This window comes from Solanum dulcamara, chromosome 7 (genome assembly GCF_947179165.1).
Source record: "Solanum dulcamara chromosome 7, daSolDulc1.2, whole genome shotgun sequence".
Taxonomy (NCBI): domain Eukaryota; kingdom Viridiplantae; phylum Streptophyta; class Magnoliopsida; order Solanales; family Solanaceae; genus Solanum; species Solanum dulcamara.
Window position 1 is genome coordinate 19,669,824 of NC_077243.1, and position 72,089 is coordinate 19,741,912.

Consider the following 72,089-nt stretch of genomic DNA (forward strand, 5'->3'; position numbering starts at 1 on the left):
TACGGTATCGATCGAACACTCAGGTGGATAAAAGAAAAATCGTTGACTAATTATCCCACCTCTAAATGAAGATTCAAGTCGCCTTCCTGGCTTTGAAAGACTTATTACAATATGGAATTAGTGGGATTAATTAATGAATATATTAATTAGTTTGGTTAGTCTAAGTACAAAACAAGTGCATAAACTTTAATTTTTCATTGAACGTAACATATGGTATCGAAGCGTGAGTGAACGACTTTGACTTATAATAAGAAAATGCTAATTTATTAGTACGGACATCTTGCGTTGATGGAATAGTTAAACAAAAATCAACAAGGTGTATGTGGTGGAGTCTTAAGTTATATCCCTTTCATTCTTAAAGAAAAACTCACAAGTTTGAGTTCGAGTTTTGTTGGATACGAAGTTGCTTTTATTATAAAGCGTTTTATTTCAATCTAAATTTTTTAGTGCGAATCAAGATTTAATCGAAACGGATACCAAATACTGATAAATAAGACAAACTAAATTAAATAATAAATCCTCCAATTTGATCACATGCATGCTAGTCTAGCTAGTCAGATAAGTAAAGAAAGGTGTACCTTAATTTCCACCCCCTCTATCGTGCGTATTCTCCAAATTTATGTAGTTATTAGTCCACTTCTAATAGTAGTATATTCTTTTCAAAAGCAATAGTTTCCTCAAATGCTTAATTAGATATATTCATTTGTTTGTGATCTCAAAGCAAAAGCTAAATTGCACGTTAGTTCACCTCGCATTTAATCTTAACTTTTAATAGTATGTTTGTTCATGTGCATAGTCATATTCATAGCTGTGTGCTAGTGCCACTTGTTAATTTTTTTCTTTTGATGAGTGCAAATTATTAAATGTTTGAATTAATGAGATTGAACTAATCCTAAAAAAGAGAAAGGATTATCATGTACTAAGTTTTTGCTAACTAAATTTGCATCACCGATATGGTATAATACTATCTGCTTTAGCAATATTTATATCCTTTTTTTTGTTGTTGTGTAGGCTCCAAGCTCTGTGGACATAGCTTTTGCCTCTTGGCTTCCACATTATAAAATCTCAATCACTGTCAAGGAATCAAACAAAATTAAAACAGATTGCTAGAGAACGGAGAAACCTATTGGGGGAGGCTTTAATTGATGATGATGACTACTATTATTGTTTTATAGCTGCATCTATTTTGAGAACTAGCTCCATTGCAATTTACAGCCAGCCCAAAATGTCCCTCCTATTCTTCTATATGTATTAATTAAGTTTTTATTCTAAGTAATGAAGTTCTAATTAATTCAAAGTTGTACTAAGAATTAGCTAATTTGTTGAAAGAGTAATTCATAGTTGTAATAGGAAATCTAATTATTTGTTTAGGATTTTTGATATTTGTTTTAGTTTATCTTATTCATGTTTATATAGGATTTAGGGATAATGCATAAGTACCCTTGAATTATGATCGAAATTCCAGTGACATATCTTAACTTAACTAGGATTATGTTACCTCCGCCCCTCAAACTCATTTTTTTTTTGCATTTTCGTGCATCTTTTATACTGACGTGAAACCTTCAACCAAGTAAGTTGATTGTATTTGTACACACTCGCCGCCACGTCAATAAATCTTTTTTCAATTTTTTTTTTAAAAAATAAAAAAATCTATTTTTTTTAAAGTTTTTAAATCTTTATTTCTTTATCTCGTATCTAAATTAAGTTAATCCACATAATTTTTATTTTAAAAAAATATTGTATTTAAATTTTTTATAATATTTTTTTTACCTTCATTCATTGTCTTTTCTATTTTATTTTTCTATTAATTTTATTTATTCTTTTATTTTCTTTGTCTTTCCTTTTTGATCTGATTATTTTAAATTTAATTTCAAATGCCTTGTACTTAAAATTAGTTAATTTCGAATAGATATCAAAATAACTGAAAAACTCAAATAAAACATAAAAACTTAAAGGACACTTTTTAATTATTATTTTTAAAGAATCCACATAATTTTTTTAAAATAATAAAAAGTGAAAAGATAAGAAATTAATGAAAGAGAAAAAAATAAAAAGTTTAAAGTGAGGAAGAAATTAAATAAATATTTTACATAGAAATAAATAATAATAATTAAATATATATATGTAAGTTTTAATATCAACAATTATAAGTACTAACTAATTATAAAGTTACCAATTAAAAAAGGAGATGTGTCTAATTTTTTACCCATCTCTCGCCTTCAAGAGAGTGTGTACACTCTTTATACCACGTCAGCTTTTAGGGTATATTTATTTCATTTTAAAATAATTCAGGGGGTAATAGGACCCTAATAAAGTTAATGAGTGTCACTGAAATTTTCGTCATAGTTGAGGATGGTTCTTATGACTAGCAGTGGAACTGGGACTTATCGGAACCGGATTGAGTCCGGTTGCTGTAAGTTCCGGTAGGGGTAGGGGTAGGGGGTCCGGTAGGGGGAACGGGATGGGTGGGGGTGGGGGGTTTACCGGTCTGTCTCGATTCGATTTGTGCCAGTATCGGTCCGAATTTTTTCTCTTGCAAAATTAAAAAAAAAAATTGCCCGTTATTTAGTCGTTGGGAGAGCCCACCCGGTTACATCAACACACCAACCCTCTAAACACCCCCTATCCCCCAATTTTTTATAATACCCTAAAATTTATAAAAAATACAATTAAGTCCTATTTTTTAACTATAAAAACCCCTCACTCCTTTACAATTTTTCACATTACTTTCTACTCTCTCAACTCTTTCAAATTTCATTACTTCTAAAATACTTTATTAAGTGTTCTTAAATTATATTAGTTGAAAAATTTTGGTGGATTATTTTGGAGTATCTTCAAGCTTCAAGTTCATCAATTTTCGTCTTTTACGTTTTTTTTCGCAGACGTTCGGTACATTCGTTCCAACTTATAATTTTCATCTATTTAGTCTTTATTAGTTTACTTATTAATTATTTCTGTTTAATTTACGTAATATATTTAGTTTGCATATTTGTAAAATTTTAATAGTTCACTTATTTAGTCTTCACTAGTTTACTTATTTATTTGTTTGTGTTTAATTTTTGTATTATATTTAATTTGCATATTTGTAAAATTTTAATATGGATTTCGGAGACAAAAATATTTCTAGAAAAGGTAAAAAATCAATTTACAGTAGTGCTGCTAATGTTTTAACTAGAAAAACTAAATTTGGTGGTTGTTCTTCTATATCTAAAACTAGACAACCACCATTACGTATTAATACAGATTATTATACGCATGTAAATGATATTTGTTTTGATATTGATAGTAATACTCAATTAGATCATGAATATTTAGATAGAAGATATGGTAATTTTGATGAATCAGTAGATGATGATGATGATAATGTAGATAATGATGATATTGATACTTTTGATGATGATGAAACTGAGCCACCTACGGTTACTAGTCTTTTTCGTGCTCCCGCTCCCTCTCCCACTATATATCCTAGTAGAGTTAAGCCTAAGCCTGAACGTAAAAAAATAATCTGTTGTTTGGCAATTTATGACTCAAAGTAAAGATAAAACTAAAGCAATTTGTAATAAATGTAACATGTCATGAACCATAAAATTGCAGGAAAGGCTAGTGGTAGAGGGCATTTACGAAATCATTTGATGGGTTGTTGTAAAAGAAATTTTTTGGAAGCTAACGCGATAGCAGATGCAAGAAAAAATGGTACACCCCTTCCTGATGCATCTGTGGGAGTAGGGGGCTTTAACATGGTACAATCGACATTAAACCCTTCTAATGTTTCTGGCCCTAGTACAGATATATCATATAGTAGAGAAAGAGATCTAAAATAATTGGCTAAAATGATTGTTGTTACTGGATTGTCTTTTAGTTTTGGTAAAAATCTCGATTTTATAGATTATATTAGATTTGTGTATAATCCATCGTTTAATGGTTTTTCAAGAAACATTATTAAAAAGACCATTTTGATTATCAAGGCCAACATTTTTATTATCTTCGTTGTTTATTTAATTATAATACTTGTAGAATAACTATAACTTCTGATATAGGTCGTAGTGTAAATGGTAATGATTATTTTACAATTACCGGTCATTGGATTGATGAAAATTTAAATTTACAAAAACTTATTTTGGGTTATAAAAGTTGTGACGTTTTAAAAACTAGTGCTTATGTTGCTCAAACTATTTTAGGAGTTATAGAACTTTTTTGGAATAACTAATAAAATAATGAGTGTCACTTTAGACAATGCTTCTAGAGTTTTAGTAATACATTTGCTAGCTATATTTTAAAAGGTGTACTTAGCCTTATTTATGATGATGGTTTTCATATTAGATGTGCTGCATATATATATAATTTAATTGTTAGAGATGGTTTAGCAATGTATAATAATAATTTCATTAAATATGAAGTTGCATGTCATTTTATTTTTAAATGTCAAGTAAAACCTAGACGTAAAGAATTTGAAAATAGGTGTCATGAATTTAATCTCCCTTATAAAATGCTTAAGGTAGGTAGCTTCGGAGGGAGATGTTAGCGCAACTAGGTGAAATTCTTTATATGAAATGCTTAAGGTAGCTTATGAATATAAAAAACCTTTGCAAATGATTTGGAAAGCTCATAACGCAAGTATGAATTATAGACTTCCAGAAACAGACTGGATGACGTAAAATAAATTTATGGACTTTATTATCCTACTATTTGTTCGTTTTACCAAATATTTGAGAAATTTTGACTAAATTTTATGATTATCGAAATAAATAAAAATTTAAAGATTCTATTGCTAAGATGATTGAAAAATTTTATAAATATTTTTTTTCCTATTCCTCAAATTTATTTAACTGCTTGTTTATTAAATACAACATACAAAGAAGTTGGTGCATCAGTAATGATTGAAAAAATATATTTAAATTTAGATATTATAAATGATGAAGAACCTAGTTTATCCACAATTAAATATAGTATTAAAAATGAAGCTAGAAAATTATATGACTTGTACAATCCTACTATTTTAAATAAAATAGTACGTCAAAAAGAACCCAAACCTCTAAGTGTAAATATTCTGAAGATAATATTGATGCTATGTTAGAAAGTTATCTAGGACTTATTTCTAACGAAAAAAATAATTTTGATGAATTTGTTAATCAGGGAACGGAAAGCATTAAGGATGCTAAAGGCAAATTCGATCTTTTAAATTGGTGGAGGATCCGCAACAAAGCATTTTCAAAACTTCAACGGGTTGTTCGAGATTTGTTTGCTATTCAGGCATCTTCAGTAGCTTCGGAGGGAGATGTTAGCGCAACTAGATTTAAAATAGGAGAGCATAGGCATTCGTTAGTATCTGACAACTTAGAATATCAGTATTATTTAAGGATTGAATTAATGCGCGTAAGAATTTTGGGCGTCCGTCACTACCTGCCCAATTTAAATATGATGTTGACAATATTTTGGTAGATTCAAGTAAAAATTGAATGGATGCATTCGAGGAACAAACTATACAACCATTTCCAGAACAAGTAACTAGAGAAGTGTTAGAAGAATTAAGATGAGATTATTTTGGAGAGTACAAATAATAGATAATTCAAGGCCTAATTAAAACAGAACCCTTCCTAAAAGGTGGCTGCATCGATTAGGTACTCTTCTAATGTTTCTAAATTGTAATATAAATTGTACTAATTACTTTTTTATAAATAAAATGATAGACTATTCGCATTAATTTATTTTTAATTAATGTCTTCAATTGAATTCAAGTATTTTTCATTATTTTAATTTTCAAAACTTTAAAACTTTAAAAATTTAAAAGTTTAAACTTCTATTTTCAAATTTGAAATTTAAATTTTAAAAATTCAAACTTTAAAAGTCCGAAATTTGAATTTTAAACTTTAAAAATGTATTTTGGAAGAAATCTTAAATTAATAATGTATTTTAAATTTTTTTTTATTCATTAATTAAGTTAATTTAACTAATTAAAAAAAATCGGAATACCGGTCTGATCCATCCCGGTATGAACCGGACCGGAACGACAATTAGAGGAATTATCGATCCATACCGGTCCGGTCTGATTTCGGACGGAACCACCATTTTCATGGCCGATTTCGATAGATACCGGTCCAGTTGTCCCAATTTCGATACCGCTGCCACGCTTAGTGGTATTTATGCATTATCCCTTGGGATTTATTTAGGAATAAGTTTTTCACTTTCTATCTAGTTTCTTGTAGTGAGAAATTATTGAAATTATTCAGAAATTCATGATATTTAAATAAATTATATTTTTCTTCAAGCTCTTATTCGTAACTCAAAACAATAAACTATAGAGTTAAGTGTCAAACACACATTTAAACTATTCTTTTTTTTGAGTTTTATACCTAAACTATTAAAAATATGAATTTCATACTTAAACTATCACTTGTTAGTTTGAGAAACACAAATTAGTGGTGTGTGTAATACATTTTCTCTACTATGTCTATTTTTTCAAAAAATCTTGTCACATGGCATTCCAGATGGAAAAAAAATATTCTACCTTGACAAAAATTAAATAAACCATTAATATTAGTTAAAAGTTAAAGACTAGAATTTTTCTGTCCCAAAAATAAAAAAAAACTTTTTTTAAAAAAATAAAATTTAAAATATTTTGCTCACGCACTCCACCACCTCTCCCCCCTCCTCTACCACAATCTCCACCCTTTTTTTAATTTTTAAATTTCTTTTATATAATATTTTTAAAAAATTCATACTTCAACCCCTCTCCCTCCTAAAAAATGTTATTATTATTTATTTTTTTTACAAAAACAAATTATATCCACCACATCTAACCCTCCGCTTTTAATAAATATTTTATCAAATATTTTTATCATTTTGTGTAAGATATCTACATATCTATTTAGGAAAATATTTTTCCTACTTGTGTACCGAATATAACAGAAATAAAATTTTAATTTTAAGAAAAGTGTTGCTACAAGTGAAAAATATTTTCATAAAATCGTATGTATATATTTAACACAAAATGAAAAAAAAATTAAAAGTAGAGGATTAAGTGGGACGGGATAGAATTTGTTTTGTAAAAAAAATAAAAATATATATCTAAATTATTATTTGAAAGGGAAGAAAGGGGGAGGGGGAGTAAAGTAAGAATTTTTTTTAAAACTTTTTTAAAAGAAATTTAATAAATACAAACAAAACTAAAAAATTGGGGTGGGGTAGGGGTGGGGGGTGTCACGACCCCGATCAGCCGTGACTGACACCTACACTAACCCTCCAATGAGAGAACCATTTCAATAGCATAACATTTAGCAAATGTAGTAAACAAACAAGATAAGAATGCAGAAACAATCTTAATTAAAGATACAAGCCTAAGTCTCCATAAACTCAGGAAGGTCTAGGCAACAACTTAAAATACGCGGAAAACATCGTAGGAACTGAAAGTCATTCATACCAAAACTCTAAAGAACTAAAAAGTCTAGAAATGGAGTACAATTCCCATAAGAAAGTCATTAAAGAATTAGCCAATGTCTGAATATCTAGGTTCTCAAAGAAGGACTAGAAATAATAAAGAGTCCACGACAGCCTGAAAGAATTAGCTCACCCTTGAACTCGAACAACCTCTCACTCTTTTAAGTGAGGTCTCTCCGCAGCCAGCTGAATATGCCCTGTACTCAATAAAGACAGAGTAAGTGTAGTATCAGTACACAAAATCAATAATGTACTAATAGGATCACGTGGCTAGCCAGTAAGTAAGCGAGTCATGGACAAGTAAACCTAACATAATAAGCACATATATACAGAATAACTTAACCATTTTCATCTCAAACAATACTCAGCAAGTTCACAGTTCAACAACCTCAATATCATGCAACTTCACATAAGGGTCCTCTCATGGGACCTGCAAACACTTAATTTGTGTCGTAACATGACACCCGATCCAACATTTGTGTCAGAACGTGACACCTGATCCAAATGTGTGTCAGAACATGACACCCAATTCAATTATATGTCAAAACGTGACACAGGATCCAAACATACAAAGCAACCATAATTACATTCAATAGTCAATGTTATGCCACCAAGAACAAGTTCATCACAAATCAGTCCAGTAAGTGATCATTTCACATTATTTCTAGCATGCTTCCCTATTTATATACACATATGCATACCATAGAGTAATTTAGCAAGTACATGAAATCCATATAGGAAACAAAACCATCATCTACCTTAAATTCGAGCTTCAACCACTCTAAGAAGCAAAAACTTTCCCTTTTCAGGTTCGTTCTGCTTGTTGTAGTCTAAAAACAGTAAATACACATAAAGGATCAACCATATAGCCTAACTAATATGAATTATAAAACAATTCACATCCTAGGTCAACCCCATGATCTTAACCCCCATTCTAGGGCTACTTTCCATAGTTAGTTTTTAAGTCAAAACCTTCCCTTAAGATCACCCACCATAGATTATAGGTTCTAGGAATCGAATTATGAGTTTGGGGAGTAGAGATCTTGCCTTTTGCATGAAAATCCGTGGAAAAGTGATCAAAAACACCCTGGGTTGCCTCCTAATGTTTTAAGAACAGTTTTTATGCAGAAAATTATTTTGGGGTTTTACCCCATAATAAGTCGTGACTGTCCCATTCTGGCGGGACTATAACGCTCTGGTGGGATGAGCGCAGAAAGAGAGATCGTAAAGAGTCTCCAAGCCTCCCCTTTCACAACATACCCTCTCCCCAAGACTGTTATACCCTATTTTAACCGAGTCAAAATAGTGTACAACGTATTGGTGATTTCCAAATTAAATCACTACCTTAAGTAGTTGCCACCTAATTATTTAAGGTGAATTAGGGCACCTAAAACTAATTAAAGTTAACTCTGTTTTAAAGGTTGACTAAACCAATTAGATTCTAGGTAAGAGTTCAATTAATCCTAAAGGAAAGGGGTGAGACATCTTTTAATATCCTTTAACAATGGTTAACCGTCCGGACTTATGTTAATTACTTAGGCTAAATATCGTGATTGATTTGAAAAATACTAAGTGGATATGTAAATAAATTAGCCAAGTAACAAGATTTCTTAAAAAAAATCGTATGTGTAATAACTAGAAGAGTATTTGATTAGGTAAAATCTTAAGCTTAGGTTAACATTAAAATCGTTTGACTTCTTCAGAAATTGTTAGTAAACTATATTGTAAATATTAAAAACAGTAACAACAACTAAAGGTAATAAAACACAGAATCTGAAAAATTAATGCAAGAACAAAATCGAGCCCACTGAATGCATTGTGTGTCCTTAAGGAAATTATTCCCCTCAAAGTACCCGAGGTTTTGGAATCTTTCCTCCCAGGATAGAACGATTTACTCACCAAAATAGAGGTACTGCAAATTTTTGGTGACTGCGAACCACTTGAAGGCTGTATATCACACGATTTTAGGAAGTGCAGAAAGAAGAAGAAGAGATGTTATTTCAGAATTTTCGTATGGAATATTCTGAGGATTAACAAATATATATAGACTGTTTACACCTTTTAAGAAAAGACACTTGTTGGGAAAAAGTTTGTATGTTGAGAAAAGGCTTGCAACTTTTCGGACAAGGTTGCAACCTTTCAAAAATCCGTTGGAAAAACGGAGGGAAATATTTTTAAATTAATCCGGGAAAGAAATGGGTCGCGGGTCACGGGTCAAGATTTGTTTTTACTTAATTAATTAAATAAATAAATAATATTAATTAATTAAAATTTTAAAAAAATTTGGTTCAAAAAGATTATCAATCAATCATATCAATTGACCAAATCCAAATCCAAATCCAAATCCGAATCCGAATTCGAATCTGAATCCGAAGCCGAAGCCGAGCTGAGCTGAGCGAGCGACGACGACGACGGCGCGAGGGGAGACCCTCTTCTTGACCCTTTAGCAACATGAATGAGTGCTTCTACTTTTAAGTAGGAGACTTTTCATTTCCACCACCTATGTGGGACCAAAACTTATTTAATAAAGCAAGAGAGAACATATAATTTTCCTCTTCACTTCTTTTCCCTCAATTTCCCATTCAAACTATCAATTAAACCCAACAATCCCCCACATGAATGGGAAATGTCTACAAGATAAAGGAATGCACAGATAAGTGTGTGATATACAAACGAAGATTAATTGCATCTGGATAAGTAGGTTTCCCTTTGAACTTTCCATAGTGAACTTATATAGGAAATACTCGATCAATCGGTAGATGGGATATCTTTGAATCGTCGAACTTTGTTGTATAACTAGACAACATAAGTCACACAATTAATCATCAACCATCTATGGTTCTCACGGTTGTGTTCGTTTCAGCCATGAACACCGTCTGGTTTTGTGAATGCATAGAGAATGGGCCTTTACCGTCATTCCCCTTGAAGCGGCTTATACTTCACATTCACATAAGTGATTTCTAAATGTGTAGTCCTATAGACACACTATCTAGTCATTTTCCGTCAAATTTAGATAATCATTAAAAAATCTTTAAAGCTTTATTAACTCATTAAAAAGCCTTAAGGTTTTATCCTTTGTTTCTGAACATTGTCATCATCACGAGAATGGATTGAGTTATTTGACAACCGTCAATCATAACTTTGTTTGATCTCTTTGAACTTAGTTCTTGGGATCTCCAGTTTACTAGGTAGAGTTACCGCCATGCTGACTTGTCCTAGGCCTTAACCTCATTCCCTTCGATGATCTTTCAATAGCCTCTTTAGATAGGCCTTTTGTTAGTGGATTCGATACGTTATCTCTTGACTTTACGTAGTCAATAGTGATAACACCACTAGAGAGTAGTTATCTAACAATATTGTATCGCCGTCGAATGTGACGTGATTTTCCGTTATACTTAACATTTCCTTCCCTCCCTATTACCGCTTGGCTATCACAATGTATACATATGGGTGCCAAAGGTTTGGGCCAAAATGGAATATCTTCCAAAAATTTCAAAGCCATTCAGCTTTTTCACCAGCCTTGTCTAAAGCTATAAATTCAGACTCCATTGTAGAGCGGGCTATGCATGTCTGTTTTGATGATTTCCAAGACACTGCTCCTCCACCAATAGTGAAAACATATCCACTTGTGGATTTAACTTCAGATGATCCGGTGATCCAGTTTGCATCACTATATCCCTCAATTATTGCGGGATATTTATTATAATGCAAAGCATAGTTTTGGGTGTGTTTCAAATACCCCAAGACTCATTTCATTGCCATCCAATGAGTTTGATTAGGATTATTCGTGAATTGACTCAACTTGCTAATAGCACATGCTATATCTGGTCGTGTACAATTCATAATATATATCAAACTTCCCAAAACTCGTGCATAGTCCAATTGTGAGTCACTTTTACCTTCATTCTTTTGAAGTGCAAAACTTACATCAATTGGAGTTTTTACAACATTGAAATTTAAATATTTGAACTTATCAAGTATATTTTCAATATAATGTGACTGTGATAATGCTAGACCTTGTGGAGTTTTGTGGATCCTAATTTCTAAGATCAAGTCAGCAAACCCTAAGTCTTTCATGTCAAATTTGCTAGCAAGCATACGCTTCGTAGCATTTACATCGGCAATGTCTTTACTCATTATCAACATGTCATCAACATATAAACAAACAATGACTTCATGATTTGGAGTATTTTTAATGTAAACACATTTGTCACACTCATTAATCTTAAATCCATTTGCCAACATTGTTTGATCAAATTTTGCATGCCATTATTTAGGTGCTTGTTTAAGTCCATAAAGTGACTTAACAAGTTTGCACACTTTACTTTCTTTACCTGGAACTACGAAACCCTCAGGTTGTTCATGTAAATTTCTTCCTCCAATTCTCCATTTAAGAAAGTTGTCTTAACATCCATTTGATAAATTTCAAGACCATATACAGTTGCAAGTGCCACTAACACCCAAATAGATGTTATTCTTGTTACCGGCGAGTATGTGTCAAAGTAATCAAGACCTTATTTTTTTCTATAACCTTTGACCACAAGTCTTGACTTATATTTATCAATAGTGCAACCAGCTTTCATTTTCCTTTTAAATATCCATTTTGATCCTAAAGGTTTATTTCCAGGAGGAAGATCAACCAATTTCCATGTATGGTTATTCAAAATTGATTGAATCTCGCTATTGATTGACTCTTTCCAAAATGTTGAATTAGAAGAAGACATTGCAGCTTTAAATGTTTGAGGCTCATTTTCAAGCAAAAATGTCACAAAATCTGATCCAAAGGAAGTAGATATCCTTTGATTTTTGCTACGCCTTGGATCCTCTTCGGTTGGTTTACTTTCCTTTGGTTCTACTCGTGGTCGTTTAGATCTTTCACTTGAGGACTCACTTTTAGTTTTATATGGATAAATATTTTCAAAGAATTCAGCATTATCTGATTCAATTACCGTATTGATATTAATTTCAGGATTATCCGATTTGTGAACCAAAAATCGACAAGCTTTGCTATTTGTAGCATAGCCAATAAAAACACAATCCATGGTCTTTGGTCCAATTTTTACTCTTTTGGGAAAAGGAACTTGGACCTTTGCTAAACACCCCCACACTTTGAAATATTTCAAGTTGGGTTTTCTTCCTTTCCATAGTTCATATGGAATAGTATGTGTTTTTCTATGGGGTACTCTGTTGAGTATTCGATTAGCTGTAAGGATAGCTTCCCCCCATAAGTTCTACGGTAAACCGGAACTTATTAATAAAACATTCATCATTTCTTTTAATGTTCGGTTTTTCCTTTTCGCAATTCCATTTGATTGAGGTGTGTAGGGGGCAGTAGTTTGATGAATAATTCCATATTCTAAACATATCTTTTCAAAAGGAGATTCGTATTCTCCACCCCTATCACTTCTAATCATTTTTATCTTTTTATTCAATTGATTTTCCACTTCGTTCTTGTATTGCTTAAATGCATCAATTGCTTCATCCTTACTATTAAGCAAATATACATAACAATATCGAGTGCAATCGTCAATAAATATTATAAAATACTTCTTTCCACCACGAGTTGGTGTAGACTTCATATCACAAATATCTGTGTGAATCAATTCTAAGGGACTAGAATTCCTTTCACTAGATTTATAAGGATGCTTAACATACTTAGATTCAACACATACTTGACATTTTGATTTATTGCAATCAAAGTTAGGCAATATATTTAAATTAATCAGTTTTCGCAAGGTTTTATGATTGACATGTCCTAAACGTGAATGGCATAAATTATTTGACTCAAGTAAGTAAGAAGAAGCTTGAACTTTATTATCATCAACAACCATTACATTTAGTTTGAAAAGACTCTCAGTGAGGTAGCCTTTTCCTAGATACATTTCATTCTTACTAACAACTACTTTGTCTGAAACTAGAACACACTTGAATCTATTCTTGATAAGAAGACCGGCAAACACCAAATTCTTTCGCATTTTTGGAACATGATACACTTTGTTTAGTGTCACCACCTTGCCGGATGTCATTTTCAGAAATACTCTTCCATATCCTTCAATCTTAGCAGTTACAGAATTTCCCATATAAATCGTCGCATAAGGTGCTGCAGGGGAATAAGTAGAGAAGGCTTCTCGGACTGCACACACATACGAAGTAGCTCCCGAATCAAGCCACCATTCTTTGGGATTACCTACTAGGTTGCATTCTGATAGCATTGCACATAGATCATCGATACCTTCTTTATTTTCCACCATATTGGCTTGTCCCTTTCTCTTGTCCTTTTTCGGAAGACGACAATCTGGAGCTTTGTGTCCAACTTTCCCACAATTATAACAATTGCCCTTGAACTTTTTCTTGTTCTGCTCCTGATTCTTTCCAAAAGGTTGCTTCCTTTTCTTATTCTTTGGAGCAGCATCTTCAACGATATTCGCTCCCATAATTATTGAATTTCCACGCGACTTCTTTTTTGTTGTTTTGTTATCTTCCTCAATCTTGAGATGAATCACAAGATCTTCCAACTTCATTTCCTTGCGCTTGTGCTTTAGATAATTTTTGAAATCTCTCCACGAAGGAGGCAACTTTTCTATCATCGCAACCACTTGAAATGCTTCATTAACTACCATACCTTTAGCAATAAGGTCATGAAAAATAAGTTGTAGTTCTTGAACTTGGGTTCCAACAGTTCTGCTATCTATCATTTTATAGTCTGGGAGCTTAGCAACCACAAATGTTTTCAAGCATGCGTCTTCAGTCTTGTACTTCTTCTCAAGTGCATCCACAATCTTTAGAAGTTTTTACAGCACTGTAGACATTGTATAAATCATCATCCAAAGCACTTAGGATGTATTCCTTGCATAGAAAATCTGCCTGTGTCCATGCCTCAGTAATCATAAACTTTTCATTGGCTGACATATCAACAGCGGGCACAGGAGGGTCTTCGTTGGTGAACTTCTGCATACCAAGAGTGGTAAGCCAAAAGAACACCCTTTACTGCCATCCATTGAAGTTGGCTCCAGAAAATTTTCCTGGTTTTTCTGCCGGTGGCACAGAAGTGCGTCTTGTTGCAGCAACAGTCGCAGAAGTAGTAGCAGTATCACTTGTCATTTTTTTTCACTGTCAAAATAGACAAACTGTCTTAATATTTCAGAATATCAGACCTTTTACAAAAACAACGATGAAGTTTTTATACTCTTCAAATCATTGTACAAGTATGAACTTTAATATTTCAACGAAGTTTTTATACTCTTCAAGTCAGAATATTTATTTCATACGGAGTAGAAAACCACACATGTTTTAGTCTCCCAAAACAGAATACAGTTTAATCAGAAAAACAAAATAACGATAATTTCCTTAAGATTGTTAATAAACTGTATTGTAAATATTAAAAACAGTAACAACAACTAAAGGTAATAAAACACAGAATCTGAAAAATTAATGCAAGAACAAAATCGAGCCCACTGAATGCATTGTGTGTCCTTAAGGAAATTATTCCCCTCAAAGTACCCGAGGTTTTGGAATCTTTCCTCCCAGGATAGAACGATTTACTCACCAAAATAGAGGTACTGCAAATTTTTGGTGACTGCGAACCACTTGAAGGCTGTATATCACACGATTTTAGGAAGTGCAGAAAGAAGAAGAAGAAGTTGTTATTTCAGAATTTTCGTATGGAATATTCTGAGGATTAACAAATATATATAGACTGTTTACACCTTTTAAGAAAAGACACCTGTTGAGAAAAAATTTGTATGTTGAGAAAAGGCTTGCAACTTTCCGGACAAGATTGCAACCTTTCAAAAATCCATTGGAAAAACGGAGGGAAATATTTTTAAATTAATCCGGGAAAGAAACGGGTCGCGGTTTGCGGGTCAGGATTTTTTTTAAACTTAATTAATTAAATAAATAAATAATATTAATTAATTAAAATTTAAAGAAAATTTGGTTCAAAAAGATTATCAATCCGGAGCCGGAGCCGAGCGAGTGACGACGACGGCGCGAGGGGAGACCCTCTTCTTGACCCTTTAGCAACATGAAGGAGTGTTTCTACTTTTAAGTAGGAGACTTTTTATTTCCACCACCTATGTGGGACCAAAACTTATTTAATAAAGCAAGAGAGAACATATCATTTTCCTCTCCACTTCTTTTTCCTCAATTTCACATTCAAACTATCAATTAAACCCAACAAAAATATAGGTGCAAATAAGTTTTGCTCAAGAGTCCAAATTAAATGCAACAAGCTCTTTTTAAAAAAATTATGTTAGCACTGGTAGGAAAACAACTTCTGATAGTAGTAACTTTGAGTTCAAATTACTGCAAGAAACTTTTAAAATTATTTGTTTTCGAAGAAGAGTTGGTAGTGAGAAAATAGTTTTGAGGAAGTCCCTCACTGTTCAAACATCCCAAATTGAAATAATTTTTATATGCAAATTCGAAATCATTAAAACGGATTAATAAATCCTACTCGACCAACGGTAAGTCATGAATCAGAATGGCTAATAATCAATAATCACATAACTGAAATAAAAGTGTTAATCATGCCAAACAAGTAAGCAAGCAAGTTGAGTAATTGCGGTGATTAATGGCCATGTTTGCTTTACAGAAAGGAAGAAATCTCCTCTGCATGTCTGAACAATATGAAGGCAGAAAAGGATAGGGATGTGCAGACTCCATGTATAGGATATGCAAGCTGCATGCCTGCATGCAACAATGGCATCGTTGAGTCCCATAGCAAGACTCTTCGGCTCCAATTCTCGTGCAAAACAGAGAAAGGAAAAAGAAGTGGAAGTTAGGAAAAATCTGATTCTCAATTAGTTAATAAAGGTGCAAAACAGAGCAAGTTATACAAAATTTGATTTATAAACGACTAACACGTACATAAATAGGGCATTGCTCTTATGTATCAATGTATTAGAGAACATTACACGGAGGGAAAAGCTACTTCGAAACATAGATTTGAGTGAAAATTAAATCTAAATCATGACATCTTCTGTTAAGAGAGAAAGTTTTCAGGTTTTTAATACTAAACTAAGTATAAATCTATTCCTAACGTATGTATTTTTGAGTACTGTACTTAGCCAGTGATAGGTCAAGGTTTCTGGGCTGATGCGTAAGCATACGGGAATATACAATAAACAGTTCAAATTGAAATAAATCAAAATTTATAGCGTGATATATACATTAAGCCGTCGACAATGAATAAATAAGAATAAGTTCAGATTTTACTTTTTGTAGTGCAGTGAACTAGGGACGTCGTAGGCAAGCCTCAAATCTATTTCCTTAAGAACAAATTTCGAACCAAAAAAAGTTCGAATGTCTCTATTCTGACTGCAAGTCAACAGAGACAGAATCAAAATCTGAAAGATGCAAAGTCTAGAGTATGTAAGGTTTCAAGAGTTAAGATTTCTGTGGTGCTTCTTGCGTGTATTCGAACCTGTCCTTTGATGAAGAGATAAAATTATATTTATAGGAGAAGAATGTTAGGGTTCGAGATAGAGATCCGAGCAGAATTTGAGAGGCTTGATTTTTCAAAATCGAGTCAAAAGACCCGCTTGAAATTTGAATAAAAAACTGGCCAAATCTGCTTTTCGGCCGAGAAAATCAGAATTCTTAAAAGTATTTTGGCCTCATGCGCTAATTGAATTTTTAAAAGTCAGATAGTTATTGAGATTTGCACGAAAATGAAATGGCCAAAGTCTGTCATTGTTGACAAGCTGAGTCTATACACAAAAATGGAAGAGGAAGATAAGTGAAATGGGTGTATTCATTGGGCAGTTGAGCTACTGCATTTAGGCCTATTTTTGGATAGATTTGTCATTGAATAAGGCTTGAATATTTGATTTATGTTTAGGAAACTTGGCTGAAACGTATGGGCCTATTTAGGTTAAATTGGGCTGTTTTGAATAGCCAAATTACTGACTTTATACTTGAAAATGGGTTGGGGATGGACAGATTGTTATGACCTTTTTTCGTCTTTAAATTAATTATTTTGAGCTTTTCATTTGATAATCAATACAATATATATTGTGCGATAAAATTTAATAATAAAATTGCAAAAGGTAAAGTACTAATATCATGAAAATCACCGTTAATAAAATTAAAATATTATAGACATAAATATCGAGTTATAATTAATTTGGTAACTATAAACTTGAAATAAAGTAAGTACAATTTATTTTAAAGAAGTTGGTAATATGATAATAATAGTAATTTTGATAATAAGAAATGTAATGTTAAAGGTAGTGAAAAATAAGAATAATAAAAATTAGAGTAACAATATTAATAGTATATAATAGATAATGACGATAACAATAGTAATGAACAAAAAATAGTAGTGAAATATAAAGTATTTGACTTATTAGTAATTTAGAAGCTCGAGGAAATAAATTAGAAAAAAGGAGGGACAAAATTGCGTGTCAACAAAACCGTCTTAATTTATACCCTTCTTGTCAAGTCCAATTCAAGGAGTTTTACTAACCCGAATGCGATTCCGTGAAGCCGTTAATGCTCCGTATCGTCTTGGCTATCAGCTAACCCAACCAAATTAAAGATTCGACCCCCCACCTATCATAAATTCACCCTAGATTTCACCCGACTCAGAATTCGTCTAAGTCTGGCTTAGGCTAAAAATTTTCGAAGTTACTATCCGAAGTTTTCTGTCCCAAATTCCTTCCCCATTGGCCTATTCATAACGACAGGGACAGGTCGTTACAGGGGAGTTATGGTGAGAGAAAGTGGTGGAATGAGGTAACAAAAATATTTTATATTTTATTTTATAATTATTTTGGACAGAAGATAGTAATACTTTAATCTTTAATTTTAACTAATTCTAATAATTTATTTAATTTTCCTTAAGGTGGAATGTTTTATTCATGTAGAGTGTGATGTGATAATTTTTTTTAAATGAAAAAGAGAGTGTAATACACACACCATGATGAGACCGAAATAAAAAAGAGAGATGTTTCTCAAAGTAATCAGTGACAGTTTAGGTATGAAATTCACACTCCAAATAGTTTAGATATGAAAATAATAATAATAAAAAAGATAATTCAGATATATTTTTAAAACTTAAACTATAAATAAAATTTGTAAAACTATATTAGTGATATGAGTGCGAGAGCCCCAAAATATTTTCTCCAACGCTTTTTGTTCTTATAATAAAAGAGAGATATTATATCAAATTGTTGAATGTATAAAACCTTATATCGCCAAAGTTCACTAATTTAAGCGAACTTGATCACACCTCTAATGGCCGTTGACAAAATTATTAACTATTTCTGGCATTAAGTCAACTATTAGCAAATTTGTTCATATATATTTAAATTATATAAAAAATGGCCTAAATAGGATAAGATATAAAATAGGAAAAACTATCTAATTATATAAATATTTTTATCATATTTACTAATTCTCCGTATAATTTGATATAATTACATATTGTCTCACTAATTAATAATTTCTTACAAAATTTCAAGTTAAATACACCTAAATACATGTATTTATGCTAGCACACACACTTTGAAATACAAATATATAGGGAGAGAGACAATCGAGATAAGAGGAAGGCGAGCGAGAGAGTTATTGTATCTGGAATAAAGTATACCTAATTTTGACCCTCTATATGCGAAATACATGTATCTGGACACGTCATATATGGACACCAAAATCTGACACAAATAGTAATTTAAAAAATTTACTCGTTGAGGAAGATAAATTATTGCTATAAATATTATGTAAATAGTGTATATGGATGTATATACATCTCTAATACATAGTTAAATATCAAATATACATGATTATATGCTATTTTATACAATATCAATACATTATATATACATTACACAACTATTTATACAATAGTGATACATTAAATATAAATATGACCGTTTTTGTTGATTTTCTTATTTTTTATCACTTGTACAGTTACGTAAGAAGCCCAAATTAGACTCCTAATTGCCCTATCTATTGGTAGACTATAATTTCCAAAAACTAGCATAGTTTTATAACAATACGTATACAATCTCAACAAGAAAAAAATCAATGAATAAGAGATTTTGGAGATGTTCCTTTATTTTTCTTTCTTCGAATGTCTCTTTCTTCCCACAAACTCTAAACCTAATACTTTCTGATCCAGCCCAACAAATCATATATAGTCCACCAAATTAGGATAATCGACACTAATTTCACTCTTTCCCATGTCGTCTTCACCGATACAAGGATTATTAATATATGAATAAATATGCTTATAAACATAACTGTAATTAATACACCAAACTAAATAGTGGATAATAAAAAATAATCTCAGCACAACTAATTGTAACATTACAAATACATTCTATTCAATACTATTCTTAAATTAGGACTCTATCAAACGATCCCTAAGACCATTAATAGATGCAGCATAAAATCACATAAATTAAAATACACCAAACACACACCATATATACACAGGATCGTCTCAACAAGTTCGGGGTCCTAAAACTTCATAAAGAGACTTTTTTCTTTTAGTTATCATATATAAATTGAATGCAAGGTAAGACTGCGTACAATAGACCCTTGTGGTCGGGCCCTTCCTCGAAGCCTTGCGCATAGCGATAGCTTTAGTGCACCGGACTGATCTTTTTATATAAATTGAATAATTATAACATACTCAATGTAATCCTACAATGGAAGTCTCGAGAAGGTAGAATGGACGTAGACCTTATGAAATAAGAATGTTAACAATGAAAATATTCAACGAAGAAATATAATATAAAGTTAGAATAATAAAATCTGACTCAAAATTTAAAAAGTTTAAATAATGGTACTAGTATGAATTTGATGCAGTGCTTAAAATTTAAAGAATATATCAAAAAATAAATTTGATCTTTTTATAAACACAAAACAATAGATTTTGCATAATGCAAAAGATTTGACTGTTTGGTAAACGTTAGAATATTCAATAATAAAATAATAAAAATTGATTGGGGAATAAAAAAGGTAAATGTAAGAATTATAATATGGGTTCATGATAATCATCTAAATATAAATAAGTTAACAAAATAAGTAGCCACGTAAAAAAAAAGATGCTACAATTAATTAAATATTATTCAATTTCTCAATTATTACAACAACCTCCATATTAAATAAAGTAGACGTCTTCTTTGACCCGCGGGTGCGAATCGGTAGCTGTGTCAAAAACAAACCAAAACTATTCCAAGTTTCATATCTAAACTATCATTTATTAGTTTGAAAAACACAGTTCTCTCTTTTATTCCATTCTCATCATGATGTGTGTACTACTGTCACGCCCCGAAAGGGTACCCTAGACGTGACCGGCACCCGAAGGCCATTTCTGACCTCCGAGCGAACCACCTGGTCCAGTCACTCATTCATTCAAGCACATTCTCCTAGTGGAAAAACTCAATTAAAGAAATACTTTTCATAATTTAAAGGCTGGAGGCCAAACATTCACAATCCCAAGAGAAGACAAATAAAATAGGACTCTTCAAGATATCAATCCGACCTCCCCACACTCCAGTCTATGAAGCCTCTATTAAAATCTAAAAGGTGCCAATGACAAGCCCATGGCTACCAACAATCTAAAAAAAGGAAGGACAATAAAACTGTACAAGAAGGCCCAAATATCCTCCGGAAGCTAGGAGGACTCACCGACTGGCTGGAAGTGTATGTGGATCTTCAACGGAGCGCCGGTTGATGATCTCTAGTACATATCTCTGTATCATGAAACGATGCAGGCCAAATGACATCAATACATGGAATGTACGAGTATGTAAAATGGCCGGATGAAACCACATTAAGAAAACATGAATATCAACTCAGGACCTTAACTCAGACATGTATACATCACAACTCACTCAATGTCCTAAGTCCAACAAGAATAGTTTAGACAGGACTAACTCATAAGCCACTTAACTCAACTGACTCGGAGCACTAACAAGGCCTAAATGAGAGTTTCTCTTAACCGACAACCATCACATATGAGCCGGTGATAGTACAACAATCCGACGCTGTTGCCACGTCCGTCCATACCTTGCCAGGGTATGAACGCCTCTCTAATCATGAGCACCATCGAATAGTCAAGTCCTATCATTTCAGGACAATACAAATGGGAAACATCCGACTTTAACGGTTCGATCCCACGGGAAGAATCCGACTTTAATGGTTCCAATCCCTCGGGAAGCATCCGACTTTAACGGTTTCATCCCTACCTACGTTGGCGGCGTAGTTTCTGGGGTTCGAGTATGGACTATACTCTCATTCGCTTCGGTGCTCGATACTCCTCCCATGACTCTATGCTCATAAGACTCCTCGAATCATCTCAAACAAGCCCTCACGGCTAGTTTCATGTGGTACAATGTCACCTCATCAACTCGGTTCTCATTTGCAATTCAATTGAGGCACAATGACAAGTCTCATTTAGGACCTTGTCCACTTGCCAATTCCTTCCTCATATCAACTCAATCAAGCCTCCTCTATATGAACATTTATCAATTCCTTCCTCATATCAACTCAATCAAGCCTCCTCTATATGAACATTTATGACATCTCCTCAAGATTTAACACAACTCTATGACTTCAACTCAACCATTCAAATAGAATAGCGCATTTAAGGAAATTGACTTAAACAACATATTCACATGGCTAAAGAGGTCAACAAAACATAACAATAATTCATCTATATCAATTCATACTAATCATGAAGGAATTTAAGGACTTCTTGGCTCAACAACATCAACACATATAGCATTATATAAATAGGAGACAAGGTTCATATAGACATACACCATACCAAGAACTCTATTTTTCATGAATATCTAACCTCAAGCAAGAATAGGGCACATGAGTGAACTTAGCCCATATTTTGGATAGCCTTACATATCTTGTTTGAAGACTTTGAAGAAACCTTGATGTTGGGTCTTCAATGGGGGACTCAAATCTTAAAGCTCTTAGACTCTTTTTGTTGGAAATGGAGAAGATGAAGAAGAGAGAGAGAGAGAGAGAAGCTCGTAGGGCTTTTTAAAGAGAGAGTGGGGGCTTCCAAATGGGTCCCCAAAAGACCAAGGGTTACATATATATAATTTGGGTAAGTTCCCAAATTGCCCCTCCCCAAAAGTTCCGAAAATAGGCTAAAACGCCCTTGGCGCGATAGTGGCGCGTCGCGCCCTTACAGCGCCAATGCCAATTACGCCTAAAACCTGCACAACTTTTAGTGGCGCATCGCGCTAGGGACCAAACTACTGAGGCATGTTTCTTGCGCGATAGTGGCGCATCGCGCCCTTACAATGCCAAGCCCATTGTTCTGAATTCTGGGAATTTGGCCTGAAAAACCCTGCACAACTTTTAGTGGCGCATCGCGCCAGGGACCAAACTACTGAGGCATGTTTCTGGCGCGATAGTGGCGCGTCGCGCCCTTACAGCGCCAAGGTCATTTCCCCAGCAGTTGCAATCCAGGCCAAAAATGAAATTCCTGTCATGCTAGTTCATCTTCGGATCGTTATATCTTTTGACTTCGAACTCCAAAATTTACGTTCTTGGTGGCGTTGGAAAGAAGACTCGACGACCTTTAATTTGATAGGTCGTGGGCCACCCGGATTGACGTCTTTCAAAAGATAGGGTCGTTAAAAGTCGACCCTTACATACTCATCCTAAACTTAACCACGACGGGTCTTTTGGACTTAGCTCGGTCCTAGGGGTCCTCAATGACCCCACATCACCTCCAACGCTCTTAAACTCCTCAGAGACTTACCTTAACTCAAGCACATACTTTAAAATAAATACGATGGGCCCCACACGTATACAAAGAAGACCCCGAATCTTAGGGAAAAGTTTGAGGGGTGTTACAACTACACTCTCTCTCTTTCATTTAATTTTTTTTCTCACATCACACTCCACATGGATAAAACATTTCACCTTGATAAAAATTAAATAAATTATGAGAAGTTAAAATTAAACATTAAATATTATCTCCCTCTCCCCCTTCCAAAAAAAATTATAAAATAAAATATATAATATTTTTGTTATCCCACTCCACTTTCTCTCACCATTTCCCTCCCCCCCTCTCCCAACTTTTTTAGTTTTATTTTTTAATTTTTAAATTCCCTTCCCCTCACCTCAAATAATAATTTAGATATTTATTTTGATTTGTTTTAAAAAATATTTCTACCCTACCCCACCTAACTCTCCGCTTCTAATTTTTTTTTTCATTTGTGTTAGATATATACATATGATTTTAGAAAAATATTTTTTACTTGCCGCAAGACTTTTCTTAAAATACAGCTTTTATTTATGCTATATTTGGTACGCAAGTAGAAAAAATCTAAAAATATATGTACATATCTAACTCATAACGAGAAAAATGTAAAAATTAAAAATAAATTAAAAGAGGAGGATTAGATGGTTGGGTATAATTTTATTTTATTTTAAAAAAAAATAATAACATTTTTTTAGGAAAGAATGGTGAAGTATGAATTTTTTAAAAATATTTTATATAAGAAATTTAAAAAAATAAAAGGATGGGGATTGCCCGGGCGAGAGGGAGGTGGTGGAGTAGGTGAGAAAAATATTTTAAATTTTATTTTTTAAAAATAATTTCTTTTTTGGGGGATAAAAATAATTCAGTTTTTAACTTTTAATTAATATTAATAGTTTATTTAATTTTTTTCAAAGTGAAATATTTTATCCATGTGGAATGACATGTGGCAAGGTTTTTGCAAATAATAGACAGAGTAGAGAGATTGCATTAAACACATCAATGAGGTGTGTTTTTCAAACTAATAAATGATAGTTTAGGTATGAAACTCATACTTTTAATAATTTAAAAATGTGTTTTTGACACTTATCTCATATATATATATATATATATATTAGGAAAAATGGGAGGCCTAAAAAATTTGGGGCCTCAAACAGTTACTTTAGTACTCTTACGATCGAGAATATAGATTCCACATGTATACACTCATTTCACAATCAGTAATACATACGGCATACAATCACATAAATCACATTGCTTTGCAGCATAATTTAAGGAAAAGGAGGATTTACATGTTTAAAATGCTAAGAATACATATATGGTTGAAAAATGGAAATCTGATATATAAAGCAAAGAGAGTAAGGAACCACCAATTTGAGGCAACTAGCTTTTATTTGTAAGTGAAGGTACATGTTGCATATGGAGAGAAAAAAAGATACACATATTACACAGGGACAACCAATAGAGGCTTTTCTTTCTGTAGAGTAACACCAAACTTTTCTTCCATATCTAACTGCATTGGATCCTCACCATTAGGAAGTGACCACTCAAAGTGATGGATCAAACTAGCTAAAATCAAGTGAACTTGTTGTCTAGCAAAACCTAAGCCAGGGCATATTCTCCTCCCTCCGCCAAATGGTATGAATTCAAAATCTTGACCCTTGAAGTCCACATTCGAGTCGAGAAACCGCTCGGGCCTGAAAGATAATGCATCTTCCCATGTATTTGAGTCGCGCCCTATTGCCCAAACATTCACAAACAACCTCGCGTTCTTTGGGATGGTGTAATCCATAATCTTACACGTCTCAGGAGCACGACGAGGAATCAAGAAGGGAGTAGGTGGATGGATTCTCAATGTTTCCTTGATACAAGCAGCCAAATATGGAAGTTCAGTGATGTTGGATTCTGTGATAATATCATTTTCCCCAATCTTACTTTTAAGCTCAGCCTGAAGTTTGTGCATAGCATCCTTGTTTCTTAGCAATTCTGCCATTGCCCATTCAATTGTTGAGGTAGTGGTGTCAGAACCCGCACCAATTAATTCCTGAAATTGAAGAACAAGATTGTGCCATGTCAGTCTCAATCAATTTTGATTAAAAATTTCACCCCAGGGACATGAGAAATTACCATCAATAATATATTGATCTGTAAATCGGAGAATCCACTATCAATCATGACATCCAAAAAGTCCGAGCTACGACGACTAATTGCCTGCCTTTTTTCCTTTACAATTTCACTCCAGATGTTGATCAATTGATTCTGATATATTTCAGTCTGCTTTCTCAATCCCTGCAGATCCAGAGCATCAAACACAGGATAGAATTCTGATATGTTTGGCGTAGCTCCCAATTCAACAAATTTTCTAATAACACCCTTGATCCCGCTGGTGTTCCTTTCATAATCCAAATCACATAAATCTTTTGAAAAGAATAGGTTCCCTAACGTGTTTAAAACGGTTCCAAACAGAATTTCAGAAATCTTCACAGTTTCCCCTTTCCTAGACCTAAGAAAATCTATTATTTTCGACACTTTTTTCTCCCTCAGAGGTGCGTGTGACTCTACCGCTATGGGTGAGAACAAATGTGTTCGACAAAATGCCCGTAAGAACTTCCAGTGATTGCTCAAATCACTGGACCACACAATTGAGTGTTGATCAATAACAGAGAGTTCATATGGAGCAACTCTGGGCACAGATCGAGCTGAGAGCAGACGATCTTGAGTCTTGAGGATTTCAGCTGCAGAATCAGGGGATGAAGCCACGACAACAATTTGAGTTCCTAACTTGACAGAAATTAAGGGCCCATGAATTTTGGCAAATTCTGCCAGGGAAATATGAGGCTTTTTTCCAATCTGGAGAATATTTCCTAGCACTGGCCATGATCGAGGCCCTGGCGGAAGGTTTCGAGATTTTTGTATAAACTGTTTGTAGATGAGTATGAAGAATGGAATCAAGATAAGGAAGAATGATAGCAGCGGAGACTCCATTGACAATAATGAACAACACAAGAATAATAAACAGATATTACATAATTGGTCAATTGACAGCACCTCACCTTAGTAAACCAGATTGTTTTTTTTTTTTTTACAGCACCAAAAAGAGAATATTACTCACTATGATAATATAAATTAGGCCAAGTTGCCATACTCACTGACCTGATATAGGTGACTTTTTCTCCCTAAAGAAACGAAAAACGTATCTCCAAAGTCCGGCACCTGAGTTTCTTCCATCAAGCTGACATTGAAATCACGCGCTGTGTATCGATTGGTTTGATTCGATTTTAAAATTTATTAGTTTTTTTTATTTATAGACATGTTAGCACCGTTATAGAACTATTAAGATATTGACTAATTTGTCCGCTGGGTTAAGATTCCTTATTCAAAATAACTCAATTATCATTAATTTTTCGTAATAACAATAATGTTTTTGGTAGATCTATAGAGGTTTTTCTGTTATATGGTCGATGAAGTAAATATTCTACAAAAAAAAAATTGTTCTTAGACGGTGAAGTCAAGCAGAAACTCACGGTAGTTATATCTGTTTCGGTGCTCCACTATTGTTCTTACATATTTCTTTATTTTCAATTTTATATTATAAACTAACAATTTTATAAAGAAAGAAGAGCAAGAGAATATAAAGAAAATATTAATATAGAGAGAGTAGTAGAAATTTTCTTCTTTTGTGTGTGTTTTACATTGAAGAGTAAGACTATATTTATAGCCATATATACAAGTGGAGAAAAATATTAGTGGGCAATTTACCCATTTATATAAATTAACAATTTACTAGTAAATTAGTTTAATGAACTTAGAATTCAAAATGTTTATGGCAAGATACACTTATTAACCTTAAATAAATATTATACATAAGTATTAAAAACAAATATAAAATAAATAAAATTATAAAATATTTATTTAATATTATTCATCATGTATAGATAATTTGCTTATTGGCAAAAATAATACAATTATTATATAATATTAATGTCTAAAACATTAATAAGAATAAACAATTAGTATAATGACATTAAATAAAGCGAATATTACTTTTTAGTAACAATATGATATTAAGATTAAATAACAGCACACCAATAGTAATTAATTACAACATTGTAAAATAGCATAATGTAATAAACAATATACAATTATAAAAATGTGGCTCTGATTTTATTTATTTATTTATTATTATTATTATTATTATTATTATTATTTTTAAATACATAAACATAAAAACACGATAATTCAAAGTACATAAAAATGACAACATATTGAAAAACATGAAATTAAACATCAATTAAGATCCTTAAAAAAATCTTCAACCTCCAAATGAGTAATATCATTGAGGTCATTAAAATCATCATTCCTCAAAGCCAGATTTGCTTCAATATTATCATTATGCAAAGGCCTTGCCTCAACATTTTTTTCGAACGTCAAGTGTGACTCTATCCGAGCATTAGAAGAAGAGGCTTCACCTCTATTTGTTTTTCTTTTGAAAGAATTTTGATAAAGTCTTACGAAATGCTCAGACGTTCGACATTCATTTTTTCAGTGGCCTTTCATGCCACAACGATGACAGTTACTTTTTGAAGGGTCATTTTGAGAACTCATATTGTTCTCCCTTTTATGTTGACCACCACCACGACGATTATTATATCGTCTTCTGTCATTGTCACGTCCATGCACATTATTGTGGCCATAATTTTTATTTTGTCTTCTTTCAGACTGGCCATGTGTTTTTACCATATTTGCCTCCGATAACGGAGCAGTTCCAGTAGGACGAGTTTCAGGATTTTTCATTAAAAGGACATTATGTTGCTCAGCCACCAGAAGGTATGAAATCAATTCAGAATATTTTTTAAAACCCTTTTCACAGTATTGCTGCTGTAATATTACATTAGAGGCATGAAAAGTAGTTAGTGTCTTTTCTAACATGTCCTCATCATTTATAGTTTTTTCACATAATTTTAATTGAGAAGTTATTCTAAATACAACAGAATGATACTCAATTACAATTTTAAAATCTTGAAATCATAAGTGCATCCACTCATAACGAGCCCTTGGCAATACCGTTGCCCTGAGGTGGTCATACATCCCTTTTAAGTCTTTCCACAATTTAAGTGGATCTTTCACTGTCAAGTATTCCATTTTCAGGCTTTCATCTAGATGATGACGAAGGAAAATCATAGTCTTTGCTTTATCCTGACTTGATGCTGTATTTCCTTCAATTATAGCATCACCAAGACCCTTAGCGGTAAGGTGGATTTCAGCATCAAATACCCATGACAAATAATTTTTGCCAGAAATATCAAGTGCCACAAATTCCAATTTTGACAAGTTTGACATGATGAAAATTAATTTGAAAGTAACAAAGACAACTTAAAAATTAAATTTCTTTAGTAGATATACCTGATATATAAGTTAATTTTCTAAAAAATTAGAGTTTCATACTGACAACGTATTATAAACTAACTTGACAATTTTATAAAGGAAGAAGTGCAAGAAAATATAAAGAAAGTATTAATATAGAGAGAGTAGTAGAAATTTTCTTCTTTTGTGTGTGTTTTACATTGAAAAGTAAGGCTATATTTATAGCTATATATACAAGTGGGGGAAAATATTAGTGAGGAATTTACCCACTTAAAAAGTAAATGGACTATCCACCATTGTGAAGTGGACAACCAATTTACTTGGTTGATAACATTTTATTCATTCCATCTCCTTTAGAAGAAAATAAACGTTGATTTTCTCTTATATTTTATGGACAACATTTATAGTACTGCTATTTTGTTTTGTTATATTAGTCAAGCAATATTGTTCTTTATCCATTCAGGGCTTAGCTCAGATTTTTGAATTTGACATGTCGTAAACGCGAATAGTTTCGAGTGAATAATATATCCAAAGACTCACAATATTGAGATGAGGTCATATCTAAATATTGTGACTGTTTAAAAGATATTTTTGAGTTGCTCGGGATCTGGAAAGAAAAATTACTCATTGAGGAAGATGAATTGTTGGTATAAATATTATATAAACTGTGTATATGGATACATATACATCTCTAATACGTAGTTATATATCATATATACATGGTTATATATTATTTATACAATATCGATACATTATTTATACATTACAACTATTTATACATTATTAATAAATTGCATATACATGGAACCGTTTTTGTTGATTGTTTTTGTTAGGGTAAATCACCTAAATGTACAATATTCAAGAAATATTTACCACATACAGCAACATAATTATTTTAACCATTTATAGCAAATTGTTTGAATTAAATTAAGTACACTCCTTACTCTTATAAAACTCTCACTCGCGATTTTCTCTTCCCCAGTTTCTCTCCAAATTTGCTACATCAATATTCTCTCTAATCTTCTCACCTACGATTTTCTCAAAAATTAGGGCAATACTTATCTTCCTAGCTTCTCAACCACGATTTTCTACAACATTAATACTCCAATTTTGGAATTCAGTAATGTGTATTCGGTTGTTATTGTAGAAGAATTGTGAAATTTAGGTGAATGCAGATTTGAACCAGTTGAAGAATTGTGATTTCTGAGTAGAGATATGTGATTATTTAAAGGTTTGAATGGTTGAATATTTAATTGTTTGAAGGTTTGAATTAGATTGCATGCCTAATTCATTAGCAATACACGATTTGTATTCAGTTGTGATTCAACATGAAAGTTTATTTATGTTTCTATGTTTATCACGATTACTTATTTAATGTGTGTGTAATACATTTGTTGTTTATGTTTAATTTATTTTTGTGGCCTACAGATCACTGAATGCTGGTTTCTTAGTTATATGTTTCATTCGTGTCTAATTCTCTTCTAATTCAAGTTTAATGTGTGTGTAATACATTTGTTGTTCAAGTTTAATTTATTTTTGTGGCCTACAGATCACTAAAGGCTGGTTTTGTTAGCTCCATATTTCATTCATGTCTAATTCTCGTCTAATTCAAGTTTAATGTATGTGCAATACATTTGTTGTTCAAGTTTAATTCATCTTTGTGGCCTAAAGATCACTGAAGACTGGTTTTGTTAGCTACATATTTCATTCGTGTCTAATTCTCTTTTAATTCAAGTTTAATGTGTATGTAATACATTTCTTGTTCAAGTTTAATTCATTTTTGTGGCCTACGGATGACTGAAGGCTGGTTTTGTTAGCTACATGTTTCATTCGTCTTTAATTCTCTTCTAATTCAAGTTTAATGTGTGTGTAATACATTTGTTGTTTAAGTTTAATTCATTTTTATGGCCTGCAGATTACTAAAGGCTGATTTTATTAGTACATGTTTCATTCGTGTCTAATTCTCTAATTGTCTTCTAATTTAACAAAAAAAATATGTAGAAAAAAAATATAGCTAATCTGGCTGTGCTGCTTTACTTCAATGGTCGATGGAATTCTAGTAACAAGTATATTAATTACTTGGCAGATGGTATGATGCTAAATATCGATTCAACATTTGCTAACCCCGTTTCTGTGATTGCTGCTCAATTGTTAATAGACACATCAACAAGTAAAGTTGAAATCAGATATAAGATTGATGAAAGGTCTCCTCCAATTCAAATCCATAACGATATGGGAGTAAAAGTGTATGTTGAAACCAAAAAGGAACATAGAGATATGTCAAAATACCCTTTATGTGTCACAACAACTGAATCGACCAACTTAGAGAGTGATTTCACCCTAATTCTACTATTATGTTCCGACACTTCAAAAGATATGAAGATTACACACAATTCATACTTTTCTAATGCATTTAGTGGCATCGATGAGGCACTAGAGTTAATTAACTTTGGATTATGTGAGGAAGTTGATGAGCAAGAAGAAATACAACCAGTTATCATTATTAATCCTAATCAATCTTTTTTTTTTGCGAAAGATCAAGTTTACAAAAATAAATATGTCCTTACCAGTGCACAAAAAAGACATTCCATTCTTAAATACTTTGAATTCAAGACACTGAGATCAAGCTCAACATGGTAAGACTCAAATTCAAGTTAGTTTATATTATTGATTGTATATTAATATAAAAAAATCAACAACTATTCAATACAATGCCTCGGAGAAAACTGTAGCTGAAATTTACACGCTTCAAGCATGAATAAATCTCAAATGTTCGCTATTACAGATTTTGAAAGCGAACACACATGTATGTTGCTACATAATTCATTATTGGAAAGATAAACAACCAAGATAGTTGTTGGGAGTATTATTGTTGCCAAATGTATTGATCCATATGCCAACTACACACCAAGAGATATACAAAATGACATGTTACAAGAATATAGTGTGCGGCTCACATATATACAAGTTTGGAGAGCTAAAGAATAAACTATTGAATTAGTCCGAGGTGATCCATCTCAATCATATGCAAAGTTGCCAAGTTACTTTCACATATTAGAGGCAACTTACCATGGTTCTTATATAAGATTGCACAAATCAGAGGATGACCATTTCCTATATGTATTTGTAGCTCTGTTTACATCGATAAAAGGATGAGAGTATTTGTAACACTCCTTAAAATGTTGTATATCGGTATTTCAATTCTCGACGAAAATGATAATGTCTCTGTATTTTGGGCATAACTTTTCATAAAGTAGTCCAAATTAGGTGATTCAATTTTTTGAGTAACAATAATATCATTACCTGTACTTTTATTAATAACATATCTTAAGATTCAGAGTTTAAGTAGATCAAATAAATTAATCTTTTCAAGACATAGTGTTGTGATGGAATGAAGTGTTTGTAGAATAAAATTTATATCTCGATGTAGCATGCTCCAAATTGGATGATTTTTGAACTAACTAAAATTAGAATTCTATATCTATAATTATTATGAGACACTAAATCTTAATAAGGAATTTATCTTATTCAAACGCAGCTTCAAAAATAAATATTCCGTTAAAAGAGATCTCATCTCACCTACCATAGAAAGATCTAGAACCATTTGACATCATCCATGACATCAAAATCCTCCATTGAATTTTCAAGATCATCCTTTGTAATTAATTTTATTTATTGTTAAGTTCCTCCTCCACACCTATATATATCCACCTTATTTTCTCATTTTATTCATCAAGCTTTCTTAAGCAACTCTTTACTCATTCTCAAATATAGTTTTAGTTTTAGAAGTATAAAAATACTACTCCAGTGATTCTTATACTCCGGGTAGTATATAAAACGCTCTGACGAGAATAAAAGACTAGGGGTCCAAGAGTGTTCCAATTCGAAGTAAAGCTTCAGATTTAAGATATGTAAGGCTTTCATAGCATCGGATTGAGTTCTTCCATGCGCCCAATATTTAAATTCATTATAATTAAGTTATAGTTGAGTTTTATCCAAATCTTGAATTCTAAATGAATATTCTTCTTCTATTGAGTTAGATATATTTATGCATTAATATTATTATTATTGTTATCTCTCATATTATTGAAATTATTGTTCATGGCTACTTTTCCATGAATTCTAATTGATTTGATGTTCATGAATATTTTTACACATGTTTTGAGTAAAGATATTGGCTTTTTAATATTTTTATTGATAAAAAGAGTGATATGAATTAATACTATATATGTATTTTATTGAGTTTTGAAAGAGCAAAAGAGTTGAGTTTAAATGAATTTGAGTAAATGATGTTTTGAGCAAGATGTTTTGATGAGATGTAAATGATGTTTTTGAAGTATAATGATTGATGAAGAGATGAGTTTGATGATTTAAATTAAAGTCCAATGAGACTAGATGATGAGATTAATATGAGCACATATTTTGAGAGTAGTATTGAGCACCGAGTTGGGTAAGAGTTTAATTAACTCAAACCCAGAACTACGTAGCCAGCGTAGGATGGAGGCTATGCCTCTTAAGTCCCCAAAAGAGTACTTTAATGAGGGGATCCAAGATGGTGATGTCCTTTACCCTGGCAAGGTATTGGATGGATGTGGCAATGACATCGCTTCGTTGTATCATCGCTAGCTCATAAGTGATGGTTGTCGGTTAGAGAAACTTCCAATTGAGTAAGCATTTCTTATTATTATTTTAAATTTGCATTACATATTAATGTTGAGATGATGTTGAGTTCTGAGCTGAGTTTTAGTGAGAGGAATTTCTTGATATATGTCCTTACCTTCCTGCCATTTTACATACTCGTACATTCCACGTACTGACGTCATTCAACCTGCATCATTTTATGATATAGATACTGGTGTTAGAGATCCTCAACAGGCGCATCGTTGAAGATCATTATTTTTCAGCTATTTGGTGAGTCCTTCTTGTATTCGGAGGAACTCTCTATCTTTTTATTATTTTTGAGTATTATGTTTCTTTTAAGATAGCCATGAACATATCATTGGCATTATCTAAGAGTATTAGAGGCTTCATAGACAGAGTTTGATGATGTAATCAGAGTAGTTCTCCTTAGAAACTACTTCTTCTAAGAATTATCTATTTTTCCTTTGATGTTGATGATGACAAGCCCACATTAGTATTCTTAAGTCTTCCGCTGATAAACAAATGAGTAATGAGACCAAGTGGTTCTCTCGAAAGCGAGAGATGGTTTCTGAGTGCCGACCACGCCTAGGGTACCCTCTCGGGGTGTGACAGTATTGTAGACCAATTGTAGTTGTTGATGGAAATTTTCTAAAAGGAGCATATAAAGGGACAATGCTAACAGCTAATACCTTAGATGCAACAGGTGAGACTTTTCGAATACAATACTAGTGCTTCTATAAATAAAATTCTAATTTGTATTAAAAGTCTGCACTATCTATTAAAAATGTATTATGTATGAAATAAAAATGTATTAAACATTATACCTAATGCAGGGAGTATACTACCGCTTGCTTATGCCATTGTTGATTTAAAGAATAATGCATCTTGGAGGTGGTTTTTTGAACAATTCAGAGAGGCATTTGGTCAAAGATCAGAGATGTGTATCGTTTAGGATAGGCATGCAAACATTATTAAGGAAACTTCAATAGTCTATGATGAAATACCTCATTTTGCATGTATATGACACTTGTTGCAAAACATAATGAAAAACTTCAGAAAGAGTCAGCAAAAAAAAACAGAATTATTCTACTTTATGGAAAACACATACACCATGGTAGAGTTTAATCAACATATGGCAATTGTTGAGAAGATAGACAAGAGAATTAAAGACTATTTGCTGAACATTGGATACTATAAATGGTCACGTGTTCATGCTCAGGTAAATAGGACTTGGATGATGACGTCCAATATTGCAGAATCAGTCAATTCAAGAACAAGATATGTCAAAGTTCTTAGAGTCTTGCACCTCTTAGAATTCATGAGACAACTTGTTCAAAAATGGAATAACAATAACAGGTCAAAGGCAACATTTTCAGAATTTAACCTTGAGAAAAAGTATGAAAAAGTTCTGCAACATAACAAAACTGCATCGGAGAAATTAAGAGTATGGTATCTGTAAATTTCTTTTTGCTAATATTTTTTCTTCTGATTCACATCTAACATCTCTCTTGCTTATATTTCTTCTTATTTTTCATAGGTTAGGGAGACAAATGAATATGTGTATACAATACTAGATGGTATTACATGATTCACGGTATGTCTTCAATAGCGTACATGCACATGTGGGAGATTTCAATTGGATGAGCTGCCATGTCCACATGCCTTGGCTGTTTTAACAACCAAACACACTATTTATGAAAAATATTTCTCTGATTACTACAAAAGAGGAAATTTATTGTTGATATACCAGTTTCACTTGAATTCCCTCCCAGATGAAAGTACATGAAATATAACAACACACGTTGTTGAAGAGGTTGTACTTCCACCACTTGAAAAGAGACGTCCTGGGAGGCCAAAATATAAAAGACACACGCAATTGAGAGAAGATGGATTCAAAAAATCAAAAATAACATGCAACAATTGTGGACAACAAGGTCACAACAGGAAGACTTGCAAGAATATTAGACCTTCAAATTAAAAATAAAGAATGACATTCGAAGTAAAGAATAAACCCTGTTTGGTTTAGGTCATTAGTTTTCTACAAGAATTCATTTTTTAGTTCAAGTTTAATTCATTTTTGTGGTCGATCACTAAAGGTTTTTTCATTAGCTATAATTTTCATTCATTCGTGTCTAATTCTCTTTTAATTTAATTTTAGTGTGTATTTAATTTATTTTTAATTAAGTTTAATTCATTTTTGTGTTTCTATAGAGCACTGAAGACTTTTTCATTAGTTACAATTTTCATTCGTATCTAATTCTTTTCTAATTCAACTTTAGTGTGTATGTAATTCATTTTTAGTTTAAGTCTAATTCATTTTTGTGTTCTATAGATTACTAAAGGTTTTTTCAATAGTTACACTTTTTATTCGTGTCTAATTCTATTCTAATTCAAGTTTAATGTGTATATAATAATTTTAGTTCAATTCTAATTCATTTTTGTTCTTTATAAATTACTGAAGACCTTTTCCTTATCTACACTTTTTATTCGTGTCTATTTCTTTTCTAATTCAACTTTAATGTCTATATAATACAATTTACTATAAATTTAATTCATTATTGTGGTCTATAAATCAGTGAAGACTTTTTCATTAGTTACACTTTTCATTCGTATCTAATTCTCTTCTAATTCAACTTAATGTGTATGTAATTCATTTTTCAATCAAATTTAATTCATTTTTGTGGTCTACAGAACACTGAAGGCATTTTCAACACAACATTAATTCATAATATAGGTTTTAGTTTGATAACATCACTGCAACACTTTAACATTAACGTAGCTATGTATTACATTATATAAAAAGAAGATCTATTTTACATGAACAAAAAACTATATTAAAAGTGTATTTACATGAACAAAAATCACCTTAAAAAAATAGCACAAAACAATCTTCAAAATCTAACTAATACACCAGCTATAAACTGTTTTTAGACAATATAGTTTACATAGACATATTAACTAATATAACTATATTTCTTCATTTATGTGGTCGCTCGTCTTCACTTTGAAGGTTACTCTTTTGGTTCTTCACTGCATATTCCCATAATGGAGCCCCAAACCTCTTTCGGAGACTGTGTGCATTTAGTTGTTGATTTGCAATATCCTGGTCATTGCTCAGTAACTCAGCAAATGCATCCATAAAAACTCCACAGTCCCTACAAAATTTAAAATATAAAATTATTGTAAACATATTGAGTTTAATAAGATCAATACAAATGATAGTATCTATTTGATAAACAATTAAACTTACAGTACATCATCTTATTGTCTATGAATCCCTTCAGTTATGAACTTAGATTTAATGAGCTCAAACTCATTTTTTTCATTGTATTTAGGTGATATCTTCAGTTCAGGACACTTATCATAAAACTTGACCACATTCAAGTAGTATGGTAAAACCGATGAAATCATGCCAACAATGTTTTTAGCCAGATAATTTGCCACCACCTAGCCGAAAATGAATCATACACCTTCAAATACCTTTCAACAATATCAAACACAACAAAAATTTAATGATAACCCTCTTTAATATTTACTGAAAAGAAAACATAATCCACTTTGTCCTATGGGGTGCTTGCCAATAAACGGCGTCCACATATATAATCAGCAATAACATCAGAAGGTTTGATTCCAAATTTCTTCTTATTTTTATGAACTTCATAAAGTTTAAAATAAGATTGAGCAATCTTTGTCTTGAATAGACAATCAGTAGTTGTAAACCGAACATTATTGTTGGTTTTATACTTTACTTTCTTTCTAATATAATAAAAAAATGACGTCAAGATGATGCAAAAGATTAAAAAATGACATCAAGTGTTAGATAATACTTCAAATTTGTAGCAAGTATCAATTCAGTGAGCTCTTTAAAGCTCACCTACTTTTATGATTTTTAACTCTCTATTTCTTTGGCAGGTTTTGGAGGAAAGCTGTCACACCCGGGGAGGGTACCCTAGACGTGACCGGCACTTGAAAGCCATTTCTAACCTTCAAGCGAACCACCTGATTCAGTCACTCCATCATTCAGTCACATACACTCAAAGGAGGGTTCAATCATAACATACTGTTCATAATATGGGGGCCGAAGGCCAACATGTTCAACTCAACAAAATAAGTATATTAGGACTCCACAAGATAACAGTCCAACCTCCCCACACTCTAGTCTATAAAGCCTCTATCAAAGTCTAGAAGGTGCCAATGACAAGCTTATGGCTACCAAAAATAAAAATAAAAGAGACAACACAAAATTATACAAGGAGCTCAAGATCCTCCGGAAGCTAGGAGGACTCACCACGTAGCTGGAAGTGTGTAGATAATCAACGGTAAGCCAGTTGATGATCTCTGGTACCTGTCTCTACATCATGAAACGATGCAGGCCAAATAGCGTCAGTACGTGGAATGTACGAGTATGTAAAATGGCCGGATGAAACAAACATCAAGAAAATATCAATACCAACTCGGAACCTCAACTCATAAATAAATGACAACTCACTCAAGTGTCCTAAGTCTAACAAGAAATAGTTTAGACAGGACTAACTCATAAGCCACTTAACTCAACTGACTCGGAGAACTATCAAGACCTAAATGAGAGTTTCTCTTATCCAACAACCATCACCTATGAGCCAGTGATAGTACAACAATCAGACGTTGTTTCCACGTCCGTCCATACCTTGCTAGGGCATGAACGCCTCCCTAATCATGGATACCATCGATTAGTCAAGTCCTATCATTTTAGGACAATAAAAATGGGAAACATCCGACTTTAATGGTTCGATCCCACGGGAAACATTCGACTTTAATGGTTCCATCCCTACCTACGTTGGTGGCGTAGTTTCTAGGGTTCGAGTATGGACTATACTCTTACCCGCTTCGGTGCTCGATACTCCTCCCATGACTCTATGCTCATAAGACTCCCTCCAATCATCTCAAACAAGCCCTCACGGCTAGTTTTATGTGGGACATTGCCAACTCATCAACTCTATTCTCATTTCAACTCAATTAAGTCATAATGGCAAGCCCCATTTAGGACCTCGTCCACTCGTCAATTCTATCCTCCAATCAACTCAATCAAGCCTCATTTAGATAAGCATTTATAACCTCTCCTTAGGACTCATCACAACTCTAAGGCTTTAACCCAACAATTCAAGTAGAATAGCACATTCAAGAAAATTGACTTATGCAACATAATCACTTGGTTAAAGAGATCAACAATACATAATAACAAGTCATCTCCATTAACTCATACTAACATGAAGGTTTTAGGAACTTCTTAGCTCAACAACATCAATACCAATAAGGTCAAATTAATAGGAGACAAAACTCATTCAAACACAAACCATACCAAGAAACTCCATTCTCATGGATCTCTAACCTCAAAGAAAGAGTAGGGCACATGGGTGGACTCATTCTATGTTTTAGATAGACTTACATACCTTAGTGAAGACTTGAAGAAAACCTTGATGTTGGGCCTTCAATAGAAACTCGAATCTTGAAGCTCTTAGAACAAATCTTGTTGGAAATGGAGAAGAAGAAGAAGAAAGAGAGAGAGAATCTCCTAGGGCTTTTTAGAGAGAGAGAGAGAGACTGAAAATTGTGATCCCAAAATACCCAAGGATGATACATATGTAATTTGGGTGAATTCCCAAATTGCCCCTTCTCAAAAGTTCTGAAAAATAGGCTAAAATGCTCCTGGCGCAATAGTGGCGCGTCGCGCCATTGCAGCGCCAGGTCGATTATACCAAAAAACCTGTACATCTGTTAGTGGCGCACCGCGCCAAGGACCAAACTACTGAGGCATGTTCTTGGCGCGATAGTGGCGCATCGTTCCCTTACGGCGCCAAGGCTATATTTTCTGGGTTCTGGAAATTTGGCTTGAAAAACCCTGCACATTTCATAGTGGCGCGCCGCGCCAGGGACCAAACTACTGAGGCATGTTCTGGCGCGATAGTGGCGCGTCGCACCACTGTGGCGCCAAGCCCAATTTCCCAGCAGTCACAACCCAGGCCTAAAATTCCTGCCGTGCTAGTTCGTCTTAGGATCGTCATATCTTTTGACTCCAAACTCCAAAATTTACATTTTTGGTGGTGTTGGAAAGAAGACTCGATGACATTTAATTTAATAGGTCATGGGCCACCCAGATTATCGTATTTCAAAAGATAGGTTCATTAGAAGTCTACCTCTTATACAAACTCATTCTAAAACTTAGCCACGACGACTCTTTTGGATTTGATTTGGTCCTAGGGGTCCTTCATGACCCCACATCACCTCTAACGCTGCTCAATTTCTTAAAGACTCGTCTTAACTCATGCAAATGCTCCATAATACTCGAGTTCGACCCTACTCGAATACAAGGAGGGTCCGAATCTTAGGGAAAATTTTTGAGGGGTGTTACATTATTTCCCCCTTGGGATCATTCGTTCTCGAATGACGAGTGACCAAGAATGGACTCGGAGTACAAATCACAATCAGAATTCAGTCAATCAACCAATCAATTTCTCAAACAATCACCAATCAAACTCAAAATATACAAACGAATTCAAGTCAAGGAAATGGACATTACCTTCAACATTCTTATCGGTATGCACGAATAGATGTGGATATTTAGATTTCATGGCTTTCTCCACTTCTCATGTGGCTTCCTCAATAAGTTGGTTTCTCCATAGGACTTTGACTGAGTCAATCTCTTTGTTCCTCAATTTGCGGATTTGGCGATCAAGAATTTGGACCAGAACCTCATCATAGGATAAGCTATCCTTAACTCCAATACTATCAATGGGGACTACCAACGAGGGATCGCCTAAGCACTTCTTCAACATCGAAACATGGAATACCGGATGAATAGAGGCTAGCTTTGAGGGTAACTCCAACTCGTAGGCAACACTCCCGATCTATCTCAAAATCTAGTAAGGATCAATATATCGAGGACTAAGCTTCCCTTTCTTTGCAAACCTCATAACGACCTTCATGGGTGATACTTTCAAGTATACCAAATCACCCACATCAAACTCCAAGTCTCTCCTCCTCACATCGGTTTAAGATTTTTGGCGGCTTTGGGTTGTCTTTAGCCTATCTTGAATAACTCTCACCTTTCCATGGCTTGGTGAACAAAATCAGGCCCAATCAGTTAGACTTAACCAACCTCAAACCACCCAATGGGCGATCTACACCTCCTCCTATACAAAGCTTCATAAAGAGCCATTTGAATGCTCGCATGATAGCTATTCTTATATGCAAACTCTATGAGAGGTAAGTGATCATCCCAATTTCCTTTGAAGTCAAGCACATAAGCTCTCAACATATCTTCCAATGTCTGAATGGTGTGCTCTACTTGGCCATCTGTCTAGGGATGGAATGGCGTACTCAAGTTCACCTTCAAACCTAGTCCCTTCTAAAAGGATTTCTAAAATTGGGAAGTGAATTGAGCTCCTCTGTCTGAGATGATAGACAAAGGAACCCCATGCAATCTAACATCTCTTGAATGTACAACTTTGCATAATCTTCTGCGGTGTCAGTAGTCTTAACTGCCAAGAAGTGAGCTGATTTTGTCATTCTATCCACAATCACCCAAATGAAATCATGTTGCTTCCGAGACTTCGGCAACCCTATAATAAAGTCCATATTGATCATCTCCCACTTCCATTCCAGAATCTCTATGTTTTGGGCTAAAACACATGGCCTCTGATGCTCTACTTTCACCTGTTGGCAGTTCGGGCACTTGGAAACAAATTCCGCAATATCCCACTTTATCCCACTCCACCAATAGTCTTCCCTCAAGTTGTGATATATTTTTGTAAAGTCGGGATGAATAGAGTATTTGGAACTATGCGCTTTAACCATAATCCTTCCTCGAATACCATCGACATCCGACACACACAATCTGTTTTGGTACCTCAACACACTATCTTCCCTTTTGGTGAAAACCATCACCTCTTGTTTGTGAACAACTTCCTTCAATCGAAGAAGAATGGGATCCTGATCTTGTTTCTCCTTTACCTCTGCCATGAGTGAGGACGTAGATCCATCTCGAACGTTTACTCCACCTTTATTGTTCTCTTCGAGTTGAACTCCCAATTGGGCTAATCTATGTACCTCCTTCGCTAATTCTCTCTTTCCTTCCTCCACGTGGGCAGTGCTACCTATAGACAACCTGCTAAGAGCATCAACAACAATATTAGCTTTACCTGGATGGTAGAGGATGCTCATATCATAGTCCTTGAGTAGCTCAAGCCATCTCCTTTTCCTCAGGTTGAGTTCCTTCTGGCTAAAGACGTATTGCAAGCTCTTGTGATCGGTGAATACATCAACATGCACTTCATACAAGTAGTGGCGCCAAATTTTAAGCGCAAACACCACAGCTGCCAGCTCAAGGTCATGAGTTGGGTAATTTCTCTCATGAACCTTAAGTTGTCTTAAAGCATAGGATTTCATCTTCCCCCTTTGTATCAACACACAACCCAAACCAATTCTGGATGCATCACAGTAGACCACAAAGCCCTCTGTTCCATCGGGCAAGGTCAGGATAGGAGCAGTGGTTAGCTTGGCCTTCAGTTTCTGGAAACTCTCCTCCTAAGCACCGGACCATTGGAACTTAGCCTTCTTTTGGGTCAGCTTAGTCAATGGTGATGATATGGATGAGAATCCCTCTACAAACCTTCGATAATAGCTAGCCAAGCCCAAAAAGCTTCTTATCTCTGTCGAGGATGTGGGTCTGGGCCAATTCTTCATAGCTTCAATCTTTTAGGCGTCAACCTGAATACCATCTCCAGATATAATGTGGCCTAAGAAAGCCACTGATGCAAGCCAAAATTCACATTTAGAGAACTTTGCATACAATACCTGGTCTCTCAAAGTTTGTAAAATGACTCTAAGATTATAGGCGTGTTCCTCTTCATTCTTGGAGTAGACCAGAATATCATCTATGAATACAATCACAAATATATCAAGATATGGTTTAAACACTCAGTTCATGAGATCCATGAAAGATGCGAGGGCATTTGTCAACCTAAAGGACATGACCAAAAATTCAAAATGGCCATAATGAGTCCGAAAAGCAATCTTCGGAATATCACACTCCCTCACCTTCAACTGATGGTAGCCGGATCTCAGGTCTATCTTTGAGAAGTGGCACCCTAAAGTTGGTCGAATAAGTCATCTATTTTGGGGAGAGGGTACTTATTCTTTATAGTGACCTTGTTTAACTGCCTGTAATCGATGCACATTCTAAGGGACCCATCTTTCTTTTGCACAAAAAGGACGGGAGCACCCCATGGTGAGACGCTCGGCCTAATGAATCCCTTATCTAACAAGTCCTTCAACTCTTTCAACTCAGCTGGGACATTCTATATGGAGGAATTGAGATAGGCTGGGTATCCGGAAGAACATCAATCCCGAAGTCGATCTCCCTATCAAGAGGGACTCCAGGCAGATCTTTGGGAAAGACGTCGGGAAAATCATTAACAATCGAGACCGACTCGAGGGATGGAGACTCAACATTATCATCTATCACTCGGACAATATGATAGATACATCCTTTTGAGATTAGCTTCCTGGCCTTAAGGTAAGAAATAAACTTACCCTTAGGCATAACAGGACTACCCTTCCACTTTATGACAGCTTCATTCGGGAATTTGAACTTAATAATCCGAGTCCTACAATCGATAGAGGCATAACAGACATAAAGCCATTCCATGCCAAGGATCACATCAAAATCGATCATGTCCAACTCAATTAAGTCGACTAAGGTATCCCTATGATGGATTGACACAGTGCAACCTCTATAGACTCTCTTAGCTAAGACAGGATCACCGATAGGAGTAGCTACACAAAAAGGCTCACGAAGATATTCAGGAACTTTATTGAATTTACTAGACATATAAGGAGTCACAAAAGATAGGGTGGCACCCGAATCCATCAATACATAACAATCAAGAGAAGAGACTCGTATCATACCCATCACGACGTTTGGAGAGTTCCCCTGATCTTGATGACTACCCATGGCATATAGGCGGTTTGTACCTCCACTCGTACCTAAAGTAGTGCCCCTCTGATTACCCCTAGCCGATGGTACGGTGGAAGAATGCTGGACTTTGTTTCCCCCTGTTGGACACTCCCTTTGAAAATGGTCCATTTGGCTGCATTTATAATAACCAACCCTTCCCACTCTGCATTCTCCCAAGTGGAGCCTACCACACTTGTCGTATGATGGCTTCCCTCTTGAGCCTTGACTTACGCTGACCTAGGATTGAGAACCTTGGGGTCTGAGATTTTGGCGACTTTGTCCCTACCGATCATACATGTTCTGCGGCATAGGTGCACTGGCGGTAGATGAGGCATAGTTGGAAGGCCTCTTCTGAAAGAAGGACCTGTTTCCCTTGTTTTGCCTCTATTCATTCTCATGGCCCGCTAATTTTACCTTCTTGCTCAGGTGCTTTTCTCTGTCTTTTATTTTCTCATCCTCTACCTGTTGAGCATACACCATTAATTTGGAAATATCCATATCCAAGATCAATAATGCTGCTTTGCACTCCTTCTTCACATGCCTCCCTAACCCGGAGACGAACTTCCTCATCTTTAACCTCATATCTGGGATCATTTCTGGAGCATACCTGGACAACTGGATGAATTTCAGGCCATACTCCTTAACTATCATACCCTCTTGTTTCATATTCAAAAATTCCTCCACTTTTGCTTCCCTCAATTTTCGGGGAAAGAAGTGGTCAAGAAAGGCTCCCTCAAATTCATCCCACCTAGCAGGTTCAGCATCCTCACCCCTACCTTGCTCCCATTGGTTATACCAGATGTTTTCCACATCTTTGAGTTGATAAGACACCAACTCAACCCCCTCAATTTCCGTAGCGTGCATAGCTTTTAGAATTTTTCACATCTCATCAATAAAGTTTTTGGGGTCTTCATCAACCTTAGAACCCGTGAATGATGGTGGATTCATCCTCAGAAAGTCTCTAATTCTAGTGGCAGCAGACTGCTCTTGGGAACTAGAGATAAGAGTCGGCGAACTCTGGTTACCATTTCGGGTAGCCATTAATTGCGTGAGCATTGCAATTGCCCCACGAAATTCTGCCTCTAATGTGAGTGCAGGTGGGGTAGCAGGCACTTGAGGCACCTCCGCATACCTCACCGATCGGCCTCTAGCCCTTGCCGAGCGCACCTCAAACTAGGGCATGCCTGCATTATCGGCATTCCTCTGGCTAGCAGTACGTTTTGGAAGCATTATTTGTAACGTATAAACGCATGAATTAGAAAGGAGTTTTATAGAGTTTAACTCTATCGCACGAATTCAGAGTATGAAAGAAGTGAAATAATTCCTAATGTCTTATAGCCTCTTGATTAAAAGTGTGGTGCACAACACACCCATAAGCAAGACTCTACTAGACACGACTTCATATACTCCCTAGGACTCTTAAACTCTGGGCTCTGATACCATGTTTGTCACGCCCCAGGAGGGTACCTTAGACGTGACCGGCACTTGAAAGCCATTTCTGACCTTCAAGAGAACCACCTGATTCAGTTACTCCATCATTCAGTCGCATACACTAAAAGGAGGGTTCAATCATAACATACTGTTCATAATATGGGGGCCAAAGTCCAAACATGTTCAACTCAACAAAATAAGTATAATAGGACTCCACAAGATAACAGTCCAACCTCCCCACACTCTAGTCTATGAAGCCTCTATCAAAGTCTAGAAGGTGTCAATGACAAGTTCATGGCTACCAAAAATAAAAATAAAGGAGACAACACAAAATTATACAGGGAGATCAAGATCCTTCAGAAGTTAGGAGGACTCACTATGTAACTGGAAGTGTGTAGATAATCAACGATGCAGGACAAATGGCATCTAGTACCTGTCTCTGCATCATGAAACAGTGCAGGCTAAATGACATCAGTACGTGGAATGTACAAGTATGGAAAATGGCCGGATGAAACAAACATCAAGAAAACATCAATACCAACTCGGAACCTCAACTCATAAATAAATGATAACTCATTCAAGTGTCCTAAGTCTAACAAGAAATAGTTTAGATGGGACTAACTCATAAGCCACTCAACTCAACTGACTCGGAGCACTATCAAGACCTAAATGGGAGTTTCTCTTCTCCGACAACCATCACCTATGAGCTAGTGATAGTATAACATAATCAGACGTTGTTGCCACGTCTGTCCATACCTTGCCAGGGCATGAACGCCTCCCTAATCATGGATACCATCGATTAGTCAAGTCATATCATTTAAGGACAATAAAAATGGGAAACATCCGACTTTAATGATTCGATCCCACGGGAAGCATCCTACTTTAACGGTTCCATCCCTACCTACGTTGGCGGCGTAGTTTCTGGGGTTCGAGTATGGATTATACTCTTACCCACTTTGGTGCTCGATACTTCTCCCATGACTCCATGCTCATAAGACTCCCTCTAATTATTTCAAATAAGCCCTCACGGCTAGTTTCATGTAGGACATTTCCAACTCATCAACTCTATTCTCATTTCAACTCAATTAAGTCATAATGGCAAGCCCCATTTAGGACCCCGTCCACTCGTCAATTCTATCCTCCAATCAACTCAATCAAGCCTCATTTAGATAAGCATTTATAACCTCTCCTTAGGACTTATCACAACTCTAAGGCTTTAACCCAATAATTTAAGTAGAATATCACATTCAAGAAAATTGACTTATGCAACATAATCACTTGGTTAAAGAGATCAACAAAACATAATAACAAGTCATCTCCATTAACTCATACTAACATGAAGGTTTTAGGAACTTCTTAGCTCAACAACATCAACACCAATAAGGTCAAATTAATAGGAGACAAAACTCATTCAAACACAAACCATACCAAGAGACTCCATTCTCATGGACCTCTAACCTCAAAGCAAGAGTAGGGCACATGGGTGGACTCATCCCATGTTTTATATAGCCTTACATACCTTAGTGAAGACTTGAAGAAACATTTGATGTTGGGCCTTCAATGGAAACTCGAATCTTGAAGCTTTTGGAACAAATCTTGTTGGAAATGGAGAAGAAGAAGAAGAGAGAAAGAGAGAGAGAATCTCCTAGGGCTTTTTAGAGAGAGAGACAGGCTGCAAATTGTGATCCCAAAATACCCAAGGATGATACATATATAATTTGGGTGAATTCCCAAATTACCCCTTCTTAAAAGTTCTGAAAAATAGGCTAAAATGCTCCTGGCACGATAGTGGCGCGTCGCGCCATTGCAGCGCCAGGTCGATTACGCCTAAAAACCTGCACATCTGTTAGTGGCGCACCGCACCAAGTACCAAACTACTGAGGCATGTTCCTAGCGCGATAGTGGCGCGTCGCGCCCTTACAGCACCAAGGCTATATTTTTTGGGTTTTGGAAATTTGGCTTGAAAAACCCTGCACATCTCTTAGTGGTGCGCCGCGCCAGGGACCAAAACTACTGAACTTTAAAGATAAAACTAATATCATTTATATCAGCAGCAACCTCAAATAAAACTTGTTCAATAGCAATTTCTGCAACATCTTCATCTATACATAACATGAATACTTTAAAAGAAAATTGAATGAAAGTATATAAAATGTGTATTACATTTGTATTAAACCCTTCATTACCAATTTTGCTTTTAGAATTTCCAACAACAACAAATTTAACTAAAGCTTTAAACACTTGAGATTTTTCATGCTGATTTAATTTCATAACTTGAGCGTCATACCATCTTGATATATGTATTGATGCATCAACACAAGGAGAAAATACCGTGTGTGTAATTAAAATATATTACAAGAAAAATATGTGAATAAAAAATCAAGATTAAACTACTTCGATAAGTAAAAAATCTAAACAGTAAATAAACTACTAGTTAACTCCCTTCCAGCAAGCAAAACAAGATATTATAGATGTATTAAAAATATAAAAGAACCTCTATTGAAGTCTAATACACCCAAAAATATCTCGCCAACCTCTTTGTTAGATGATTCTCTAGATTTTTGAGTAAAAGAATTATTGACGTCTCTCTTAGCAAACAACAAAGAAATTCCTTCAATAATTGTTTGTTGGAATTCATCACAAATTCTTCCATTTGAATAGATGGTAAGTCTATCTTTTCTTCAAGAGCTTGTGATTTTCATTCGCCTAGTATATAATCAAATATAACACAAATATTAGAATAACAGTTTTGAAAAAGATAAAACCTAAAGCCAAGTTAACTTATACCTTTACAAGTTCTTTTCTCAACTCTATAACCTCCCTGGTCAACATATCTAGACTATGATTTGATCCATTCGTCTCCAATTTCAAGATTTCAGAATGGTAATCACGAGGTTCAGAAAGCCTGAAATTAGATACCTCATCTTCACTTGCCACTATATTCTCAAACTGAAATTAAAATACAAAAACAAATAGATGTATTAACTTGAGTTGAACTAATATATATATATATACGTGTGTGTGTGTGTCATAAATTGTATTAACTTTGTATAAATACCTTGTGTTTCGTAGGCATGAGGATGCTATTTTCAATATTCTTTTGCCAAGGACTTTCAGAAACTGTTTTCCACCTCAAAATTCTTGGAAAGGAATCAGAAATTCGAATAGCTAAATCTTCATCGACTCTAGAGCAACACTCAAAAATCTAAATTTGAAGGGCAAGAGGCAATCCACCTAATCTATAGTACTAATTGGTTGAATTAAGCTTGTGCCTCACATTATTAAGCAACTTCTTGTAGATATCTAAACTCCACGGGTAAGAATTAAATTGTCCACTTTCCAGAAGGTAGAAATCTCTATTACTAATTTGGTATTCATTGTTCTCATATGAAAACAAAAAATCATTAATAAAGAACAAAACAACTAGTGAAACAGTGGAATCATCATCTATAATTTTTTTTGCTAAAAATAATTCGCGTAGATAATTCTTTTAAACAGTGATTTGTTCAAAAAAATAATTGCTTAACAACCGACAAGGAGAATCTGAAACATTAACAGAGCAGCCATCACTAACACAATTTAAGCCTATAATTAACCCAAATTTTCTAAGCCCGAAAAATAGCCTCCTCTCATTTAATTCAACAGAATACACATCATCTGGTGTGTGTTTTAACCCTTTGTTCATAAGGCAATGAATAAGTTAGAGTTGTGTGGTCACTTTCGGAAGGTCAAGAAAGTAACCAAAACAAGTATTCCTAAACAACTCAAGCTGTTTTTTAGATAATTTTTTTTTATTTTCTCAATCACGTCGTGATTAGTATATGACGACCACCTACTTGAAGAATACAAAACATCTGGATATCTCCAGAATTTATGATTGTGCATATAAATAATATCAATCTATCACTATAGATAATTATAGGAGACCAAAGTAGACATGAAAAGAGCTCAAACTAAGCAAGTGATCACATATTTCAAGAAAAACTACAATTCAATACTCAACTTTAATGTGTGTGTAATACACATTTTAGTTCAAAGTTTAATTCATTTTTGTGGTGTACAGATCATTGAAGACTTTTTCCATTAGCTACAGGTTTCATTCGTCTCTAATTCTCTTCTAATTCAACTTTAATGTGTGCGTAATACATTTTAGTTCAAATTTTAATTCATTTTATTGGTGTACAGATCACTGAAGACTTTTTTCAATTAACTACAGGTTTCATTCGTCTCTATTTTCTTCTAATTCAACTTTAATGTATGTATAATAAATTTTAGTTCAAAGTTTAATTCATTTATATTTATTTATTTTAAAAAAGAAATAAATTACAACTACAAATGTAATAATTAATTCGGTTGTTTCAATATATCTTTAATACAAGAACATAGAAGCTAAGAGAATTGTAGAGCAGGAAGACATCATAATTATCTTTCTATGAGAAACAAGGAATGGAGAGAATGAGAATATACCTCTTACTACTTGACATAGTTAATCCAGTAGTAAACACTTTATCATTCATTTCTCTACTTGTCAAAATTTGATAAGAAGTTTTGACAAATGTTTCTGTTGCACCATTACATATTGCCACCAGCATTTCTCTCATTTCGCTTCATTCTTTGGATTTGTCAAACCAGAAAAGAATTTATTGTAGGTATTGATATTCATTGTTTTGTCAAGATAAACAGTAACAATAGTACTCACAAATACTTGTACACAATTACCTATCAGAGTATCAAAACTTTCAAGAAAAGAGTATTCAAAACTCGAACCCTGTTTAATAGAATAAAATGCCAATACCAAATTCCTGGCAAAACTCCCAACAATCACTCATATAATAAACTTGAGCAAATAAATTTAGACTATAATAAAAATATCAAATACACAAATATTTTCTTCAACATCTAGCACACAAGTTCGAAACAACAACAAACTAAGAAAATACACATAAACAAATTGAAAATGCTATCAGTTAAATAATGTGTTGGTAGAATGGCATGCCCGATATAGACTCTCTGGCAGAATTGTATTTTTGCACAATCGATTTCGAGATTTTAGATTCTTCTCGTGAGTAACTGTGGGTCTCACTTTCTTTGACTGAAATTGAGGAGGTAAATCATCAAAATCATCATCACTGTCAACAACTTTCTTAGATGTTGATGCAACATCAACTCGTTTTCTTTTTTATTTAGATTTAGAACTCAACTCAGTGGTTTTTTATTACCTCTACCACTCTTTTTCTTCACATGCATTGCTTGAAAATTTTGATTAACATCACCATCAACTTCTTCTAGAGATTGATTTGCAGAAATTTCCAAACTAAAAGTAGGATTGACATTCACTTCACCACCACCGGTTGAATCAACAATTCGAATTCGTGGGCTTCTTCTAGGAGAGTTCTGACCTTCCATTACAATTGTGCACCTAAAGCCTACGAGTTTCGTCTGAAACAAACAAAAAGATTTAGGAATAAGGAAAGAATGAAGAAGCCCTAAGAGAAGAGAAAGAGAGAGAGCCAGAAAAATGAAGAAAAAGCCCTAAGAGAAAGAGAGAGATAATGATGCCCTTTTCCTTTTTCCAAAATAAAAAAGTGTATGTAATGTTTTATATAATTAAATTATTGTTAGTAATTGTTAAAAATGATAATAAAATAAAAGTATGTTTAAAAATGATAAATATTTTTTAAAACACATTCAATTAAGTAATTTTTCCTTTTTTGTTACTTGTACAGTTACGTAAGAAGCCCAAAATAGACTCCTAATTACCCTATCTATTGATAGATTATAATTTTCAAAAACTAGCATAGTTTTATAACAATACTTATACAATCTCAAAAACAATAATTAGTATTATAGTGAATGTTTATTATGTGGATTTCTCGGGAGAAAAGTTAGGAATTCTACTTAAGGACCAAGTCAGTTTTCCCCTATAAATAAAGGGTTTTCCTTCATTGTAATTAACTCTAAAACATCCTTCAAGAGAAATAACAAGTCTTCTCTCTTTTCCAATTTGTTCTGCGTCCGAAATGGTTTAAGAGCAATAAATCTTGCTCTCTGTTTAATTGCCACGGATGGTTGACCAGATTGTGATAGTATCGTTGTGTGCTGTTTGTTATTGTCAAATAACATGTTTTTAATTAAATTAGTCTATTCCTAGGAGAGACTAACCAACTGAGTTGTACGGACAGGTAATTATGTTTTTATTTATTTATAAATATTTAATCCAATTATCGGATGAAAACCAACGACAAAGAAAATTTTATTACCATGCATGTGATAATGATAGAGGGACTCAAATCAGTAAAAATAAATAAGTATATATTTTGTCTCTATTCTCCCTTTAGATAATAGTCTAATACATGTCACAGAATGAAGAAAATCTTTCTAATTGTTAATGGTACAGTCAATTATCATCAACAACTTTGAGATGTCATCCAACTACTTGTGCGTGCTAAGATACGGAGGTTGTCAAAGTTGTATAAGGTTTGTAAAATGTTTTTTAATTTCAAAATTAGATGATAAATGATAGTTGGCAGACATAATTTTGAATTTCATTCTCTTGTTCTTATAATGTAATTACAAAGTGATATTATTTTAAAACACCTTTATATGGATAAGACGATGGATTCATGTTCAATCGCACCGAAAGAGTAAGATATCGAATTATATTCTCGATGCATCATGATGATTAGATAATGAATTTAAGTCTCATTGTTTTATGGCCTAAAACGCCTTTATATAGGTAAGACGATGGATTCATGTCCAATCGCACCAAAGAGGGTAAGACATCAAGTTTGAGTCTTGGGGTACCTTGATGAAAGATGTTGAGTTCAAGTCCCATCGATTTATGGCCTAAGACGCCTTATATGGATATGACATTGGGTTTGAGCCTCAATGCACCATATTGATGATATAATGATGACTAAAACAAGCTAATGTGCTTTTGATGAAAAGTCATGAAACCTATTCCACTGAATTTGCTCCATTCCTTAATGTGAATGTGATATCAGTGCATTATATGTCTGAAAGAAGACAAGTGGTTGAATAATACACATTAACGTGAAATAAGGTACTAAGTGTTATGACCCGCCACTTGATCTTGAAGAAGGTAGAAGAATCTAGAGTCTTGGAGAGGTTAGTGGAAGACTCTAGATCCTTATAGAAACTTGTAGAGAAGTCTTGAAAGACTTAGAATTCTCTAGAGTGTGTAGAGAATTCTAGAGAGGGACTTCTTTGTAAATATGGAGGGACTTGTATAGCAATTTTTATTTACACTTGGGCCCCTTAGGAGTAGTATAAATAGAGGGGGCATTCATTTGTAGCAAACCATCAAGCAAACAAGTATTCTTCCAAGCAATACAAAAGCCTTCTTCATAAAAGCTCTCTTGTCTTTCTTACAATCTAGCATTCCCTTAGCGATCTAGTCTTAAAGGCTTACTTGAGCTTACAAGATCGTGAAAGATTCGTGAGTAAGTTGTCAAGTGCCGCACGGAAGTCTTAGTGAAAGTCTAAGTCCGTGACAACGTGGTATCAGAGCGAGGTTCTACTAAGGGATATGGCAAGTGAGGGAGACATCAACGTCACTACCACCACCAACGTCAAGCAAGATGTTGGAAGGAAGCACCGCAAGGGAAGGAAAAACTCTAAGAGAAATGAGGAGGTGCCGCCTGAGCCTACACCAAGCGAGGCCCTAACATCCTACTCACCCTCGGCCACTGAGGTGAGTGACGACGAGCGAGGCGAGGAGCCCGTGGATTTCACGCCCGGCATGGAGTGGATTGCAAGGGTGGATGCTGCCCGGCAAGCTGTGGAGATATTAGGCAAGCGCTTGAACAAGGTCGACGGCAAGTTCAAGTCTCTGGAGGAGTTCACCCTTGAGGAGAACGACAACATCCGAAAGGAGTTGGAGGTGCGTAAGACTGCCGAGTACGAGATGAAGGAGGTAATCACTTCCTTGGAGTGTCGGCTCATGGACGCGCTAAGCACGATGGAGACCATGAAGGCCGAGATGGCAGCACTCAAAGGAGACGTAGATGCTGGGAGATGCATGACGTCCAGTACGGACCGGGAGGCCAAGATTGAGGCTCCCAAGCCACCAATGTTCAAAGGTGCACGTGATGCACAAGAGGTGAAGAACTTCCTTTGGCACTTGGAGAATTACTTCAAGTGTAACAAAGTGAAGAGCGATGAGACGAGGATCAACACAGCCGTACTATACCTCTCGGAGATGGCCATGTTATGGTGGAAGCGCAAGGAGTCCGAGATCGGGAAGGGGCTATGCACCATCAACACCTGGGAGCAATTCCGGGACGAGTTCAAGAAGGCCTTCTTCCCCAACAACGTCATCTATGAGGCCAAACGCAAGTTCCGGGAGCTGAAGCATACGGGTAGCATACGGGCTTACGTGAAAGAGTTCACTACCCTTACGCTTCAAATCCCCAACCTTACAGATGAAGATATGCTCTTCCACTTCATGGATGGGCTGCAGAGTTGGGCCAAGACGGAGTTGGAGCGCCGTCAAGTCAGCACCATCGATGAGGCCATCACCCAAGCCAAAGCCTTGACGGACTTTAAGCATGACAGGCATGACAGAGGCAAGGGCAAAGAAGTAAGGAATAGTCATGCCAAAGGTGGGGGAGATCGTGGTAAAGGCAAAGAGCAACATCCTCCACCCAAGAACCATGATTCCAGCAAGTCCGACGGTAGGAGGTTCGGGCGACAGGGCTACGCCGAGAGAAAAGAGCAGACCACGAAGGGCAACGGCTGCTACATATGTTGAGGTCCTCACGGCTATGCTAGGTGTCCGGAGATGAAGAACCTTGGTGACATACTGCGGGAGCGAAAGGACAAGGAGGTGGACCAAGGGCAGGGTTCGGACACGACTCAGCTAGGCATGATCGGGCTATGTGGAGCCATCGCGAAGCAAGCTGAGAAGGCAGGAGACTACTCTGCCCAATATGTTGACATATCCATCAACGGACGACCAGCTCGTGCCATGGTGGATTCTGGAGCAGAAGCCAACATCATGACCAAGACGGCGGCAGCAAGGTTGGGGCTAAGTTATGGGCCAAGCAACACCCGCCTGAAGACGGTCAACGCACCATTGACTCCAGTGTGCGGAGTCGCTCATGGAGTGGACATCACGTTGGGCAAAAGGCAAGGTAAGACAAGCTTCACTGTCGCCCCCTTAGATATCTTTGATATCATCCTTGGATAGGAGTTCTTCCAACGGTACCACACGATGATCCATCCCTACCTCTAACAACTCTTGGTGATGGAACGAGAGGGACCCTGCATGGTACCTCTAGTCAAGATGCCAAAGAAGGAAGAACAAGCCCATCTGTCGGCCATGCAGCTTGTGAAGGGCCTAAAGAAGGGGGAGCCGACGTTCGTAGCCACCATTGCGAGCTTGGATGAAGGCAATGGTGCTAAGGAGACATTGCCACCTTGCATAGAGAAGGTGCTTGAAGAAAACAAAGACGTGATGCCCGAAGAGTTGCCAAGGCACCTACTTCCAAGGCGCGAGGTAGACCACAGGATCGAGCTGGAGCCAGGAGCAAGGCCGCCCGCATACCCACCATACCGCATGGCTCCGCCCGAGTTAGAGGAGCTAAGGAAGCAGTTGAAGGAGCTCCCTGAGGCCGGTCATATCCGTCCATCCAAGGCACCTTATGGCGCGCCGGTATTGTTTCAGAAGAAGAAGGATGGCTCATTGCGCCTATGCATAGACTATCGGGCGCTTAATAAGGTGACCGTGAAGAACAAGTATCCCATCCCGCTCATTGCCGACTTGTTTGATAGACTTGGACAAGCCAAGTACTTCACCAAGGTGGATTTAAGGAAGGGCTACTACCAGGTACGCATAGCAAAGAGAGATGAACCGAAGATCACATGTGTAACGAGGTACGGAGCTTACGAGTGGTTGGTGATGCCCTTCGGCCTAACCAACGCACCCGCCACCTTTTGCACATTAATGAACAAAATCTTCCACCCCTACTTAGATCAGTTCGTGGTAGTCTACTTGGATGACATAGTCATCTATAGCAACACCTTGGATGAGCACGTGGAGCATCTAAAGAAAGTATTCCAAGTCTTGCGCGAGAATGAGCTTTTCATCAAGCGGGAGAAGTGCGAGTTTGCCCAACATGAGGTGCACTTCTTGGGACATGTTATCAGCCAGGGAGAGCTACGGATGGACGAAGCAAAAGTTCGGGCCATCAAAGAGTGGGAGGCGCCCACAAAGGTAATCGAACTTAGATCTTTTCTTGGACTTGCTAACTATTACCGCAGGTTCATAAGCGCCTACTCCGCTAAAGCCGCTCCACTTATTGAGCTATTGAAGAAGAATAAGCCGTGGGTTTGGAGCGAGGAGTGCAAGGAGGCCTTTGAAGACCTTAAGGCTGCCGTGACAGAGGAGCCGGTCCTAGCGTTGCCTGACTTCTCCAAGACATTCGAAGTGCATACGGATGCCTCTGACTATGCCATTGGAGGAGTATTGATGCAAGAGAGGCACCCTATCGCCTTCGAGAGCCGCAAGCTGAACGAGACAGAACGGCGGTACACCGTGCAGGAGAAGGAGATGACAGCCATCGTCCATTGCCTACGCACGTGGAGACATTACTTACTTGGCTCTAAGTTCTTAGTCAAGACCGACAACGTGGCCACTAGCTACTTCCAGTCACAGAAGAAACTCACCCCGAAGCAAGCTAGGTGGCAAGACTTCTTGGCCGAATTTGATTATGAGCTGGAGTACAAGCCGGGCAAAGGCAATGTTGTGGCTGATGCTATTAGCAGGAAGTTCGAACTGGCGGCCATCACCACAGCACATTGTGACAACCAGGATGCAATCAAGGATGGTCTGCAGCATGACCCAGAAGCAAAGAAGCTTATGGAGTTAGCCGTTCAGGGCAAGACAAGGCGCTTCTGGGTAGAAGATGGACTCTTACTTACCGCCGGGCGAAGGGTCTATGTGCCGAAATTCGGAACTATCAGGCGACGGATCATGAAGGAAAGCCATGACACATTATGGGCCAGACATCCAGGGCAGCATCGCACGAGGGCATTGATTGAGGCGATTTACTACTGGCCACGCATGCGGGACGATATTGAATGCTATGTGCAGACTTGTCTTGTGTGCCAGCAAGACAAAGTAGAGCAGCGCCAACCAGGAGGACTCTTGGAGCCCCTGCCCGTAGCGGAGCGTCCATGGGAGAGCGTGACCATGGACTTCATCACATGCTTACCGAAGTCTGACGGGTACGGGACGATTATGGTCGTGGTGGACAGGTTTTCCAAATATGCCAGCTTCATGCCCGCCACGGCAGGTTGCACTGCTAAGGAGACTGCCAGGCTATTCTTCAAGAATGTGGTGAAGTATTGGGGATTGCCAAGACATATCATTAGCGACAGAGACCCACGCCTCACCGGGAACTTTTGGAGAGAATTGTTCGAAATTCTTGGCACGAAATTACATTTCTCCACTAGTTTCCACCCGCAGACAGATGGCCAGACGGAGCGAGTCAATGCCTTACTGGAGTGCTACTTGAGGCACTTTGTGAGCTCCCATCAGAGAGATTGGGCGAGACTACTGGACGTAGCCCAATTCTCTTACAACCTACAGAGGAGTGAGGCCACAGGGCGAACAGCCACAAACTCTACATTCACTACCGGCCGCGTTCGAGGGCAAGAGTTTGGGGGCCTATCACATGGCCAAGGGCTTTGAGGAGCAGCTCGACACTGCCAAGTCTTATTTGGACAAGGCAGCGAAGAAGATGAAGAAGTTTGCCGACCGCAAGCGTCGTCCCACGGATTACCAAGTTGGAGACATGGTCTTGGTTAAGTTCAACCCCAGGCAATTCAAGGCATTGCGAGGCATGCATCAAAACTTGGTGCGAAAGTATGAGGGCCCGTTCAGGATCGTTGCCAAGGTTGGCAAGATCTCTTACAGGTTGGAGCTACCACCGCATATTAAGGTTCATCCAGTCTTCCATGCCAGCGTACTCAAGCCGTACCATGAGGACAAGGATGATCCTAGACGAGGAGAATCAAGTCGGGCGCCACTCACAATCACCGCCTCCCATGATCGAGACATCGAGGCCATTGTGGACTACCAAGCCAAGCGAAAACAGGGACAACAGGCCACTGCTATGTTCTTAGTCCATTGGAAGGGACAATCTCCGGAGGAGGCCACCTGGGAGAGATATGAAGACCTGTGGCAGTTCAAAGACAAGATCCGGGAGTTCTTGCAGCAGCAGTGTGCCGCGGTCGTCGCCACATCAGGTGGGGGAGAGTGTTATGACCCGCCACTTGATCTTGAAGAAGGTAGAAGAATCTAGAGTCTTGGAGAGGTTAGTGGAAGACTCTAGATCCTTATAGAAACTTGTAGAGAAGTCTTGAAAGACTTAGAATTCTATAGAGTGTGTAGAGAATTCTAGAGAGGGACTTCTTTGTAAATATGGAGGGACTTGTATAGCAATTTTTATTTACACTTGGGCCCCTTAGGAGTAGTATAAATAGAGGGGGCATTCATTTGTAGCAAACCATCAAGCAAACAAGTATTCTTCCAAGCAATACAAAAGCCTTCTTCATAAAAACTCTCTTGTCTTTCTTACAATCTAGCATTCCCTTAGCGATCTAGTCTTAAAGGCTTACTTGAGCTTATAAGATCGTGAAAGATTCGTGAGTAAGTTGTCAAGTGCCGCACGGAAGTCTTAGTGAAAGTCTAAGTCCGTGACAACGCTATCATAATTTGATTTGCTAAGATGATTGTGTTTCATTCATGAATAATAAATTTTTTTGATTAAAGTTACAAATACAAATCCATTCTCTAAGTGAATGTGGTGGCCGTGCATAACATATCTTAAAGAAGACAAGTGATTGAATAATGCACATGAATGTGGAATGAAAACTAAGTTATTATAATTTGTTAAACTTAGATGATTGTGTTCATTCATGAAGAATGAGGACTTATGATAATGATGAGAAGAATTATAGAAAATTCAAATGGACATCCATTAAAGGACTTAAAATTATTTTAAAGGGATAATAAATGAACTCCCCCCCACCTCCAAACTTGACGGTATAAATTACTTTAGTACTTTAACTACACGAGTGCTTAAATGTCCCCCTTAACAACTTTTAAATGAATTAAATATCACCTTGAGATCATAATACCACTCTCAGCTGCCACATCATCGCAATATAAGCACCACATCACTGTCATGTCAGCACCTTGTCATTAATCTTCTTAAATTAATTTATCCTAATTAATTAATTAAATATATTTTTTTTAAAATCAAAATATAAAAATGACCCTTTTTATTTTTCCTCCCCCCCGGCCCCACCCCCACCCAACCGTCACTTCTTTCTTCTTCCTTCTTCACCATTTTTGTCCTTCACTATTCTTCTTCTTTCTTCTTTCTCTCCCTCCACCCTCCCCCCATTTTCCCTTATCCTCTTCCTTTCTTTCATTTCCCTCAAAATGAGATAAACAAATAAGAATAGAGGCTTTCTTCCTCTAAAAATAAATCACCATTAATATATCTTAATTTCTCACCAAGATATTCATTAATGTCGAATTTGAGAATTTGAAATTTCAAAGCAAATATGTAATTGATATTTCGATGATGGGTATGCCGAATGGATATGGTAGAGTTGAACATGAAGATGGAGGAAAAAATAATGCTTCTATAGAGAAAGCTATATTGGGGAAGAATAAAGAAAGAAAAAGATTTTAAAAAGATTGTGGCAAATAAGAAAATTTACATATTTTAATAAAAGTTAATATATCAATAAAATAGTATTTAAAATATTAATTATATATTGACCTATAAAAAAGGCCATGTGTATGATTTTATAATTTCTTTTTTAAAAAAAATATCTTCACTCGCTTTAAGGAGAGTGCAGTCACTCTCTCTGCCACGTCACCCTTTCAGGTGATATTTAATTCACTTGAAGTTGTTAAGGGGGTATTTAAACGCCCGTGTAGTTATAGTGAATGTCTATTATGTGGATTCTTTGGGAGAAAAGTTAGAAATCCTACTTAGGGACCAAAAAAGTTTTCCCCTATAAATAAAGGGGTTTCCCTAATTATAATTAACTTTAAATTTCACTCCTTCCCATGTCGTCTTCACCAACACCATGGTATTAACAATATAAGGATAATTAATATATGGGTAAGTATGGTTATAAACATAATTGTAATTAATATACCAAACTAAATAGTGGATAAGAAATAGTCTCAGCATTACTAATACATCCTATTCAATATTATTCTTAAATTAATACTCTACCAAACGACCCCTAAGTCCATTAATTGATGCAACATACAATCACGTAAATTAAAATACACCAAACATACACCATATATACATTCCGCATATACCAGACATACACTCATTTCACAATCCGTAATACATACGGCATACATACACATAAATCACATTGCTTTGGAGCATAATTTAAGGAAAATGAGGATTTACATGTTTAAAATGATAAGAATACATAAATAGTTGAAATATGGAAATTTGATATGCCAAGTAAAGACAGTAAGGAACCACCAATTTGAGGCAACTAGTTTTTATTTGTAAGTGTACATGTTGCATATGGAGAGAAAAAAGCTACACATATTACATAGGGATAATCAGTAGAGGCTTTTCTTTCTGTAGAGTAACACCAAACTTTTCTTCCATATCTAACTGCATTGGATCCTCATCATTGGGAAGTGACCACTCAAAGTAATGGATCAAACTAGCTAAAATCAAGTGTATTTCTTGCCTAGCAAATGCTAAGCCAGGGCATATTCTCCTCCCTCCGCCAAATGGTATGAATTCAAAATCTTGACCCCTGAAGTCCACATTCGAGTCGAGAAACCGCTCGGGCCTGAAAGATAATGCATCTTCCCATGTATTAGAGTCACGCCCTATTGCCCAAACGTTCACAAACAACCTCGCGTTCTTTGGGATGGTATAATCCATAATCTTACACGTCTCAGGAGCACGACGAGGAATCAAGAAGGGAGTAGGTGGATGGATTCTCAATGTTTCCTTGACACAAGCAGCCAAATATGGAAGTTCAGTGATGTTGGATTCTGTGATAATATGATTTACCCCAATCTTACTTTTAAGCTCAGCCTGAAGTTTGTGCATAGCATCCTTGTTTCTTAGCAATTCTGTCATTGCCCATTCAATTGTTGAGGTAGTGGTGTCAGAACCCGCACCAATTAATTCCTGAAATTGAAGAACAAGATTGTGCCATGTCAGTCTCAATCAATTTTGACTAAAAAGTTCACGTATGCTTCATCAAATTTTTGATTTGATTTTTCATATGGTCACTTAATTAATAATTATTATTTCAAAAAATCATATTTCATTCTAATGTTCTTTCTACCAAGAAAGTGACATTCTAAAATAATAACTATTTATTAAGTGACCATACGAGAAACTAGAGCATATTAGTTGTAAGAAATTGAGAAATTACTATCAATAAGATATTGATCTGTAAATCGGAGAATCCACTATCAATCATAACATCCAAAAAATCAGAGCTACGACGACTAATTGCCTGCCTTTTTTCCTTTACAATTTCACTCCAGATGTTGATCAATTGATTCTGATATATTTCAGTCTGCTTTCTCAATCTCTGCAGATCCAGAGCATTAAATAGAGGATAGAAATCTGATATATTTGGCATAGCTCCCAATTCTATATATTTTCTTAAAACATGTTTGATCCCACTGGTGTTCCTTTCATAATCCAAATCACATAAATCTTTTGAAAAGAAAAGGTTGCCCAGTGTGTTTAAAATGGTTCCAAACAGAATTTCAGAAATCTTCACAGTTTCCCGTTTCCTGGACCTAAGAAAATCTATCATTTCCGACACTTTTTTCTCCCTCAGACTAATCTGTGATTCCACCGCTTTGGGTGAGAACAAATGTGTTCTACAAAATGCCCGTAAGAACTTCCAGTGATTGCTCAAATCACTGGACCACACAATTGAGTGTTGATCCATAACAGAGACTTCATATACAGCAACTCTGGGCACAGATCGAGCCGAGAGCAGACGATCTTGAGTCTTGAGGATTTCAGCTGCAGAATCAGGGGATGAAGCCACGACAACAATTTGAGTTCCCAACTTGACAGAAATTAAGGGCCCATGAATTTTGGCAAATTCTGCCAGGGATATATGAGGCCTTTTCCCAATCTGGAGAATATTTCCTAGCACTGGCCATGGTCGAGGCCCTGGTGGAAGGTTTCGAGATTTTTGTATAAGCTGTTTGTAGATGAGTAAGAAGAATGGAATCAAGATAAGGAAGAAAACTGGCAGCGGATACTCCATTGACAATAATGGCATACCAAATAACAACACAAGAATAATGAGCAATGTTATAAAATATTCTAGCTTTAACAAAATAAGATAGAAGGAATAAGATAGAAAGAAGGAACAGAAAGAGAAAATATAGTATTTGTGAGTCTATCTCTGCATTTCAATACATTGCAGAAGGCTATATTTATAGTCAAGGAAAGAACTAAAAACCAAGTGGGCAACTTGCCAACTTTCAGTGGGGCCCACTTGGGAAAATAACATTCATCTCCTATTACTCTCCCTTTCATGTCCATGTATAATGTGTTTCCTTAAAAACTCTATAAGAAATAATATATATATTTATTCTTAACACTCATATATATTGTGTCTCGTTAAAATTTTACTAGTAAAAATTTAGTGGAAAAAAGCCTAGTGAAGGAAAAGAGTATACATATCTGGTAATACGCCTTGAATGCTGCCTCATTAAAAACCTTATCAGGAAAACCCAGTGGGACAAAATCTTGATTAAGGAAAAAAGAGTGTAGCGCATATTTTTCTCCCCCTGGTGAAAACTTCATTTGATATTTTGAAGACGACGTATTCCAACCTTATATCTTAGTTTCTCAAAAGTTGATGTTGGTAATGCCTTTGTGAATAAATCTACAAGATTATCACTTGAACGAACTTGTTGTATATTTATATCACCATTCTTCTGTAGATCATGTGTGAAGAATAATTTTGGTGAAATATGTTTCGTTATGTCTCCTTTTATGAAGCCACATTTCAATTGAGTTATGCACGCGGCATTGTCTTCGAATATAACTGTGGGTTCTTTGACTTTATTTTCTAGGCCACATCTTTCTTTAATGAACTGTATCATTGATCTCAACCACACGCATTCTCTACTTGCTTCATGAATTGCTATTATTTCAGCATGATTTGAAGAAGTAGTAACAATAGACTGCTTTGTAGATCACCATGATATAGCAATTCATCTGTGTGTAAATAGATAGCCTGTCTGAGATTGAGCTTTATGTGGGTCTGATAAATAATCTGCATCTACAAAACCAATAAGGTCTGCACAACCTTTGTTAGTATAAAACAAACCCATATCAATAGTATCTTTCAAGTATCACAAAATATGTTTAATATTGTTCCATTGTCTTCGCGTTGGGGATGAACTATACCTTGCTAGCAAATTAACAGAGAATGTTATACCAGGCCTGGTTGCGTTAGCAAGGTACATAAGTGCACCAATAACACTGAGATATAAACTTCAGAACCAAGAATTTCTTCATCATCTTCTGGAGGTCGAAATTGATCATTTTCCACTTCAAGTGATCGAACAACCATTGGAGTACTTAATGGATTTGCTTTGTCCATGTAAAATCATTTTAAGATTTTCTCAGTGTAGGCAAATTGATGGACAAAAACCTCATCTGCTAAATGTTCAATTTGCAGACCTAGACAAAGTTTTGTCTTTTCAAGGTCTTTCATTTCAAATTCTTTTTTTAGCTATTCAATTGCCTTTTGGACCTTTTCAGGAGTTTCAATGAGATTTATGTCATCAACATAAACGACGAGTATAACTAACTCTGATTCTATTTTTTTAATAAAAACACATAGACAAATAACATCATTAATATAGCCTTCATTTATTAAGTACTCACTTAGATGATTATACCACATGTGCCGTGATTGTTTCAGACCATATAATAATCTTTGCAGTTTTATTGAGTACATTTTTCGAGACTTATTACATGCTTCAGGAAATTTTAATACTTCTGGGATTTTCATGTAAATTTCATTATCAAGTGAACCATAAAGGTAAGCTGTAACTACATCCATTAGATGTATTTTAAGATTTTTGTGTATAACTAAACTGATGAGATATCGAAATGTTATTCCATCCATAACGGGTGAATATGTTTTTTCATAGTTGACTCCGGGTCTTCGAGAGAATCTTTGTGCAATAAGGCGTGCCTTGTATCTTACAATTTTATTTCTCTCATTTCCTTTACGCACAAAAAACCATTTATAGCCAACTGGTTTTACACATTCAGGGGTTTGGAATACTGGTCCAAAATCCTCATATTTAGCAAGAGAGTCTAATTCTGATTGAATTGCTTTTTGCCATTCTGGACAATCACATCTACGTCAACATTCTTTGATGAATTTAGGCTCAAGACTTTTACTATCTTGCATGAGGTTAATTACAATATTATATGTAAAAATATTATCCACCGTAATTTTTGATTGATCTAGATTTATCTCATCACCAGTAGAACTTATTGAAAGTTCTTCATTCACTTGATTCTCGGGTTCATCGATTTCTTCATGAATATCAGGAGTACTCAAATCTTGACCTCCTTCAAGAGGTTCTTGTGTAGTATCATCTTTATTATTTTTCACGTTTCTCTTTCTAGGATTTTTATCCTTTAAACCCAGTGGTCTACCACGCTTCTGGCGTGTTTGGAATACAAAAGCTATGATACTTGTAGATGGTCCTTTGGGGACATCAAAACAGATAGGCATATTCACTGAAGGGATATGTGACTTAGTTATCTGTTTCAAAATCGATAAATGCATCTGGCATTTGATTTGCTATTTTCTATAAGTGGATGATCTTCTGGACCTCCTGCTCACATGTGCGGGTATGTGGATCAAAATGAGAAAGTGATGAAACTTTTCACATAATTTCATTATCTTTTTCAAGTTATTTTTTCTCTCCCCCTAATGGCGGGAAAAGTGTTTCATCAAACCGACAATTTGCAAATCCAGCAGTGAATAAGTCTCTAGTCAATGATTTAAGATATCAAATTATGGAGGGTGAGTCAAACCCAACATATATGCCCAAACTTTGTTAAGGGCCCATTTTTGTACATTGTGGTGGTGCGACAGACACATATACCACACAACTAAAAATTCTTAAATGGGCTATATTTGGTTCATGACCAAATACTAATTATGATGGAGAGTATTTATTATAATGCGTCAGTCTGAGACGTACAAGTGCTACTGCATGTAAGATAGCATGACCCTAAACAGTAATTGACAATTTTATTTTTATTAGTAAAGGTCTTGCTATCAATTGTAGACGCTTTATAAATGACTCTGCAAGGCCATTTTGAGTATGAACATGAGTAACAGGATGTTTAATTTTTATCCCAATTGATAAGAAATATTCATTAAATATTTGGGATGTAAATTCTCCAGCATTATCAAGGCGAATGACCTTAATTGGATAATCTGGAAATTGCTCTCTCAATATTATTATTTGTGCTAATAACTTCACAAATGCCAGGTTGTCAGATGATAACAGACACACATGAGACCATCTAGATGATGCATCTATTAGGACCATAAAATATCTAAATAATCCAATAGGTGGATGAATAGGTCCATATATATCTCTATGAATATGCTCTAAAAAGTCAGGAGATTCGATGACAACCTTCAGGGTCGATGGTCTGACAATTAATTTGCCTTGATAACAAGCACCATATGAAAATTCATCATTTGTAAGAATCTTCTGATAATTTAACGGATGTCCAGTTGAATTTTGAAGAATTTATCTTATCATTATTGATCCAGGATGACCTATTCGATCATGCCATATCACAAATGTATTTGGATCAGTAAATTTTTGGTTTACGATCATATGTGCTTCAATTACACTAATTTTTGCATAATATAGACCAGATGACAGAGTTGGTAATTTTTCCAAAATATATTTCTGGCCTGAGACACTCTTGGTTACACCAAGATATTCAATATTCATTTCATTTAGTGTCTCAACATGATATCCATTTCTACGGATATCTTTAAAACTTAACAAGTTTCTTGGGGATTTAGAAGAAAATCATGCATCTTCTATAACAATTTTTGTCCCCTTAGGCAGAATTATAGTAGCTCTTTTGGAGCCTTCTATCATTTTTAAATTATCAGAATTTGTAGTAATATTTGCTTTTCTTATTAGTAAGTTAAAAAATATTTTTCGTCTTTAAATATAGCATGAGTTATTCCACTATCAATTACACAAATATCCTCGTGATTGGTCGTTGATCCGAATAAAATTTGAGGCATTTCTATATTTTTTTTGAATAAATAGCAGAGCTTCAGGCTGATAACGTGTTATAAAATATTCTAGCTTTAACAAAATAAGATAGAAGGAATAATATAGAAAGGAGGAACAGAAGAGAAAATGTAGTATTTATGCGTGTATCTCTACATTTTAATACATTGCAGAAGGCTATATTTATAGCCAAGGAAAGAAGTAAAAATCAAGTGGGCAACTTGCCCACTTTCAGTGGGGCCCACTTGGAAAAATAACATCTATCTCCTAACAGAGCAGAAATTGTATAGTTGGTCAATTGACATATATATAAATATATAGCATCAAAAAGAGAATAATACTCACTATGATAATACTATTATAAAATATACTAACTTAAAAAAATAAAGAGGAGAAAATAATAGAAAAGAAAGGAGAACAGAAAAGAGAGAAAGTCGTGACTCTGTATGCATTATTTTTCAATGTCAAGAATTGGCAATTTATAGACAGAAAAAAAGCTAGAAAGAAAAGGAAAAATTAGTGGGCAATTTGCCCACTTTAAGTGGGCCCCACTTAGAAAATGACATCCACTACTTAAGACTCCTTTTTGGATGTCCACATGTAAAAAAAATTCTAGTGAAATAATAAATATATATAGTTATCCTGAAAAATACATAGATGTTGTGCCTCGTTAAAACCTTATTAGAAAAAAAACAGTGGGAAAAAGTTTAATGAAGGAAAAAGAGTACACACATCTGGTAATAAGCCTTGAGTGCTGCCTCATTAAAAACCTTACCAGGAAAACCCAGTGGGATAAAACCTTGATTAAGGAAAAAAGAGTACAACGCGTATTTTACTCCCCCCGATAAAAAACATCACTTAAAATCTCAAAGACGACGCATTCCAATTTTGTATCTCATTTTCTCAAAGGTTGAAGTTGGCAATGCCTTGATAAATATATCTGCTAAATTATCACTTGAACGAACTTGTTGGACATCTATTTCACCCTTCTTTTGAAGATCATAAATAAAAAAGAATTTTGGTGAAATATGTTTTGTTCTATCCTCTTTGATGTATCCTTCCTTTAATTGAGCTATACATGTAGCGTTGTCTTCATACAATATTATTGAAACATCTCTTTTCAAAGAAAGACCACATGTTTCTTGAATGTGTTGAGTTATTGATCTTAACCAAACGCATTCTCGACTTGCTTCATGAATGTCTATTATCTCTGCATGATTTGAGGAAGTGGCAACCATAGTTTGCTTTGTTGAATGTCATGATATAGTTGTACCACCACACGTAAATAAATAGTCTGTCTGCGATCGACCTTTATGAGGATCAGATAAATATCACGTATCTGCGTAACCAATCAAGGGTGACGTGGATTTATTTGAGTAAAACAATCTCATATTTGTGGTCCTCAGAGGTATCTGAATATATGCTTAATTCCATTCCAGTATCTTCGCATTGGGAAAGAACTTAATCTTGCTAACAAGTTTACTGAGAAAGTTATATCTGGTCTAGAATTGTTGGCAAGATACATTAATGCACCAATTGCACTAAGGTATGATATTTCAGCACCAACAAGCTCTTCATTATTTTCATGAGGTCTGAATGGATATTTATTAATATCAAGAGATCTCACAATCATTGGGGTACTCAATGGATGTGCTTTATCCATATAAAACATCTTTAAAATATTTTCAGTATATGTTGACTGATGTATAAATGTCCCATTTGTAGACCAAGACAAATTTTTATCTTTCCAAGGTTTTTCATTTCAAACTCTTTTTTCAGATATTTTACTGCCTTTGAAAGTTCTTTCGGAGTTCCAATCATATTCAAATCATCAACATGTACTGTCAGTATGACAAATTCATATCCAAACCTTTTTATAAAGACACAATGGCAAATTGGATCATTTTTATACCATTTTTTTAGCAAATATTTGCTAAAATGATTGTACCATATGCATCCTGATTGTTTCAACCCGTATAAGGATTTCTGAAGCTTTATTGAACAAGTTTCTCGAAAATCCTTGTATGCTTCAGGCACTTTGAACCCATCAAAAATTTTAATAAAAATATCGTGGTCCAATGAGCCATATAAATAGGCAGTGATCACGTCCATTAGGTGCATTTAGAGCTTTTCATGAATTGTCAAATTCATTAGATACCTAAAGGTAATTGTGTCCACGATAGGGGAATATGTTTCCATATAGTCAATGCTAGGCCTCTGCGAAAAATCTTGGGCTACAAGTCGTGTTTTATATCTTATGACTTCACCATTTTTATTTCGTTTACGCACAAAAATTCATTTGTATCCTACTGGCTTGACACCTTCAGGTGTTTGGATTATTAATCCAAAAACTTCATGTTTTTCAAGTGAAGTTAACTCTACTTGAATTACATCCTTCCATTTTGGCCAACTATTTCTCTGTTTGCATTCATCGACAGATTTTGGTTCAAGATCCTTATCTTGTTGCATTATTTCAATGGCAACATTATAAGCAAAAATATTATCGACCACAATATCATTTTGGTTCCACTGTTTTCCTGTCGAGACATAACTTATTGAGATTTCTTCATTCTCATTATTTTTAGGTACTTGGACCTCCTTGGTGGTATCACCATTTGTTGTGTCTCTGGGCTCTTCTTGAGCATTTGCCTCCAAATTATGATTATCTTGATCATTTGTTCCTTTCCTTTTTCAAGGATTTTTCTTTTTGGAACCAATTGATCTTCCACGTTTTAAGTGTGGCCTAGACTCATTTGCCTGAACAAGTTATCCTACCGGGACATCAACTCGAACTTGAGCATTAACAGCTGGAATATGCGATTTAGTAACCCGTGGAAGGTTAATAAATGCATCCGGCAGTTGATTTGTAATATTCTGCAAATAAATCATCTCTTGAACTTCTTGCTCATATTGATTTGTTCGAAGTCTAAATGAGATAGTGATAATGAATTCCAATCTATCTCATTTTCTTATTACTTATGTGCACCCCTTAATGTTGGATATACTAAATCATCAAAATGATAATCAACGAATCTTGTCGTAAATAAATCTTCAGTCATAGATTTCAAATATTTTATAATAAAAGGAGATTCATACCCAACATATATTCTCAACCTTCTTTGGAGACCCATGTTTGTACGGTGCGGTGGAGCGATTGGGACATATACCACACACCCAAATATTATATTTGGATCCCTTCCAAACGCCAACTGTAATGGGGAAAATCATGAAAAATTGTTGGTCTTATGTGCACAAGTGCTGCTGCATGCAAAATAGCATGCCCCTATACCGAAAGAGGAAGTTTTTTCCTCATTAGTAATGGTCTAGCTATCAATTGGAGGCATTTAATCAATGAATCTGCTAGATCATTTTGAGTATGAACATGAGCGATCGAATGCTCAAATTTTATTCCAACCGACATACAATATTCATTAAAGGATTGAGATTTAAATTCACCAGCATTATCAAGACGAATTGTCTTTATTCCATAATCTGGAAACTGTGCTCTTAATCTTATAATTTGAGTTAACGATCTCGCAAAAGCCATATTGCGAGTTGATAATAAACACACATGTGACCATCTTATAGATGCATCTATCAAGACCATATAATACTTAAATGGTCTACATGAAGGGTGAATTGACCCACATATATCACCTTGTATACGTTCTAGAAAGTAGGAGATTTTATCCCAACCTTAATTGTTAATGGTTTAATAATCAGTTTTTCTTGGGAACAAAAAACACAAAAAAAATTCCTTAAATTAAATAATTTTCTGATTCTTCAAAGTGTGTCTATGTGAATTCTCAATAATTCTACGCATCATATTATAATCGAGATGGCCTAACCGATCATGTCAAATGATAAAATCATTAGAATCAGTAAACCTTTTGTTTACTATGGCATGTGATTCAATAGTACCAATATTTGTATGGTACAATCTAAAAGAAAGTGTAGGTAATTTTTCATGCACAATTTTTTTCTCCATATTTATTGTAGTAATATAAAGGTATTCAACATTTCCTTCATTCGTAGTGTCAATATGATAGCCATTTTGACGAATAACCTTGAAACTTAATAAGTTTTTTTGATACTTACTACAATACAATGCATTATTATTTACCAATATGATAGCCATTTTGACGAATAACCTTTAATCAATTTTGTACTATCAGATATTGTATTGATATAGGCCTTTTTTTTATAATCAAATGACAGAAATATTTCTTTTCTTTTAATATCGTATGAGTTGTGACACTATCCAAAAGATACATATCTCCATTACTCATCTTGGATCCAATTAAAAACTGAAAAATTTATTTATCTTCATAAAATAAAAATGTATTATAAGAGATAAAATAAATAACAATATTGCTAGAAAAGTATAACACCCCAGTTTTTTTTTGCAAAGACTCAAACATTTCTTCACGTGTGTGTAGACTTGAACCAATGGACTTGTAATTTTATATATGAGTTAGGATAAATTTCTAAGTATTTGAAGTGTATTAGATGTATTTTGGGTTCATAAGGGATCTCTAACACCAAATTGAGTCCAAAGAACTCCAATTGATTAAGTTTTCGGATGAGTTAGTATTATGGTCAACTTCAAATGAACATATCTCCTAAAATATAATAAATTGGGTGTCCCACAATCTATCAAAATAAATATCTTTGAGTTTTCTTTCCAACGCCATCAAGATTACATTTTTTGGAGTTCGAAGTTAAAAGTTATGACCATTTTACTACAGACTAGTACTACAGAAATTTCAGGCTTGGGCGAAATTTAGGCTTGGCGCTCCAGTGGCGCCCGACGCCACTATAGCGCCAGAAAACAGCTTCAGTAGTTTGTTCCTTGACGCGATGTGCCACTATTATATGTGCAGGGTTTTAAGCCTATTTTGACTTGGCGCTGCAGTGGCACGACGCGCCACTATAGTGCCAATAAGATTTTTGCCCAGTTTTCTAGATTTTAAAGAGGGGCAACTTGGACATTTTCCCTAAACATATATACACTAACATAGGACGTTTTAGGCTAATTTTTTTTAGCCTCCTCACCTCCAAAGAAACCCTAACCTTCACCCTCTTCTCTTCCAAACATCTCCTACAAGATTTACCCTCAAAAATTCAAGGATTCAAGTTTCCCATTGAAGACCCAACAACAAGGTTTCTTCAAAATCTACTCAAATGTATGTAAGGCTAACCTAAAATATGGATTGAGTTCTTCCATATGCCCATAAATGTGTTGGATAGAAGTTGTGAAAGATTTGAACCTTTTATGAAGATTTCTCTCGAAAATTTCCTAAACTATAGAATATTACTAAAATGTATTAATGATGTTCTTGAGTTGACTTGTTGAGAGTATGGATTCATGTATTCATTCACATGAACCTAAGATGAGATTTCTTTTTGGTCATAATTTGTCTTGAGGATGAGATTAATAGTTTTTATGTATAATGAGAACAATATTATTTTTCATAGTGAAATGAGGTATTCTTTTACATAAGTTTGATGAAATTGATTTTTAGTTATATGAGAATTTTAGAATAGTTATGAGTGTGAAGGGCATAAAAAGAGACGAAACCTTGGTAGAGTTAGAATGTTCTTTTGTCTCTATAAATTGAATCTAGAATTAAATAAGGATTTTGAAGTGGATAATTAATGATATTTGATGATGATGGGAATGATAATAATTGATGATGACGTGAATGATGATAATTGATGATGATATAATGATGATATGATGATGATATCCAATGATGATGTGAATGATAATATTTGATGATGATGTGATGATGATGTTTGATGATGATGTGAACGATAATATTTGATGATGATGTGATGATGATGTTTGATGATGATGTGAATGATGATATTTGACGATGATGTGAATGAAGAGGTTATGTTGATAAGAATGTTGTGTGATGAAGTAAATTGGAGTCTAATGTGATTATGTGACGTGTGATTTGCATAATTTGATTTGATTGGAGTCTAGTGTGATTATGTGACGTGTGATTTGCATAATTTGATTTGATTGAAGTCTGATGAACATTTGGAAAATAAAGGATCTTTGTAGAAGAAGTTTTAAATAAAGGATTTGTGAACATTTTTGCATAAACTATTTATACATTATTTTTGAGTTTAACGAGTGATTATTTTCATCTATGATTTAAAAAGAGTTTAAGCATGAGTCGAGTTTGAGAAGTCTTTTAATTATTTTTGAAAATGAGTATTTTGAGTATAAATGAGTTGAGCATTTTTTTCTTTAAAATGTCGATTGTTGAGATTGAGTTGAGATTGTATAAATTTTAAAGGAAAGAGTTTGATGATTTGAGATGAGTCAATTTGAAAGAAGGTCCAATGAGGCCAGATTTTATTTGAGTTTTGAAAAGAGTCCAATGAGACTAAATGAGTTGATTTGAAAAGAGTCCAATGAGACTAAATGAGTATTTTGAGTATTTTACTCACTTGATAAATATGAGCATATTGAATCTTGGGAGGAGTATCGAGCACCGAATTGGGTAAGAGTGTAGTCCATACGTGAACCAATAAACTACATCGCCAAACATAAGAGGAGATTGAACCGTTAAAGTCAGATGAATTCCATAGGATCGAACTGTTAAAGTCGGATGTTTCCTATTTTATTGTCTTGACATGATAGGACTTGATTGATTATGGATCCATGATTGGTTGATTCGTTCATACCCTAGCAAAGTATGGACGGATGTGGCAACAACGTCGGCTTGTTGTACTATCACTCGCTCATATGGTGATAGTTGTCGGTTAGAGAAACTCCCAACTGAATGGATTGTGCTTGATATGATTGGCTTGATTGTGATTGTAGATGATTAAGTTGAATTGTAAAATATTGCATAGTTTAATTTGCATATTTATTGAGTTGAGTCCTTTGAGTTGATTGTTGAGTTGATGGTATATGATCGGATTGGGTTAGACAAATTGAATTGTATCGTACATGATTAGACTGGATTGGATAGTTTATGATTGGTCTCTGCCTAACTGTGTTCTTCCTTGAGGTATGTTTCATTCTGTCATATTACATACTCGTACATTCCACATACTGACGTCCATTTGGACCTTCATCATTTCATGATGCA

General features: G+C 35.1%; 2 protein-coding genes and 1 pseudogene across 2 annotated transcripts; all 3 read right to left on the reverse strand.

The window, feature by feature from the left end:
• Positions 1–24,519: 24,519 nt before the first annotated feature.
• On the reverse strand, positions 24,520–26,421 carry LOC129896639 (probable (S)-N-methylcoclaurine 3'-hydroxylase isozyme 2). The gene is made up of 3 exons (XM_055972572.1): positions 26,268–26,421; positions 25,304–26,224; positions 24,520–25,220 (listed from the first exon to the last, which is right to left on the reverse strand). The coding sequence occupies exons 2-3, from the start codon at positions 26,159–26,161 to the stop codon at positions 24,621–24,623; spliced, it is 1,458 nt and encodes a 485-aa protein (XP_055828547.1). The 5' UTR covers positions 26,162–26,224; positions 26,268–26,421; the 3' UTR covers positions 24,520–24,620.
• A 20,966-nt stretch (positions 26,422–47,387) lies between these two features.
• LOC129894587 (uncharacterized) lies at positions 47,388–49,207 on the reverse strand (annotated as a pseudogene).
• Positions 49,208–59,009: 9,802 nt separating this feature from the next.
• Positions 59,010–61,064, reverse strand: LOC129896772 (probable (S)-N-methylcoclaurine 3'-hydroxylase isozyme 2). The gene is made up of 2 exons (XM_055972734.1): positions 60,078–61,064; positions 59,010–59,827 (listed from the first exon to the last, which is right to left on the reverse strand). The coding sequence occupies exons 1-2, from the start codon at positions 60,948–60,950 to the stop codon at positions 59,228–59,230; spliced, it is 1,473 nt and encodes a 490-aa protein (XP_055828709.1). The 5' UTR covers positions 60,951–61,064; the 3' UTR covers positions 59,010–59,227.
• Between the last annotated feature and the right edge of the window lie 11,025 nt (positions 61,065–72,089).

Excerpts from the sequence above, each read along its gene's own strand:
- LOC129896772 (XM_055972734.1), bottom strand. The coding sequence starts at position 60,950 with ATGCCATTATTGTCAATGGAGTATCCGCTGCCAGTTTTCTTCCTTATC. Across the intron at positions 59,828-60,077 it reads AGATCAATATCTTATTGATA|GAATTAATTGGTGCGGGTTC; the intron begins GTAATTTCTCAA and ends CTTCAATTTCAG.
- LOC129896639 (XM_055972572.1), bottom strand. The coding sequence starts at position 26,161 with ATGGAGTCTCCGCTGCTATCATTCTTCCTTATCTTGATTCCATTCTTC. Across the intron at positions 25,221-25,303 it reads AGATCAATATATTATTGATG|GAATTAATTGGTGCGGGTTC; the intron begins GTAATTTCTCAT and ends CTTCAATTTCAG.